Below are 72,089 nucleotides of genomic sequence, written 5' to 3'. Positions count from 1 at the left end.
AGTATAACTGTTATCAATTCCAAACCTGTACAAGTGATGTTCTACATCGTCTACACTAAGAGATACGTGGTTCACACACCGAACACATGGACATGAAATAGAAATTGGTGGTGATGTCTCCTTGCAATTACGAACTACAAAATCTAGAAATGCCTTAACCCCATCTTTATATGTTTTACTGCTCCTGTCGCCTACTGACATCCAAGACTTATCCATCTTCCAAGAATTTTTTTATTAATTGTGTCATCAACGATATATATATATACTAATTAATGTCAATAAATGTAACTGACAATTTATTATGTATAACACTAAAAGAAAATATATTTGGTACTCACCTGAGATTAATGAAGCTGTTTGGTAGGAATTACTTGATGAGAGTTCAATAAATACACTAGCAGATCATTTATTAGGCTTTGGTGAGATTGTGAGATTTTATTTGGTCAATACTAATTGATTTGAGAGTCTTTAGAAGATAAGTCGATTAATTGGCGGGTAAAAATGAAAATTTTAAATATCGACATTTTGTTATATAAATATTAGAAGAGGTTCTATTATGTTCTCAGGGTGTAGCTCAAACGGTTGAGGCGCTTGCGATTAAACATATATTGCAAATATCACGGGTTCGAAACTCAGTAGGGAACATGTTTTTATTAATTTTTTATAATAACCTCTTTTATTAATTTTTTATAATAACCTTTTTTTAATGAAATAAATACGCTGTGATTTTGAAAACACTCAAACTAAACTACTCATTAAAAGGTCTTTAAATCCGTTCAGAAACATAAAAATATATCATAATAGCTGGTCTAAAATCATAACAAAGTTTCTTAGCTTTTAATTATAAAACTAATTAAAAGCCCTAAAAACAACAAGAAGCAAATAAAATACAATATCTTCATTTTTTTTTCTGATTCAATCAGTGAAGCTACACTCCTTGCAATTTGATCCTCTAATGACTTATTTGCCCTTATCAAGATAGGAATTATGTCTGTACATCTTGTGCACACATCAGAGCTTATGGACAAACACAATCAGACCATGTAAAGAAATCACATTTTTTGCCCTAAGTTAAAAAAAATATAGAGTTTAGGGTCAACAATTGTAGATGAATTTCAACTTTATTTGCAATTTCACTAACCTGAGATGCATAATTATAGAACTTCCGACCTGGATTTTTGGTGGTCCTTGATGTTCTTAGAATGGCTTCTTGACCACAAAAACAATAAACCTGAGATCGATTATTACTAGATGTTGTGGTCCGCGATGAGATTTCTTCCATGGATGTTGTGGTTATTTTAAGTGTTTATGGGGGTGAAAAAGAAGTTTTTATTGAAAACAAAACTAGATATATATGTATATATATATAGGAGGGTTACTAGCGTATTTCCGACTTGGATTTTTGGTGGTCCTTGTTGTACACAAGCGTGTTACTAGCGTATTAGGATATTTATATATGTCTTTGTACATTAGCGTGTTACAAGCGTAATAGAGTCGTTTGAACAAATATATAACATATTTTAACCTAATCGATCACAAGCGTTTTAACAAAGAAAGAGATAGCCATTAGATGATCCATAAAACATGTTAAGAAAGCATTTTAAGATAATCCATATATTTACCATTCATCAAAAGATGTCATACAAAAAGTACCATTAATTACAATGCATCACAAAAAAAACCAAAAAGAGAGAAGTTAACATCACCATCACTCCGCCCTGTCCACAATCTCCTTCCCCAGCTACTTTAAACTCATGTTGGTTGACACCGTAGTTACGGTGTCAACCAGAGTCCCACACACTGAGTCGTAGCATGCAGATTGTTGTTTTAGATAATCAACAGCCTTTGCCTTAAACTCAGTGTCTGGTTCAAACAACATGAGTTTACATTAGTCGAGGGTCTTTGATTTTTCAAATGCGAGTCTAGCCTAATCTCTTCGATTGTCTTCAACAAAGTGTCGTATTTCTCTTTCTCAAGATTCATCCTTGCTTTCACCATGTTCTTCAAGGTTTTGTCAGAAGAATACATTTTTATTATCTTTTTGAAACTGTTAGTGTGATTGAATAACAAATATATAGACCTAAATTTAATTTTCAGTAGTTGAGCCAGTAATTTAATGTATTTAAGTTTGATTTGTAGTAAGATATAGTAAGATATAGCTTAACTTTAATGTAGGCTATCATTATCAAAAATATTTTTCCAAGATTTTTGACAGGTGAGTATAATTGTTATTAAGTTCACAAATTAATTCTGACAGGTGATATAAATGCAAGTAATCTCTAGTTTAAACAAAAACACATGAGACAAGTTTGTGCTTTTCCCAAGCGTGGGACACCTTTTTGTTTTTTTATTACAGAGTATTTGTCCGTGAGCGTTTCTCAATCATGGGACACACTTTTTTTTTGTCTTTGAGCCTTTTGGTTATATATACCTACACCACATTTGTGAAACTCATATACCTACATAATTTTAAATTATTATTTTTAGTTAATAATGGATTGCTCGTCATCATCCACATCCTACAAGGATGTCCTCAGGAGGCAAATTGAGGATCAAATCGAGGCTGATAAAGCTTGTTGGGAAACTCTTACTGAAGAATTTGTAAAGACTAGCAACAACTTGGATGCCAGGGATGTCATTGCAAAAGTTCTTACTCAAATGACCGATAGTACTATCCGAGATCTTGCTGTTTTGTTTATGGTTGATGTAGGACAGAGAGAGCTTGACCAGTTAAAACTTTTGGGAAAGGCAATTCTTGAACTGAATTGCTCAATGGAATTGAAGTTGAAGTTTCTTATGTCACTCAGAGATTAGTATGTGATGGTGTTTCATGAGTATTTATGATGTAGTGATGGTGTGTTTATATGTGTGTCACTCAGAGATTAGTAGTAATAAAATTTGTATGTTTGTGATGGTGTATTTATATGTGTGTTTTGGTAATAATAAAAATTTTATGTTTGTGTTAAAACATTGATTCAACATGTAACTATTATCTTAAGTGGTAACAGAAGACTAGAGATCTCCATAAGTCCATATCATAACAAGTATCTTAAAGTACATAACAGTCAGTTTTGAAATCATTCAAATTTGTTGTTGTCTTTTTCTTAAGTTCAGCAATCAACTCTTCTCTGGTTAAACGAGTGTCGTTATTTTCATGGAATAGTGGTGCTTTCTTGATAAGAGTATATCTGTGTTGGTTTACATACGAGAGGAGGATTTTGCACAAATACTTTGACCTCAATCATTTTAGATGTTTTTGTTGTTTACGACCTTCCTTTTTGAAATTACACCCCTATGGTCTCTTCCCATCATATGTCTCCATGTGTCTCATAGCAAAAATACCACAATCTATTCCATTATGTCTTGTTCTCCATGTCATCTTCAATCTACTGATTGTTGCTACTTGGATTTGCTGGGCAATCATGTCACACCCTCAAAATCCACTAACAGAGTTTTACCGTTAGAGGGTGTGAACTAACAGGATCGGAATCATTAGTTATAATCAAACCATAAAAACATTGATGAAAATAAGGGCGGAAGCGTAAATATATAAGCCAAGTGTTGCGCCACGCAGGACGACTTAAAATCCAATGACAACAGTTTAAAATCAGTTTGCATAAACAAAAGCGTTTCAATCAATGCATGATCCTATACCGCGCGCCCGCCTCGGCTACCTGAGAATAACATACTAAAAGTGTTAACACGAGGTTGGTGAGTTCACAAGTTTATATAAAATAAAGCGTTTAACGTTTTGCGTTTAGCATTTTGCGTTTAGCGTTTTGCGTTTAGCGTTTTGCGTTTAGCGTCTTGCATTTAGCGTTTTGCGTTTAGCGTCTTGCGTTACCAGATAGTGTTATATCAATTATATATTGATAGGTAGCTAGCCTATACAACAAGTATTACTAAGTGTTCGACACCGAAGCTGACTGTTTATCATGTGCATTGCCACCAGGTCTATCCCGACCATGGTAATGTGTTAGCCAAAATTACACCCACTCGACCTCCAGTCGAGCTTAGCGTTGGGTGGGGTTTGTCAAACCCAGTAGTACTACTCAACAGTGACTCGCTATTTTCCAATACTAAACGGTTCGATGTGTAGGACTTCAATTGTTTCGTTTGCCACTTAGCCTTTACAAGTGATATATAATTTACTAACAAAATCTTAAAAGCGTTTTCGGAGTATGTTATCTCCCCCAAGTGAAAAGCGTTTAATAAGTTTAAAAGGGGTAAGTGAAACTCACTGTTTGCGAAGAATTCCCAAAAACAAGTCACCCAAGTGATGCGCGTCGCAGAAAACTCTCACTAGCGTTCTATAACAACAAGGAGATTTTCTAAGAGTCGGAACTATTATCGAGTCTCTAGACTCGGCACATAATACTTAAGCACAAGCTACGTTTCGTGTTTGTTTGTGAATCGTGTGTGACTCAACAAGCACATTTGTGATACGTTACGTGTGTGAAAAACTATTTACGTGTCAAGTGTTAATAGTGTACATATTTAGCAAATATTCCCCGCAAGGGCAATTTGGTCAAAACATAACAATTAACTAGCAACTAGCACTTTTCATGTATTTTCACAAAGTTCAGCAGCTAACTTCACCGAGACAGATTACTACTAGTAAAGATTACTCTAATTCACAGATCATAACTCATCAATTAATTCATCAAAAATCATCACAAGAGCACACATGTGTTAGGTTTCCAGAACATATTTTATTGTATTTTTATTCCACATAAACTTCTCACAATGATCAAAACATTACAGAAAACTTACAACAGTCAAAATCATGCGCAACAGAATGTTATTTGTAATTGCCGTTAAATGAAAAATCCAACAAATGCAAGACCAATTGGGTTAGGTTCTTAACTCAACAAGTTAACTTCCAGAAGTGGAACCAACCCGTTTGGTCTTGTAGTTCATGAGATATAATATTTACAAACCAACCTAACTGCAGGTCTCACAATTCAGATTTGCACAACGTTTTTGTAAAATCATAAAGATTAACTTTTACTCGTCCAAAAATTACAAATTTATATTCCTTAGAAACTAGACTCAACCTAGTGCACTGTAGTATTAATAATCTCGACCAATTCTCAAATTCACACCCCGTTACAGTCAATTGAACATCAACAACACAATCTGTCCAGAAACTGTTTGCATCCAAAATCAACATATTAACCATCTATAGACCATAATCCGTTCATATGACATTCTAGACACCATAATCACTATCCATGCACATCAATTTCACACCACATACATGATTAGGGTTTTACTTGAACTCACAATCAAAGAAACAAGCGATTAACGTGCAATAACATCAATTCTAGTTATCAAATCAACAACCAATACGTAATTAAACATCATCTAATCAAAACAAAGCATATGAACACCATATATGTGATTTTCGGATTTTAGGGTTTATAATTAACCCATTCAAACTCAAAATTAAGCATGTAAAATACATAGGATAGTTGTTTATACCTTCCTAGCACCTTAATCTTCGATTAAACTTGAAAGATCTTGTGTGTATGTGTGTGTGTGGTTGACGGCAGCCAAGAACAAGGGGGGGGGGGGGGGGGGCGATCGGTGTAGAGGGAGAGAGAGAGTGTTAGGGTTTTAGGTTAATATTATTATTTATAATAACATGTTACACTTTAGTCCCTCAATTTCTAGTTTGTACTTTTCTAGCTTATTTTAACTAGTTCTTGTTTCTTGTCTAGCATCACACATAATATAATCAAGTAACACATATGTTAACACATAATTATCACATAATTATTGTTTTGACGTTTTTCGTTTATTCACCAATTGTTTGCGTCAACTCGTTTGCGTTTCGGTGCAATTCCCGAAAGACTACACATGTAGTAATTGTTCAAGCGTCATTTAAACCCTAGTTTAAATGTAATGAGGTGTGCGTTATAGATTCAATGATCTTTAAGTTTGAATTGACGGAGTTGAGTTAACGGAGTTAACCTGAAATTGACGAATGTCACATCATTCCCATGTTAAAGAATTTTCGTCCCGAAAATTTGAGTCAAGTCGTGATGAGTGTCTGAAAAAGTAAGAAAAATTTTCAGTTTGTCATATCATCCCCTAGTAGAAAGAAATTTCGTCCCGAAATTTAATTCATACCTTCGGTGATTTCTGACGGTTTGTCGGGTTTCGCGGTTTCCGGTGTTTGGTCAGCCCTTCAAAACGGTGAGGATACTTTTTCATCATTTGATTCTCGCGTTCCCACGTGAACTCCGGTCCACGTCTCGAGTTCCAACGAACCTTAACGATTGGAATTTTGCTGTGCTTGAGCGTTTTGGTTTCCTAATCCAAAACCTCGACTGGTTCTTCAATGAAGCGTAACTGTTCATCAACTTGCAATTCGTCCAAAGGAATTGCTAGGGTTTCATCGAAAAGGCATTTCTTCAAATTGGATATGTGGAATACATTGTGTATGCCACTGAGTTCCGTTGGTAGGTCCAGTCGGTACGCCACCGGACCAATGCGCTCAGTTATCCGGTAAGGACCAACGTATCGTGGGTTAAGTTTGTTTCGCTTCCCAAAGCGAACCACACCTTTCCAAGGTGAGACTTTGAGTAATACTTGGTCGTTCACTTGAAATTCGGCGCTTGTCGGCGTAACTCTTTTGACGATCTCGTGCTGCTGCCATGCGGTTTCGGATTTGAACAATCTTTTCAGAGGTTTCGAGTACCAATTCTGGACCAGTGATTTGGCTGTCACCCACCTCTGCCCAGCAGAGAGGTGATCGACACTTCCGTCCGTACAGCGCTTCAAACGGCGCTGCTTTAATACTTGCGTGGTAGCTGTTATTATACGAGAATTCTACCAAAGGTAAGTGAGGTTCCCAACTTTTTCCGAAATCCAACACACATGCACGCAGCATGTCCTCCAATGTCTGAATAGTGCGCTCTCTTTTCCCATCCGTCTGAGGATGGTATGCTGTACTCATATCCAGGCGGGTACCTAGTGCGCTTTGTAGTGACTTCCAAAAGTGCGAAGTGAAACGGGAATCTCGATCAGAAATGATTGAGACAGGCACCCCGTGTCTAGACACTACTTCCTTCATGTAGACGCGAGTCAATCTTTCCATTTTGTCCGATTCCTTAATCGCTAAGAAGTGTGCAGACTTAGTCAATCGGTCAACGATCACCCAGATGGTATCACATCCCGTCGGTGTTTTGGGTAATCTCGTGATAAAATCCATTGAAATGTGTTCCCATTTCCACATTGGAAGTTCCGGTTGCTGTAGCAGGCCAGATGGCTTCTGATATTCTATTTTGACTCTTGCACAAGTCAAGCATTTGCTCACGTAGGTGGCAATGTTGGCTTTCATGTTTGGCCACCAGTAAAGTACCTTTAAGTCATGGTACATTTTATCTGAGCCGGGGTGGATAGAATATCTGGACTTGTGAGCTTTGTCCATCACTAGAGTTCTCAACTCTCCGTATCGTGGAACCCAAATCCGGTTCTCAAAATATCGGACCTCGTCCGATTTGGTTTCAAGTTGCTTGTTCATGCCCCGCATGAGTTCTGATGGAAGATTATCATCTTTCAAAGCTTCGAGTTGCGCATCGCGAATCTGATCGGGTAAGTTGGCATGAATCGTGAGTTGCAATGCTCGCACTCGCCTGGGTTTATCGTTTTCTTTTCTGTTGAGAGCGTCGGCCACTACATTGGCCTTTCCAGGGTGGTACCTGATGGCACAATCATAATCCTTAAGCAGCTCGACCCAACGACGCTGTCGCATGTTCAGCTCCTTTTGATCGTAGATATGTTGAAGACTCTTGTGGTCGGTGTAAATGGTAAACTTGGTACCGTACAAGTAATGCCTCCATATCTTAAGAGCAAACACCACAACTCCGAGTTCCAATTCATGGGTCGTGTAGTTCTTCTCGTGAATCCGTAGTTGTCGAGAGGCATAGGCTATAACCTTCTCGAGTTGCATCAACACGCAACCGAGACCTTGTATCGATGCGTCACAATGTACCTCAAAATTCTCTGTTCCCTCGGGGAGGGTTAAAATAGGGGCGCTACAGAGTTTGGTTTTCAACAGTTGGAAAACGGATTCTTGCGCGTCACCCCAATTGTACTTAGTACCCTTGTGAGTCAAGGCGGTGAAGGGTTGAGCAATCTTTGAAAATCCCTCGATAAAACGCCGGTAGTAGCCAGCCAGTCCTAGGAATTGCCGCACCTCAGTCGGAGTCTTAGGTGCTTCCCAGTTTTTGATGGCCTCTACCTTACCGGAATCGACATGGATACCATTCTCGTTGATCACATGTCCTAAAAAGTGAACCTCGCGAAGCCAATATTCGCATTTCGAGAGTTTAGCGTACAGTTGTTCCTTCTTCAACAATTCCAGAATTAACCTCAAGTGTTCTTCGTGGTCAGCCTCGTCCTTGGAGTAGACGAGAATATCATCAATGAAAACAATCACAAACTTGTCGAGGTACGCCTTGCATACTCGATTCATGAGATCCATAAATACGGCTGGTGCGTTGGTTAAGCCGAAAGGCATAACCAAAAACTCGTAGTGACCGTACCGAGTTCTGAAAGCCGTCTTTGAAATATCTTCTTCGCGCACTCTTAGTTGATGGTAACCAGATCTCAGATCGATCTTCGAGTAGTAACTCGATCCTTGAAGCTGGTCAAACAGATCATCAATTTGGGGTAAGGGATAACGGTTCTTAATCGTCACCTTGTTCAACTCCCGGTAGTCGATACACATTCGGAAAGTCCCGTCCTTCTTTCGGACAAATAAGACATGGGCTCCCCATGGCGATGAGCTAGATCGGATAAAACCTTTATCCAACAAATCTTGCAACTGAGTGGACAACTCCTGAAGCTCCGCCGGTGCGAGTCGATACGGGGCTCGTGCTATGGGTGCAGCACCGGGGGTCAATTCGATTTGGAATTCGACTTGTCGAATAGGAGGGAGTCCAGGCAAATCCTCCGGGAAAACTTCCGGAAAGTCTCGCACAATCGGTATATCTTCGATTCGCTTCTCCTCTGCGGGTTTCTCGACAATATGCGCTAAAATTGCCGGATGACCCTTTCGTGGATACTTCTGCGCCTTCATGAGGGTGATGACGCTAGTGGTCATGCCGCTTTTCTCGCCCTGAACCGAAATGATCTCGCCGGAAAGGGTGGTGATGTGGACTATCTTGTCGTGGCATATAATCTCCGCTCAGTTCTCAGATAACCAGTCCATGCCGACAACGATATCGATATCAAAAATATGACCTGACAGTTTCAACTTACATCCCGCAAGTACATGAGTCGTTTCTATAGACTTACCGTCCGCTAATTCAACAGGAAACTTAGCATCTAACGGGGTTGGAGTTAAGTCTAAGAGTTTACTAAAGGCTTTCGACACAAAACTCCTATCAGCTCCAGTGTCAAACAATACAGAAGCAAAACAGTCGTTCACAGGAAACTTACCAGCCACCACATACAGATCGTTGCGGGCTTGACCCGACCCAATGACGAAAGCTCTTCCTTTACCACTGCTTCCGCCACCGCTGCTACCTCCATTGTTCTCGTTCTGTTTTAGCTTGGGGCAATCCTTCCTGAAATGACCCTCTTGACCGCACTCGAAACATCCCTTAGTCGTCGTAGGTGGTTTAGGAGCACCCTTTGCCGCTAGGTCTCCCCTACATTCCTTGGTCTGATGACCCATTTTTCCGCATCTCAAACACTTGACGCGATCACACGGGCCAACATGATGGTAGTTGCACCGGTTGCATTTCGGGTGTTTCCCAGCATAGCCGCTCGAACCCTGCCCGCTACCGTTGTTGTTATTGTTGTGACCCTGATTATTGAAGCTCCGAGTGAGTTCGGGCTTACGGTAGTGTTGTTGCTGTGGGGGGTTCGAGGATAAGGACCTGACGTTGTCGAACTTTCTCTTTCCATTACTCGGGTTGTTGTTGCTGTTGTTGTCAGTGCTCGGGTTGTCACGGGCTTTAGTGGTTGAACCCCTAGGTGGTAACGCACCTTGGGTCACTGCTTGATCCATCAGTTTGTGAGCTAATCGGATCGCTTGTTGAATCGTTGCGGGTTTGGAAGACGTCACCATGCCCTGAATTTGCGGTGCTAACCCATAAATATACATCTCAATTCTCTTGCTCGGCGGATCTACCATCCGTGGACACATCACAGCTAACTCGTGAGAACGGGTGGTGTAGGCTTCAATTTCGGAACCCACCATCTTCAATGACCAAAACTCGGATTCCAACTTTGCAATCTCCTCTCGAGGACAATACTCTTCACGCATCATATTTTTGAACTCCTCCCAGTTCATTGCGTTAGCCAGTTCCAATCCAAAAATCTGCACATTTGAATTCCACCAAGTTAGAGCAGAATCTTCAAGTGTCCAGCAGCAAATTTGACCCTACTGGCAGGTGGGCAATTACACATCTCAAAAGCTGATTCGGCCTTCTCAGCCCAACGCAGGAAGCCTATAGCTCCCTCAGTGCCCTTAAACGAACTGGGCTTGCAATCCAGGTAGTTCTTGAAGGTACACGTTCCAGTTGGACCTCCGGCTTGATTCTGGACATGTGCGGCTAGAGCGGCCGCCGCGTGGTCGTTCAGCAGGGTTTGGAGTTCTGCTGCAGTCAAGTTGATGTTACCGCGACCGTGTCCAGCGTTTCTTCCTGCCATTTCCTAGAATCACAGCATAAAATGTTATACATGAATTTTTCGGTTTCATATGCAACACGCCATACATGTAATAAAAAGATAGGTAAGAAAGAAATAAAAGGAACAAACATCACATCTCAACCATATATTAATCCAAATAATAATTCATGATTCAAACCATTGTATTCGCTACAAAGTATTTAAAACCAATCCTTAAAATCATAGAAAATAATAGTTTGGATGGAGACAACCCCTCCATCTAGGTGTTATCATCCTTAGATGTCATCGTCTGAGGACACCTCTGAGTGTGCCTCCTCCTCAGCCGGTTCTTCCTCCGGTTCCTCTTCGGGTTCCTCCTCGGGATCTTCCTCGGGATCCTCCTCAGGCTCCTCTTCAGGATCTTCTTCAGGTTCCTCTTCAGGCTCTGCCTCAGGTTCGGCTGCGTTCTGAGCAACTTGCATTTGTAAGACGTCGCAACGCTCTAAAGCTATCTCTGTTCGGGTCCTTGCCACTTGGAGTTTCTCTTGCAAGTCTATCATCTCGGCTTGCATTTTTCTCATAATCTTCATCTGTTGATCACTAGCCTCTTGCATTTCCTTCATCGCCGCTGTCAGGCGGGAAATTTCCTCCTTAGTTTCAGTTCCATCCTTTAACAGTCCGGAAACGTTCGCTCGCTTATAGCGCATATAACCAACATCACGCTTCAAACAAGAAACAACAGCTGCGAGCACACGCTCTACAGGTTCGGTTATGGGTGGTAGGGTGTTGGGGTAAGCAGGACGACTCGGGTGAGGTAGTGGGGGAACTTGTTCGCGATAAACCATACGCCTAATCATTTTCGGGTACCAATCCCAGCTAACTTCGTCTTCGTACATGCCTCCGGATAAGCGATACCTCTTCGGTGCAGGGGCTTCTAGCTCCGGGACTACTCGGGGTGGCGATGAGATAGGTAACTACGGTTCCTTCCCATGAGCATGAGTCATCTGATCGGATGATGATGATGGTGGCGTCGACATCCCTACAGGTAAGCCGTGTATGCGCGCGTATGAGTGAAAGAGGTAAAGAGATAAGATAACAAAGACTACACAAACATATGCAGTGCGTATCATTATAACTAATGGGTCGTCGCGGTTATAGTCTAGTATGCATGCAATTTCTAGTTCGCTATAACCAATGGCTCTGATACCAATCTGTCACACCCTCAAAATCCACTAACGGAGTTTTACCGTTAGAGGGTGTGAACTAACATGATCGGAATCATTAGTTATAATCAAACCATAAAAACATTGATGAAAATAAGGGCGGAAGCATAAATATATAAGCCAAGTGTTGCGCCACGCAGGACGACTTAAAATCCAATGACAACAGTTTAAAATCAGTTTGCATAAACAAAAGCGTTTCAATCAATGCATGATCCTGTACCGCGCGCCCGCCTCGGCTACCTGAGAATAACATACTAAAAGTGTCAACACGAGGTTGGTGAGTTCACAAGTTTATATAAAATAAAGCGTTTAACGTTTTGCGTTTAGCGTTTTGCGTTTAGCGTCTTGCGTTACCAGATAGTGTTATATCAATTATATATCGATAGGTAGCTAGCCTATACAACAAGTATTACTAAGTGTTCGACACCGAAGCTGACTGTTTATCATGTGCCTTGCCACCAGGTCTATCCAGACCATGGTAATGTGTTAGCCAAAATTACACCCACTCGACCTCCAGTCGAGCTTAGCGTTGGGTGGGGTTTGTCAAACCCAGTAGTACTACTCAACAGTGACTCGCTATTTTCCAATACTAAACGGTTCGATGTGTAGGACTTCAATTGTTTCGTTTGCCACTTAGCCTTTACAAGTGATATATAATTTACTAACAAAATCTTAAAAGCGTTTTCGGAGTATGTTATCTCCCCCAAGTGAAAAGCGTTTAATAAGTTTAAAAGGGGTAAGTGAAACTCACTGTTTGCGAAGAATTCCCAAAAACAAGTCACCCAAGTGATGCGCGTCGCAGAAAACTCTCACTAGCGTTCTATAACAACAAGGAGATTTTCTAAGAGTCGGAACTATTATCGAGTCTCTAGACTCGGCACATAATACTTAAGCACAAGCTACGTTTCGTGTTTGTTTGTGAATCGTGTGTGACTCAACAAGCACATTTGTGATACGTTACGTGTGTGAAAAACTATTTACGTGTCAAGTGTTAACAGTGTACATATTTAGCAAATATTCCCCGCAAGGGCAATTTGGTCAAAACATAACAATTAACTAGCAACTAGCACTTTTCATGTATTTTCACAAAGTTCAGCAGCTAACTTCACCGAGACAGATTACTACTAGTAAAGATTACTCTAATTCACAGATCATAACTCATCAATTAATTCATCAAAAATCATCACAAGAGCACACATGTGTTAGGTTTCCAGAACATATTTTATTGTATTTTTATTCCACATAAACTTCTCACAATGATCAAAACATTACAGAAAACTTACAACAGTCAAAATCATGCGCAACAGAATGTTATTTGTAATTCCCGTTAAATGAAAAATCCAACAAATGCAAGACCAATTGGGTTAGGTTCTTAACTCAACAAGTTAACTTCCAGAAGTGGAACCAACCCGTTTGGTCTTGTAGTTCATGAGATATAATATTTACAAACCAACCTAACTGCAGGTCTCACAATTCAGATTTGCACAACGTTTTTGTAAAATCATAAAGATTAACTTTTACTCGTCCAAAAATTACAAATTTATATTCCTTAGAAACTAGACTCAACCTAGTGCACTGTAGTATTAATAATCTCGACCAATTCTCAAATTCACACCCCGTTACAGTCAATTGAACATCAACAACACAATCTGTCCAGAAACTGTTTGCATCCAAAATCAACATATTAACCATCTATAGACCATAATCCGTTCATATGACATTCTAGACACCATAATCACTATCCATGCACATCAATTTCAAACCACATACATGATTAGGGTTTTACTTGAACTCACAATCAAAGAAACAAGCGATTAACGTGCAATAACATCAATTCTAGTTATCAAATCAACAACCAATACGTAATTAAACATCATCTAATCAAAACAAAGCATATGAACACCATATATGTGATTTTCGGATTTTAGGGTTTATAATTAACCCATTCAAACTCAAAATTAAGCATGTAAAATACATAGGATAGTTGTTTATACCTTCCTAGCACCTTAATCTTCGATTAAACTTGAAAGATCTTGTGTGTATGTGTGTGTGTGGTTGACGGCAGCCAAGAACAAGGGGGGGGGGGGGGGCGATCGGTGTAGAGGGAGAGAGAGAGTGTTAGGGTTTTAGGTTAATATTATTATTTATAATAACATGTTACACTTTAGTCCCTCAATTTCTAGTTTGTACTTTTCTGGCTTATTTTAACTAGTTCTTGTTTCTTGTCTAGCATCACATATAATATAATCAAGTAACACATATGTTAACACATAATTATCACATAATTATTGTTTTGACGTTTTTCGTTTATTCACCATATGTTTGCGTCAACTCGTTTGCGTTTCGGTGCAATTCCCGAAAGACTACACATGTAGTAATTGTTCAAGCGTCAGTTTAAATGTAATGAGGTGTGCGTTATAGATTCAATGATCTTTAAGTTTGAATTGACGGAGTTGAGTTAACGGAGTTAACCTGAAATTGACGAATGTCACAAATCAGGTGTTTGATTGTTTTAAGATACATGCAAAAGACGTTTTTCTAAACAAAATAGAAAGCACTTTATGTATTTTGACAATTTTTATAACGAGTATGTATTTTTTTTTGTTTAAAGGTATATTACCAGTATATTAGGAGTCTTTCCGTATCTTTCTTCAAAATTCTCTCTAATTGCTTTTGATTTGTCTTCTAAGCTTTTAAACTTTGCATCAGCTGGTATTTCTTTATTTGCGCTGCTGTCAAGTAATTCTATCACTCCTGTCCGAAGATTGAAGGTAACCACAAAAAATGTTCGTGTTGTAGAATTGACACGAGCACTATAGCAACTTCCTTGAGTGATTTGATTCCAAAAATTGCCATTTATTTTTCGATGTTGTCTGAAAACACATCCAGTCTTTCTTTGTATGTGTAACCCCTTGACTCAACATAATGGTCACTTGTTTGTATAATAATTAAAATGCAGATGATTAAAGCATTTATTGAGCGTTTTCTGATAGTACAAACAAAATAGATCAATTTGTACCAGCAGAGAGCTTGAAGCAAAGAATCTGAACGGTGATGCTGCAGATTTGTTCTTTTCTTCATAGTTCATTAGTTAAGTGAACGCATCCATTGCATTGGTGGTTATATAAATGTCAGGACAATAGCTTTCAAAGATCACCTTGAACGAGTCTGTGTGAGTGGACTTGTAGACCTCCTCCTAAATGTCTTCAAGACAAAAAAAATATACACTCTGAAATTATTTCTTCATATTCTGTGTCACTAGCAGATACGTCAATCTCTCTCAGAAGATATGAAGATTTCAGTGTAATGAGGTTATCACTTGTTGACAATCCGGTGTCAACTGTTAAACATAAAACAATTCATTTTAAATTTGACTGAAAATAATTGTAACTATAATTAAATACCTTCAACCCCTTTTGTTTTTTATTTATAATTGTTGGCAATCAAAGTCACAAAACTGCTTTTGTATCAAAGGGATTAAACCACCACACTTATATAAGACACTTTAGCCACCTATTTATACTAAAACATTACAACATAAACTCTGCATAATCTTAAAACAACTTGCATAACTAGCTGCAAGTTACAACCTTATCTTCCTAGATATGCTAACCTCCATTATTTTAAGTTATCCTAAAATAAAAACTTGACACACAAGTTGTTTACACAAAACATCATTTTACTTAATCACTGTATTAACAATAATTAAATACCCTCTTTAGCCCACTCAACCACTGTATTAACAACTTTATCAATATCTGCGCATGAGACATTGTTTTCTTGACCTGCATCACCTGCATCATTTTTTACGACAGCCAAAGATGTAATAAGTTTAAAATAACAGCCTAAGCGTTTTATGAGCATTTTTAATTGTGATTATAATTAAGCTGGTACACATACCTTTTTGAATAGCCACTGGATCACCAACACCAACATCTGAATCAACTGCATCACACAAATGTAATAAGTTTAAAATAACAGCATAAGCGTTTTATGAGCGTTTTAATTATACTTATAATTAATTTAGCCCAACTACCTTTTAGAGTAGCCACTGGATCACCAACACCAACATCTGAATCAACTGCATCACAAAGATGCAATAAGTTTAAAATAACAGCATAAGCGTTTTATGAGCGTTTTAATTATACTTATAATTAATTTAGCTCAAATACCTTTTTGAGCAGCCACTAGACCACCAACACCAACATCTGAATCAACTGCATCACACAGATGTAATAAGTTTAAAATAACAGCATAAGCGTTTTATGAGCGTTTTAATTATAATTAATTTAGCCCAAATACCTTTTAGAGCAGCCACTGGACCACCAACACCAACATCTGAATCTTGTGTTTTAGGGACCACATTATTAGTGAAACTGTTTTCCCATTCACAACATCTAGCAAAGATATTGTGATTTAATGGATGTCTATCCTTTCCTTGACGGACCAACTCGTTGAGCTCTGAGCAAATTTTATCAAATGTCTTCAACTTTTTATCCATTGCCTTATTCCAAGACTGTAAAAAGAAAATACAGTTATTGTTAATTCAAAAACATTTTCAATTTATCCCAACCAGTTGTAATGGAGTTAAATCATAGTCAACAAGCACGATAGGCATTTGCAAACTTAAAGGTGAATAAACACTTACATAATCATCCAAATCTTGTTCAGCTGTTTGATCGGCATTATCTGTTTCAGTAGCAGCAGCAGCCGCAGCAGCAATCTCATCAAGTCCCTTCCCGGCAACACTAACTGTCACAGAAGCAGTATCAGCAACAGCCGCATCAGCAGTCTCATCAAGTCCCTTCCTGGCAGCAGTAACGGTCACAGCAGCAGGAGCAGCAACAGTCGCATCAATCCCTTTTCCGTCAACACTAAATGTCACAGCATCAGCAGCAACCTCAGTAGCATCTTCTTCTAAGGGATGACCATTATTCTCCAAGTATTTTTCCATCTTATTAAGAGTAGTTGTTGTTATGTAGTTGACTGCAGGAGTTGTGACGGGAGTTCCAAATGGACCATATTTTTTCTGGTATTCATATGTGTAAAGCATCACAAGGAAGGTGATCGGACCGTTGTATTGACTGTTGATATCTCTCCATTCTTCCTTTGTCATTTTCAAGTTTTCAATAAGATAGCTGCACAAGTCCATATTTGGAATATCCGAGGTTTTATCGATTGTGGCGATGAATCGTTGATTGACTGTTGTTGATTTTGTCACAAATCCTATACAGGTGTTGAACAACACAAGGAAATTAATCTTAAACAGTTCACCAACTCCTTGATTTGTGGCCAGTTTGTCTTTCACATGCTTTATACTTATTCTTGAATTTGTCGGGAATTGCTTTTTGAACAAATTTGTAGTAACATCTTCCCCCAATCTTGGTCCACTCTTGTCTAAAACAGAAATCTTATCCATTGGTATCCCCAACACTTCATGTACTTTTTGTGGTGTTATCTTAATAACACCGCTCCCAATGTTCAATTCATTTAAACGGTTATTATAGTTCATGAGCAACCAATATCCCAAAGTTGTTGGAGTTTGGGTTACTTGAAGTCTTAACATTGACCCGAAACCCATTTCTTCTACACAAGTTTTTTGGGCAGTGGTCATTGTCTTCACTGCATCAACAATTGGTTTGTTATTTAATTATTTACGTTATAAGAAAATAAGAATATGTTGTTTTAATTTTAGCATCATAGTTTTTAAATTTTTTTTGTTTTCATGTTTTTTTTGTTTGTTTTAAAGGATACTCGAAACCCGATTAACCCAACCCGAAAAAACCTGAACCCGAAAAACCCGTGAGAGATTTGGGTTGGGTTTCGGGTCAAGATTTAAAACTTATTAACCCGAAGAACCCGACCCGAAAACCCGAAACCTAAAAAACGAACCCGAAGAACACCCCTAGGTGAACTATAGACGTCCAGCTTTCACGTCCACTATGAATAGTTTAAAGACTCACGTTAACATTATAGTATATAAGTATATTAGAGAGCCACAATTAATAAGTTTAAATTGTGGTAGATATTCATTTCATCATTTGGGACCAACTGATATATGAATCTTTGGTGTTATTCTCGCGACCCTTACAGAGTCTTCGCTAGAGGATGAGCTCAATCAACGTCTTTAATTTGCTCCAAATACTGAACCTTAACACACGTAGATATAGTTGGTCAATGCAAAAAAAGTTTGAAAAGTATTTCACTGGAGTGGACTCGCGGCTTAACTTGATCCATTACTTAATTTTCCTTAAGATTTAATGAATACTTGTAATAATCACTTTAATTATGTAAAATATTTTAAAAATTTCCAATAATTCAATTCTTTGATATATATAACTTTTAGAACATGTTTGTATTTTAATTATCATTCTGTGCTAAATCATCACCACCGAGTGCCAAAAACCACCCTACCATCATTTTAACCGGGCGCCACTCAATATCACCACCCTCTTCAACTTTGATCCATTGTAATTGGCCCATCCAAATTTAATCAATGATTGCAAAATTATAATTGGTTAACGAACCCACTCCATAACACTCGTTTTTTTAGGTTGGTAATTAGTTAACCCCCCCCCCCTCCCCCCAACGTGACAGTGTCGTGACGGTACTTTTTGTTAACTAATTAACCTCTATGCACAACACAAGGTCTAAGTGATCAAATATGACTCATTTTTGAAATGTTTTTTTTCTGACACGCAATAAAATCTGGTTAGTCAAAAATCCCATGGAGTGATGATTAAAAAGCGATTGGGTCAACAAGTTCTACGGTAGACATTTTAAAAATTGGTTGGTCAAATACTCATTTTGATCATTATCCCTAATCTAATTTCCAAATTTTCACTTATATGATGACTTTTAGAGTTGAAAGTTAACATTACGTACCTTGCAGCCATCCTATATATTGATATATTTTCACACACAAAAATATACAAGAAAGGAGAAAACATGATTCTTTATATAACTATGATCCTCTCTCTTTTTACATATGTTCAAGGCTCCACCATTAACAATATATCAAAGCCAAACTGTCCAACCCACTGCGGGAATGTTAAAGTTCCTTACCCTTTTGGTATTGGCTATAATAAGGGTTGTTCCCTTGACAACTCGTTCTACGTGACTTGTAACAAGTCTTACGAACCTCCGAAGTTGTTCCTTCTTTCCAGCAATATAGAAATATACAACATTTCTGATTCAGAGTTTCGCATTCACTCTGGCGTTGCATATAGGTGCTACAAGTCAAATGGAACCATACTAGAGGAATTTGAATGGTGGAGTAGGTTAGTTAGTCCATTCACTTTCTCTCAAAAGAACAAGTTCACGGTCCTTGGGTGTGATGATTATTCTTTGATAAGAGGGACAAAGGGGACAGACTTTTCTAGTGGCTGTTTGGGACTATGTGGCAAAGCAGAAGATGTGCCTAATGATGGTCAATGCTCAGGATCAGGCTGTTGCCAGACATCTATACCAAAAGGCCTAGACTACTATAATGTTACACTCCATAACTTTAAAAACCACACAGATGTTTGGTCCTTCAACAGATGTGGCTTAGCGTTTCTTGGTGAGGAAGGTAGTTTTTTGTTTCGTGGCGCTAGCGATTTATCGGATGCCAAGGATGTTACAGAGAGGATACTGTCCACTGTCCATGTCGTGGTAGATTGGGTAATTTCGCCCCATGGGCGTTGTTCTGAGTTTACCGAATGCAAAGGAAACAGTTCCTGCTATAACGTAGATGGCGGTGGGTATCGTTGTCGATGCAACAATGGTTACCAGGGTAACCCCTATCTTGATCCAGGCTGCCAAGGTAAGTTTACCGAAAATATATAACCGGTTAATAAAGTTAGTAGTTACAGCTTGTTAAAGTTGATAGTTACAGCTTGTTACTCCCACCGTCTCATTAAAAGTGTCAGATTTTCGTTTTTATTTATTTCATTACAAATGTTCACTTTCAAAATTTATTAGTCAATATCCAAGTTTACCCTTTTACACACACGACTAACATTAATAAACAATATTTATAAACCGAATTTCCAATGACATTATTGTCATTTGGTAAGAAAAAAAAACATTAATGAGGAGTAATCTTAAACTTTGTGTTTTCAAACTAAGACATTTTGACCGGGACGGATGGAGTATATTAATATCTTAAACTCATCATTTTTGTCTCATTTAATATTTCAGATGCAATTTCATAAAATTAGTAATAAAGTTTCAAAAGTGTTACAGTTAAGTCATTCAAATTTAAAAAAGTGTTTTGATTAAGTAACTCAACTTTTATATTTTATTAAATTATATGTTTTAACTTGTTTTTTTAGTATTTTTCTTTTTTGTTTCATATAGGAAATTTGTTTTATCTTTTTTTTATATTGACGTTGAGTGGTAACGTGGATTTTGTTTTTTTTTTATTATTTTCAAATTTAAATATAATTAACGGTTTTTTATTTTTTAAATTTAACTACATATATTGCAAATGCTGACCCTCACATCTTATCCTCCATTGTTTTCTTGACGCACAAAAAAATCAGCAAGGCTCGATTTGAAAAGTTAATGACCTGATTTTGGGAAAAATTTGCATAATTTACTTAATTGAAACATTTTTGAAACGTTGTTACTATTTTATGATATTTTCCCAAAATATCATATATTATTAATGGACATGTTTTAATTTTATTGAAAAACTATTCATAAAATAACTAATATTTTAGCTAACTGTGTAACAAATTATTGTGTATATATAGGGTTGTAAACAAACCGATCGAACAGGAACAAGGTCTTGTTTATGTTCGTTCGTTAAGGAAATAATGTGTTCATGAACGGTTCACGGACACTTACTGAACGATATTTTATGTTCGTGTTCGTTCATTAAGGAAATGAATGTGTTCACGAACGGTTCACGAACACAAGCGAACAAAAATAAAATCAATAGAGCTAGAGATTGAGACCCACGTATTCATCAATGTGAATGACGAAGGTCTGTAAACGAATCAAATAAACACAAACAAGGGCATGTTCGTTTTCGCTCATTAAACTTTAACGAATACGAGCACTTAATCAGACAAATATTTATGTTCATTTTCGTTTATTTAAAAAAATGAACATTTGTGTTCATTTATGTTCATTCGTTTATAATCTAAACAAGCATAACTAGACAAAGATAAACGGACATACATGAACATAGATGAACAAATGTAAATGAACACAAACAAGCATAAACGAACATAAATGAAAATACTTAAATGAACACAAATTAAAAAAATATAAAACTTTTAATTAGATAACTCATCCATATAATAATTAATTATTTTCTATTAATACATAAACGAACATAAATAAACGAACATAAACGAACGTTGATGAACATAAATCAACGAACGGAACATATGTTCATGTTCGTTCGTTTAATTAAACGAACACAAATTTTTTGTTCGTGTTCGCTCGTTTATTAAATAAACGAATATAAATGAACTTCCCGCCGAACGGTTCACGAATAGTTCACCGAACGTTCGGTTCGTTTACAGGCTTAATTGTGTATAGAACACATTTGGCAAGAGTTTAAAATGAAAGGGGAAAATGAAATTTTAGTAATCTTCATAGTTCATAGCTAATTAAGGATCAAACTAAACAATGAGGTACGTCAACTGAATTACACATATGCACTGATATATATCATTCATACGAAAATCTATATCTATATTCTCTAACTAACCTTTGAAATTGAGTTGGCCATATTTTGACATAACAATATAAGGATATCTAGTTAGTGTGCTTTTATTATATATAGAGCATTTTATTAGATTGCATGTATTATTGTGTTATTTATCATCATTATTATCTGTAGATTGTTACCCTCAACTCTCCATTATGATTTATGATATAGAAATGGATGATTAGTTTGGCATTATAAAAATACACATAACATTGGTTTCATGTGTCGTGATTGTTACCCTAACTAGGAGTCTTACATGAAATCCATCATTTTGGTGATTTATGTTGTTGTTTCATGTCCGTCTATCTCTTGCGAGCTTCAACAATTTTTACTTTTCTTACTTATAAGGCGTTAGAGAGGTCTTTCAAGTACTACAATATCCTTGTAATTGAGTCAAGTACATGCACGTGACCGTTTATTGCTTGGATTATAGTATGTAGCTCTTCAACTTTTGTTTAAGTTTCAAGACATAATGTCTTTTGGTATTTTATGTTTAATAATATAACATTATGGTGTTTTCCACATTCTTAAAACATTTTTTTTTCATCTTTGGTTTTTAATAGACATCAACGAGTGCGAGGATCTACAAACCAACCCTTGCTATGGCAATTGCTTAAATACTCCAGGAAGTTATAACTGTACATGCCCGCTAGGATCTTCTGGCGATGCAAAAGTAGCAAATGGTTGTCAACAACCTATCAATCGTTCAAAATTTTCTTCAACCACATTCATTACAGGTAATTTATTTTGTCATGATGTGAATGACACCAAGTATAACTTTGAAAATAATCTTTTCAAGATGTTAATTTTTAAAAGCCATGTTCATTTAAACCGAGCACAATAATAAAATGATTTTCCTTTTCCATTCACATGCAGCAATGGTGTTTGGCCCATTAGCAATACTATCAAGTATATTAGCAATCCTCTATGGCATAAGAAGGAAGAAGCTAATGAAACTCCGAGAAAAGTTCTTTGAGCAAAATGGGGGTGTGCTGCTGCAACAAAAGATCAATTCACAAGGATCTCATGCGGCAATGATTTTGTTTAGCATTGCACAACTTCGGAGAGCAACTAATAATTATTCTCAGGAAAACATTATTGGACGAGGAGGCTATGGTGTAGTGTACAAGGGAGTTTTATCTGATAAACGTGTAGTTGCAATAAAGAAGTCTAGAATAGTGGATGGGAACCAAGCAGAGCAATTTGTAAACGAAGTCTTAATCCTTACACAAGTCATCCATCGAAATGTGGTAAATCTTTTGGGGTGTTGCTTGGAAGAGGAAGTCCCTGTGCTAGTTTATGAATTCATCTCTAATAATACTCTTTTCCATCACATTCATTCTAAATTGGGTGGAATGAGTTGGTTATCATGGGAAAATCGACTGAGAGTAGCTGTTGAAGTTGCTGGTGCACTTGCATATATTCATTCTGAAACTATTATGCCAATCATACATAGAGATGTTAAGTCTACCAACATACTACTAGATGATAACTACAATGCAAAACTTTCAGATTTTGGTGCATCAAGGTTAGTCCCATTAGACCATGAACAAGTAACAACTCTTATTCAGGGCACACTAGGGTATTTGGATCCAGAGTACTATAACACAAGCCAACTAACTGATAAAAGTGATGTATATAGCTTTGGAGTGGTCCTTGCAGAACTTATAACAGGGAAAAAACCAATTGGTGTTGATAGATCAAATATTGAAAAGAATTTAGCAACATATTTTGTCAATTCAGTTACAGAAAACCACTTGTATGAAATTGTTGAACCACGAATATTACGTGAAGGGAGTCTTGAGCAGATACAAGCTATAGGTGATCTGATCAAAAGATGCCTTAATCCACATGGTCGGGATAGGCCTAAAATGAAAGAGGTAGTAGTGGAACTTGACAAATTGAGGAAATTCACAACACATCCTTGGACTCAACAACAAACATTTCAAGAGACTAGAAGCTTAGTGCTAGATGTTGAGCAATTAGATCTTTATGAGGTCCCCTTAATTTCATTTGGTACCAAGGATACAGAATCTCACTCGAGTAGCACATACATGCCTTTTGAAGAATACAAGCCACGTTAAACTATATGTTGCTTGTTACATGGTCGATTGTGTGAGCATCAAGGTCACCAATTTATGGTTGATAATGTTAGAATTCTTGTATTTAATGTCTTCTGTTAATGTAGTACTTGGAATAATTTGTAAAGTTAATAAACGTGAAATTTTTAAGAGCTAAAAGTGGATAGAGCACCTCCGAACGCACTATTCTTATAGTTTCAAGCTGCTTTTTTACTCTTTAGGGATTTTTTTTTAAAAGAACCGAATTGCCCAATAATTTTAATACACGCCGCAAAAAATGAGGATCTATTTTTGAGGCCCTAAGCGATTACTTTTAACCATTGATAGTGTTGGGTCGGTCCTGCTCATAACACTTATGTTGGGCGGGGGGGGGGGGGGGGGATAGGTTTGGGGGCAACACCTACAAGGTAATCAACCATCATAGTTGCTGTTAACTGATATATGATCTATTAACACCGAAGAATACGAAATGAATTGAACATGAATTTGACTTAGAAATCTAACAACGATTTAGGGCTTCTCTTATTCACAATGAAACGATTACAAAGAAAGAAATCTCAAACCAAATGATTGAGTATTGAGAGAGAATTACAAAGAAAATTGAAACCGATAGTAAAGTCTAATTAAGCCCTACTCTGGTTATAACTACCACCAACAACCCAGACCAAAAGTGTCACCTTTAGTCCCTCTAATTACACAAGTTGTGTAAACACTAACCATCTTCACTTGTACTCTCAAAACATCTTTACAAGAATGACAATAAGCCCCCTGGACTTACATTACCAATATCTGCCTTTGACTTTCGTTAACCAAGGCATATATATCATAACAGCTGCAAATAACTCTAGCATGACTAACTTGTGATGCACTAATTATACTCCACTACAGTTGGCGTGGCGTGTCAATACAACAATATAATTGGTTCATGTAGTGTCAATTCCCATATTTTGTACTCAGGGGCGCACAATATAGGCTGTGAAGAAAACCTTCATTAAATATTGTTAACAATAAACATCTCTGAAAGACATCTGTTAGCATTCGATTTCCTCTCTTCACAATATCATCTTTGCTTAGAAGAGCTGTGGCAATAGACTGATTTTGATTTACTAGATCAGAACAGTCAAGTTCGAGTTGATTCGTGGAATTCGATTTGATTCAGTCGAATTTGATTCGCTCGTATTTTTTAGTGTTTTATTGTTAACACTACCGGCATCACTAACACGAAAACAAATTTATTCTGATTTTTCTAACATTAAACCCTTCATTTCAAGTACATCATGCCCACCTTAATTTCTAACGTACACCTAGTTACAAATTAGTAACAATACAAATTAACAAAATTTCTTTGTCAACTTTTACATTGTACTCTTAACAAATTACCTTACATATCATACCAAGTCGAGGCGAAACGTCGCTGTTTATTCACTATTAGAAAGAAGAAAAAATGTTGAATTTCTTATAAAAAGATTTTTAAAATTATCCTCTATTGTACTTACCTCAAAGTTCAATTTTAAGCCATAGTCGCTTGTTTTATATATGTTTCTTGTTAACTTTGAGTTTTAGATATTTTAGAGTTTGAAGTCCAGACATTTTGAAGTTGAAAGTCTTAAATTAATAATATTTTTTATTTTTAAAATTCAAATTTTAAAACTTTTTATGAAATGAAACAAAGCAAGACCAAGCCAAACAAAGCTGCTCGGTTTCAAACCAAACCAAGTTTAAACATAAAAAATATTGCTAGTGTCTTTAAATTCAATCTGCTTGGTTTCGCTCACTTTCAAACCAAACCAAACCAAGTATGAACAAGTTTCATTTGGTTAGGCTCGATTCGTTAGTAGCCCTACTACTTACAAATATCTAGGGGTGCAAACGAGCCGAGTCGAGCCCGAGCTCGACTAGGCTCGAGCTCGGCTCGTTTAACATACACAGAGCTCGAGCTCAATTCGTCTCGAGCTCTATTTTCAAAACTCGAGCTCGGCTCGTGAGTAGATTTTCAAGCTCAAGCTTGGTCGGGCTCGGCTCGTTTACTATTTATGTGACATTCTTCAAATTCGGGTTTTGGATTTTGTTTCGCGTTTTATTTTTAATAAATTTTACTTCGAACATGTATTGTATTGTAAACCCGGCCCGGTAATTTTATTAATCATTTACGTCGATCTTTAAATTTTGCACGTACTTAGTTCATCAACACCCATCATGCATGTACTAATCGTTGTTTAGTTAACATAAAATTAGTTTATAAATTGTAAGGGGTAATACTTGCCATTTTCGAATCTATATTAACACTTCTCAAGTTTAATACCCTTTAGTATGATATTTAGAACTTGGAGGGTCTTTCTGTAAATAAAAAATATATATACATACATATATATATATATATATATATATATATATATATAACTCTAACTAAAAAAACCCTAACCCTAACAACATTAACCCAACCGCCACCCCCCACCGTTTTCCGGCGAGCACACCACCACCGAACCCCCACCCTCTCAGCTCCCTCGTTTTCCGGCGAGCTCCATCACCTCTGGCCACCTTCTCCTTCCCTCCCCGTTTTTCCGGCGTGCCTCAGGCGGCCGGAATCTGCTCCGGCTCTCTCCCTCTCGCTACACTCGCTCTCTCCGACGCACTCTCTCTTTTTCTCCAACACACACTCTCTCTCCCTCTCTCTCTCTCTTACCCCGTCTCTTTCTCTCTCTGCCTCCGGCTCTGTCCATCGGCTCTGGCGACCCCCTTTCCTCCTCTCCGACTTCGAACAGGTATTAATCGAGCTAATTGGATCTGGGTTTTAATTTATTTTGGGAATAATGATGTTTAAGTGTAAGATTTAAAACTAACTTTCCTAAATCCTAACTAGATGGTCGTTTAGAGTAGTTGGTTGGTGCGGGTGCGTTTAAACTTGAGGTCACGGGTTCGTTTCCCTCCGTGACCAACTTTGGTTTGTTTTTATTAACAAGTTATTCAAGTTAATATTATTATTTTTATTAACATTATATTTATTATCTAGATTTTATTATTATTACTATTATTATTATTATAATAAATATTAAAGTTGTTAATATTATTATTAAAGATCATATTATTATTATTGTATTAAAATCATATTTTTATCATTTATTATTAGCAATAATATTATTATATTTATTTTGTGAATTCGTTTAGAAATCGAACCCAAATCGAGTATGATATCACTATTACTATTAATATTATTTACTATTATTATCATTTTTATCAACAAGACTTTAATTAATACCAAGATTTTTATTCTATAACTTTTAATATTAGTATTAATAATAATAATAATTATTGTTATAATTATCATACTATATTAGTATTATTAAAAATAATTATTGTTATTATTATTAACATTATTATCTTATATATATATATATATATATATATATATAGATAAAGGATCCAATACAATAATCCCTAATTGTACATTACGTATGCGACTCGCATCCCCGTCGATTTCAAATAACACGAAGTGGCAATATTGTAATATTCATCAAATCGTTGCTCCCATCGATTTCGTCCACCTTCAACATGTCCGTTCAGCAATCCGTGACCATCCAATGATTCCGTCCACCGTACACCATCTTCCTCCGTCATGACCTGTTTGATAAAATTGACCAATTGAAATTGAAATTGTTGAACTAATTGACCAATTAAACTTTGAAATTGGTCCAATTAATCATCAATTTGAAGTTTCAATTAGTCAATTTTGAGTTTTGAGTGATGGGTTTTAACTGAACGTTTAAAGTTTTAAGTGTCATTTGCAGAAACCCAGTTGCAGACGTTCCATATTTTGTTCATATGATCGAATCAATGATCAAATTAACGGTTGATTGACCATTGTTTGATGATTATGAGATTATATGAAGTGATTTCAGTGTTCAATTTCATGTTTACAGGTGTTTAATTTTTTTTTTGTTAGTTTTAGAAGTTATGGACACCTAGAACTTCTTAGAACTTCTAAACTTTATCAGAACTTCTAAACTTTTTTTAACACCTAGAAAACTTCTAAACTTTATCAGAACTTCTAAACTTTTTTTAACAACCTGAACTTCTTAGAACGTATTAGAACGTTTAAAGATGTTCATTGTTTTTTGAAAACCCAGAACTTCAATGAACGTATTAGAACGTTTAAAGTTTTTCTTTTTTGGTCAGAACGTTTAAAGCTCTTCAGTTTTGTTTCAGAACGTTTAAACATAATATTTTGAACCCTAATCAGAGCTCGATTGAGTCGCTATTTCTGCAATTCCATAATCGATTGATGATTCTAAAGCCTCTTACACATCAATTCGATTGATTAAATCATCAATTTTGGTGTTTATTTTGGTCAGAACGTTTAAACTTTGAGCAGAACGTTTAAACATGAACCCTAATCATAGCTCAATTAAGTGTGTTAATTTGTATTTTCATAATCGATTGGTGATTCTAAAGCCACTTACACATCAATTCGATTGATTAAATCATCAATTTTTGATCAATTTGAAGATTTTTAATGTTCAGGGACGTTCTGTTTCAATTTTGGTTTTTGACTTTAGAGATTTCATACTTTAAGCTGTGATTAGAGTTTAGAAATTGGATTAGATTGAGCGACAAGTTCCGAATTTGGATCGGAGTTGATTTGTAATCGACGAATTTTGATCGCGAACTACTGTTGGGTTATTTACGAAATTGCCACCACGCATTTTTTAATCAAACGCTCTGAAATGTCGCGTATCTAATGTATGATAAGTCATTATTGTACGTTAACTCACCCCTATATATATATGGGTGGTTAATGTACACTAATATACTATCATACAATACGTACGAGAGGATCTGGAGCGTACAATAGAACGCGGTGGCAAAGTTGTAATTAAAAGGAAATTGACAACATACCGGTTATCAAAAGGGCAATTCCGTCCAGATAATATTTCAAGTTAACCTCCCACTCCGCGAATCAGTTCTCCAGTTTCCCCCAAATTAGTTATCAAAAACCCCCCAATTTGTTCGTCAATACGTTTTTGAAGTAAACAGAGTACCTCGAAAAACCATGGAGTTGAATGCGAGCTCGGCCGGAAATCCTAATTCAACGAAGCTTGTTGTTAAGGATAAAGAACGAAGGTCGAAAGCGATCAACGACAGACATCAAAACGTACAAAAATCAGTTAATACATTTCTAATTTGTTACCCTAGAACGTATATTGAATTAGGTGTGAATTTGTTTGTTGTTTTGATTTGTAACAACAAACAAATTAGCATAAGCTATTACTAAATTTTTTTGATTTTGGAACAGAACGTGTTTAATGTTCAATTTTGTTTAATAAAAAAGAGGGTGGTTAATTTGAATTATCAGCAGAACGTGTTAGAACGTTTAAAAATGCATAGGTGTTTAAAACTTGAAATAATAGAGGTTGAAATAATGAGAACGTATTAAGCTGTTACTAATTAGGTGTGAATTGTGTTTGTTGTTTTGATTTATAACAACAAACAAATTAAAATAAGATGTTACTAAGTTTTTTTTTATTAGAAACACAGATCATATTTTTTTGTAATGAAGATGTTGAAAAGAAAAAAAGAAATGCAGAACCAAGTGAGGAAAATGAGTATGAACGTGCAAATAAGAAAGTTAAAACAAAACAAGCCGAAGAAAGAAATTCCGACTCCGACTTTGAAACACCAATCAAATCATTGAAATTCAAACACAATAAGGTGGAACACAAGCAACATGATAAAAAGAAAAAAAAAAGGAAAATCAGAAGCCGAGTTTCACAATTCTGATTTAGACTTTGAAACACCAAAGAAAAAAGCCAAAAGGCCAAACCTTCAAACAACACGTTGTAGAAAACCTTTTCAAGAATATGTAGATACAAAGCTTTGTATGAGGTGTGCACCTGGTAATATTTATGAAGCAATTAATTTGATAAATGAAAAAGAAAATTAATGGATTGAAGAAATAGGATTTGGGTCACTGTTAACAATGAAGATTACCTCAATACCTGGTCGATTGGCATATTGGTTGGTTATGAACTATGTCCTGATCTGAATGAATTAAATATGGGAAACCATATTGTTAAGATAACACCACAATTAGTTCATGAGGCTTTTGGGATACCAATTGGTGAAGAAACAGTGGTAGAAAAAAACAGACCAAGATTGGGCTAAAGCAATTGTGCAGACCTGTTTATAAATCAATTTGACCATTCAAGGATAAGTATTCAAAACGTCTTGGATAGAATGAAAAAACATAATGGAAAAAAAGATGAGTTTAAACTGAATTTCCTTGTGTTGTTCAACACATGCATTGGGTTGATAACAAAATCAACAACAGTCAATTTAATGTTCGTCGGATCGATTGATAACTTTTCAAAAATCTCAAATATGAATTGGTGTAGTTACATGATTCATAATTTGAAGAGATCAAAAAATGAATGTAAAGGTATAAAAGAAAATGGAAAACAAGAACAATTCAATGGTCCAACAACATTGCTTGCAGTGATTTACACACACGAGTATCAGAAACGTCATGGAGCATTTGAGAAGCCAATCAGAACACCAGCAATTAGTTACATTACCACAGCAACTCTTGTAAGCATGGATACCTATGTGTACAATAATGGTCCATTAATTGATACCGAGGAGGACAACGAAGACTCAAGTAAGTAACTATAGCTTTCTAATTTTAAAAATATGACTACTAATGCTATAATAGTTTAATCTTTGAAAATACCTAAACAGAGAATCATGGTCCTTCAAATATTGAACCAACTGAAAAAGGTAAGGTTCTGATGATCACTGCATCTTGCAATGAAAAAGTTAGTGAACATAGAACAAGCCATGCTCAATTAGTGTAAAAAAATGTGACTGAAGTGGATAATGCTATGATGAACGCTGCTACTGCAAACGAGAATGAAATAGTTGAAATTGATCATGGTAGGTAACTATAACTTTATAATGTTAAAAATATCACTACTGATGCTATATTAATTTTATCATTGAAAAAACCAGAAACAGTGAACGATAGTCCATCAAATATTGAACCAACTGAAAAGTGTAAGGTTCTAATGATCACTGGAGCTTGCAATGAAAAAGAAATAAAAAAATGATCAAGTAAGTGAACGTGCGACAAGCAGTGTTCAAAAAGGTGGGAAAAATGTGACTGAAGAGGATAATGGTATGTTGAACACTATTGATGGCAAGGATAATGAAAAAGAAGAAAATGAAACTGCCAAAGAAAAAGAACAAAATGAAAAAAATTATGAAGATTATTTGCAGATGCCTATAGGAACAACAACTCAAGAAATAATAGACTACTACACCACCTAACATGAGTTGTCTGGATTGTCTGCATATATGCCAAAAGAACGTTTCACCAAAGAGGAAGAGGTAACAGTTCTAAACATACAAAAACATATTTTTGTAAAAAATATTTATTGCAGAATTGGAATAAAGAAATGGACAACAAGTTAGAGGAATTTGATAAAATTGTCTCTGAAATCAATGAGTTGGTAAAGAGAGGTAAAGAAAAACATGGAACAAACATATGGTTATTTGATAGGTGTTGTGCTTGGGAAGCTAAATTCTATCAAAAAGGTTGTTCAAAAGAAACACCATTTGGATCTCAATCTGAAGGAGGAAGTTCAAATGAATTAGGTAAACACCTTTTTTTTCAATTTAATTGTATAATACAATACCTAACCAACACCCCTGTACAAAATTATAGCTGCAGCAGTTGATCTTTCAATAAAGCAAAACAAAGCTGGTTTGGAGTCATGGTATGCTAACAAGGAAGACAATGAAGGTAAAACTAGAACATTCTAATACATTCTAATACGTTCTAATACGTTTTAGACCTTTACATTTTAATTGTTTTTATTTATTATGTAATTATATCAAAAAGATGTGAGCCAAGACAATGAGGTAGAAAATGATGTTCAGAATCAAGATGTAAGCACCAAAAATATGAGCCTTAACCGTGAGAAAGATGTTGAGAATGAAGTTGAAGTAAACAATGAGCAAGGGGGAATTCAAGGTAAAAAATACTATACCCTTTATACGTTCTTATACTTTTTTATACATATACTTTCTTATACGTTCTGCTCCTTATATGTTTTGACAATGATGATGATGATGAGAAAGATGTTCAGAATCAAGGCAATGTAACAAAAGAAAAGGATGATGGTAAGAAATTTGCTTTATATGTTCTTATACGTTCTACTACATCCCTACAATTTATTTATTTTTTATTTATTAGGTATTGTAAATGACAAAATGAAATAGAAAATGATGTTGAGAATCAAGTTGAGGTACCCAAGGGGCAAGGAGTGATTCAAGGTAAAAAATACCATCTCCTATATACGTTCTTATTATATACATGTAAAAAATACCTATATACGTTCTTCTACGTTCTGATGATATACGTTCTTATAAGTTTATTTTTTATTATTAATTAGGTATTTTAAATGACACAGATGTTAAGAATGTTATCCAAGACAATGAGGATCCAAAAACCTTAGCCAATGAGGTAGGAAAAGATGTTCATAATCAAGTTGAAGTAACCAATGAGCAATGGGGAATTCAAGGTAAAAAATACTTACCCCTTTATACGTTCTTATACGTTCAAAAACTCTACAGTTTAATTTTTCTTATTAATTAGGTATTTTAAATGACACAGATGTTCAGAATATTATCCAAGACAATGAGAATCCAAGAACCTTAGCCAATGTTCAGAATCAAGTTGAAGTAACCAATGAGCAAGGGGGAATTCAAGGTAAAAAATACTATCCCCTTTATACGTTCTTATACGTTTTATCCCTATACATTTAAATTTTTTTAATTTAATATGTATATAATTGACACAGATAATGTGAGCAAAGAAGATGCTAGCCAAGTCCCAAAAAACTTAACAAAATAAGTAGAAAAGGACGTTGAGATTGTTGATGCCATGAGAAAAAAGGAATTGGAAGAGAATTTCAAGAAAATTTCAAAAAAAGGTTGTAAAACGTTCTGATACATTCAAAGATCATAACCTAAAAATTTAATTGATTTTTTATCAAAGAAAAATGCTAACAAACTTTCCAATACATTCTAATTAAGAAAAATTCAATTGCAGAAAAAAACCATTGACTGATGTAGCTGACAAAGGATGTGAGGATTTTGAAAATACAGGTACATCAACACAAGAAAATGCTGAAAGACAAACGGAAGAACCCATTCGAGGTAATTAACTAAAAAACCTGTTCTTTTAAAATATTATTTAAAAAATATACTAACAAAAAAATGGTTTGTAGTTACAGAATTTGAAGAATTGAATGCGGAAATTGGTGACAAAGAAAGTGTCAACAACTCTACTCAAGGTATTAAAAACATTTATACATACAATCACAAAAACACACACAACAAAAAAAAGTATATTATAACTTAGTCGTATTATAGGGCTGGTTGATGTTTAATATTGACGAAAATTATGAATACGACAGTGAAGATTTGGATACAGTGATAATGCAAACTCCGTTTTTCAATCAATCAACAGAATTTAGAACTCCTGAATCTAAATCAAAAAAATTGCCCCTTGTTGCTACATCTCCTACACCAGCTGCAAGTTATCATAAAATAGATAACCTACAACGAGAAGAAAGAGAAAAAAAATTAGCATCAGCCTTGAAATCACCATATCTGAACCGGGAAATTGGAATGACTGAAAAAATAACAATAGATGAGCAGATTGTTTCAAGATTTGTTATTGGTGATCTTTCTGATAAACATAAATTTGAAGTGATTTACAAGTCAGAATACGTCACTGCTTTCAACTTTGTGTTTGAATGCTTTTGTCCAGATATATACATCTTGTCTGGTGCTATGGACATTTACACAGAGTTGTTGAACCATGAAGAGAAGAAGAGAGATGAAAAATTATCCCCGTTAAGATTTTTTGCAACACGCTCATAGTAAGTATTACACTTTATTTGTACGTTAACAAAAATGTATACACATATTAATTATATCAAATTTTATTTTTTATACATGAAGCCGATTGATTACTATATGAAGGGAGCTAACATCAGCGAATATAAAATACTGGAAGTTTTCACAGACAACCTTGACAAGATAATGGCTTTGCATAAATTCAAGTCACTCGAACCAGTTACACTGTTTGTGGTGCCAATAGTTATGAATTCCATTTCTATTTGGTTGTTTTTAATTTGAAAACAGGAACAATTGAGCTGATTGACAACATGGCTAACGGCGATATATCAAAAACTGCTCACTTTAATTCAACTCAGGAAAAAGCAGATGCTACAAAAAAAGCTTTGGAAGAAAGATATAAGAGTGTCCCAGAAAAACTGGTAAAACATTTAAACATTCTGTAAAAACTTATTTAAATAATATATAAAAAAAATTAATAGGTTGATTGCCCGCAGAGGGATATTTTTTGCATGTACTTATCGAGAAAGAAGCATCCAATTGCGCCGAGGTTGGAGATATCAGATATAAAGAGGCGGCAGATAGATTGGAGAACAAAAAACAACGTACTCGATTGTGGTGTCTTCGCAATAAGACACATGGAAACTTACAAAGGGAAGTATCCGTGGACATGCGGATTTTATAAAGAGTGTCCAAGACAAAAACGACAACTAAACGATTTGAGGATAAAATACTTGTCAAAGGTGTTACTATCCGATATCAACAAAGCCAAATCAGATTTAATTAGACTAGCGAAGAAATATGATGCATTGCCTAAGAAAAAACTGTTCAGTAACAAAGATTTAACTGCTAAAATTGATGAGGGGCAAGATAATTAGAAACTGACCTTTATTATTTTTGTATGGAAATGAACTTTATTTTGCTAATACGTTCTAGATATATTTTGTTTGTACATTCAAGTTAACAGACCTTTGTATGGATATATGATGGAGTTTAATTAGATTTTGCTTATACGTTCCAGTTAACATATCTTATTTTTGCTTAATTGTTTATAAGATAATACGTTCCAGAATAACAAAAGAGTTATTCTATATTGCTAATACGTTCTAGATAGATTTTGTTTGTATGTTCAATTTAATAGACCTTATACGTTCCAGTTAACATATCTTATTTTTGCTTAATTGTTTAGGAACAAAAGAGTTATTCTATATTGCTAATACGTTCTAGATAGACTTTGTTTGTACGTTCCAGTTAACATATCTTATTTTTGCTTAATTGTTTATAAGATAATACGTTCCAGAATAACAAAAGAGTTATTCTATATTGCTAATACGTTCTAGAAAGATTTTTTTTGTACGTTCAATGTAACAGACCTTATACGTTCCAGTTAACATATCTTATTTTTGCTTAATTGTTTATAAGATAACATAGTTTGTACGTTCAAGTTAACATACCTTCTATGGAAAATATGATGGAGTTTAATTAGATTTTACTTATACGTTCTAGTTAACAGATCTTATTTTTGCTTAATTCTTTATAAGATAACATAAAGTTATTCATAAACAATACCAAAATAAACATAAAAGACATAGAAATGTTATCAAAACCACATACAACATAAAAAAATACAAAATAAAACAGGCAATAATTATTAGGTAACCAGAACACACTGCCTAAAATCCATTGATTACATGATAGATTTAATAAACTTTGTCTTCAATTCAATAGAGCAGTTCAGAAGTTTAATCGCCTTACACAACTCTTTCAACTCATCTACTTCCTTTTTACCTGTGTCAATCAAAAACAAAGCACACAAATAGTTAATAGTACTACCAGGCATGTTTGCTAGCAACTTTGTTATTTCATCCCTCATCCATGTTGACACCAGCGGTCATGATAAACTCATGTTGTGAAGCAGCCCGATTCTTTGTATCCTCAAGGATTTGAGCTTGAATCTGTTCCAACAACAGATCCTTAGCTGATGAAGAAGAAGAGGAAGATGAGGAATCCATATCTTATTGTACTGAGTTTTGTGTGGTGAGATGAAATGTGTGGTTGTAATTAAATAGATAAAATAAAGATACATGAAGACAAAAAATAACTGCAGTGACAATAAATTATTGAGAAAAAGTTAATCCTTTGTAATTTAATAATTTAAATATCTGACACCTATGAAACTATAAAGACAATTACACGTTCCAATACATAACCACTGCATGTAATTAAATATCTGACCAAAACGTTCTCATACGTTCTATACCAAAGCATTAAAAAGATTCGGCTAAAAAATAACACTACTGAAGTGACAACTGCATGTAATTAAAAAATTATCATCAGATTTTAGTTTAATTATGAAATATATCAAATCTCCAACCAATTAAAACACAGAGAAAAAAGAAATTACAAATTTCATTAATACGTTCAACTACTCACTTTGAAAAAATTGGCAATGCAATCATGCCTACTAAAATGTTATGATGCCTAGATATAATTATACTCAGTTCAATAAATTAAGTAAAAATTGTAATAACTTGATTCACCAACCCAGAAAATCAACAAAGTTTATAAAAAGATAACAAACACATCCCACAAACACACAACAAAAAATTTGAAAAAAAAATGGATTCTGGAAATGTTACTGTTAAAAGCATTTTCCGTGCAAGAATCAACATGGAGCTTGAAAAAGACTGAAATCGGCTACGAGTAGTCGAAGATACAAAGAGGTGTGTGACAAATGAAGCAACAAAAACTGATGCTCTTCACAAAGAAGTTCTGAAGCAACCAAATAGCACATTCAAGACACAGGCAATAACCTACCTGGAAAAGCAAGCTTCATACTATGGTCAACTTCAAGATGTGCTAAAGAGAACAGCTCACAAGGTGACGGTGAATAAAAGAGTAAAGCGTGAAGGGGCCGAAGAGATCCTCGACAACTAGGGTTTCCTGTTAACTGTTGGTGTGATGTGGTGATGGTGTGGTGTGGTGTGGTGGTGCGGTGTGGTGTGGTGTGGTGATGGTGTGGTATGGTGGTGTGGTAGAATAAAATAAGTTTGTGAATAGGTTAAATATGATCCTCTTTTGTAACCTCCTTTTTCAACCGGATTTAATATAAAATCTATTTAGTATCAGTTTATTTACACGTTCTTATACGTTCCATTATACAAACTTGCACGTTCCATGAAATATAAAACATTTTCTTATACGTTCCAGTATACAAACTTGCACGTTCCATGAAATATAAAACAGAAAAAATATAAACAAAACAATAACGCTAAAAACTATTCTTCTTGAAGTTGAGGACAAGTTCGACTGTTATGACCCTGTTTATGACAAACTTTGCATTCCCTATATTTCTTCCCAGACCGACTTATAACAATCTCTTTCTGAGATTTAATCCGTTTATGTGACCCGCAACCCTTATTCTTAATACCACTAGGCACACGGACAGTCACCTCTGATGGTTGATCATACCCTAGAATAGCAGCAAACCTATCCCTTTTTGATAAATGAGTTATTTTGTATCTTGTCTCATCGGCTTGTTTGAGCATAATGTTCATTTGATCCCCGACTTTAGTAAGTTCATCAACATCAGTTGCGTAGCTATTTATGAGATACTCGCCAGCCAATGTTATTTCCCTTGCGATCTCTTTGACTTTTAAATTTTTGTCATTACCAAAAGTTGAAATTGGAGCAGTTCTAGGATTAACAACAGCATCTCTCTTCCAACGATCGACCATGTATTTCTTTGGAAATCTTGTAACTCTAAACAAATTTAATATATAAAGGTTGTGACGACACAATAACCCATAATGTTCAAATCTTTTGCATCCGCAAGAAATCGTCGAATCAATTTCTTCCTCACCATCCTTCTTAAACAAAACCTGACACACAAAAATATATTAAAATACTTTAAAATATTCTGTCAAAAAATCAAATAAACTTAAAAAAAATGTTTTAATACGTTCTAAAACGTTCAAGCAAAAAAAAATAGAATCTTTAACTAATTCATACCTCTAAACAGCCTGGAACGTATGCATTAAAGTCAAATACTGAAAACCTCACAAAATCTTCTTCTTCAGTTGATTTCAAACATGCTACACGCTCCTAATATGATACATTTCATCTTGGAAATCATTAAAAATAGCCTTTGTATACATCAGTTCTGCTTCCTTCTCAAAAGGGTTTTCACTAACCGGATATGGATGCGTGTACCTTGTATCATGATCATTTTTCCTACCATTGTGCCTTTGTATCTCCATACAATGATCAAAATGACTAAAGAACTTCACTAGTGATAACTGTGAGTTAGAAACTTGACAAAAAAAATGATTTTCACTTTCTGATCTCGATGTTGTTCTCATAAGACCAGACAACGGCTCATCCATGTAATAAGCAGGAATCCAATCATATCTCATTTCAAACATGTCACACAACCATTTATTTTTTTTCAAGATCATATTCCTTCATTATAAGTTCCCATTGCGTTTCGAAATCAGATTGAGAAATTGCATCCGTCCAAACAATGTCACATATTTTACGTTTAAAATCTTCATAGGGTAGCACCAACCTGTTACATAATTTGGTAATAAGATCAACATCAGTTAAAAAACACGTTCTTATACGTTAAAAAATACACACTTAAAACACACTGATGCATGCTAGTTTGTTATACATGTTCTAAAACGTTCTAACACTAATACAAATATTAAATATACTAAAACAGTAATATGTTTATACGTCCTTAAACGTTCTAACACATTTAAAAAATATGCAGCTATCAAATAATGATGGATACTAATATGTTTATACATTCTAATACGTTCTGAAACATATGCATAGTATATTGAATACATTAAAAAATGTTACCTTATCAGCAAGTTTTTTCATAATGTGTCACATACATAACCGATGCCTCGAGTTTGGTAAAACAAAGGAGATTGCTTGCTTCATTGCTGGATCTTGATCAGTAACAACCACCTTTTGGGCAATACCGAAAGAATCAAGAAAAACTTTCAAAAGCCATGAATAAGATTCAATAGATTCAGATGATAATAACGCAGCACCAACTGTAGCATTACGACAGTGATTATCAATGGCAGTAAATGGTACAAAAACCATATTGTACCTGTAAAAAACAAAATTATTAGAAAACAAATTAAAAAAATATGTAAAAAAAATAAAAAATTAAAAAACAAATGTATTAAATTGACATACTTGTTGGTCTTAAATGTTGCATCAAATGATATAATATCTCCAAAAGCCAAATAATTTTTCTTTGAAATTTCATCCGCCCAAAATAAACGATCTAATTCACCATTAGAATTAACAGTATACTCAAGCGAATAACCATCACAACAGTTTTTCTTCCCACTTAATCTTTGTACAACCATTTCCGCGTCATACTCCCCAATATAACAAGTTAAACTCTGTTTGAAATTCTTACAATCGTCTTTTGTAGCCCCAACTTGCTCAAATCCTCTATACTTTGTCCTCATAATATTAAACGCCTTAACAGGCCCAAATTCAATGTTGACAACTCATATATAATATCTTGTTGTACATGAGTCAACTTCCTATTTGATCGAACAAAATGCATACCTTTTGCATCACCAGTTCATGATTATGTCCTTCGACAAAATCATTTATTTCAAACCTCAAACCGTCATCAGATTTTAGAAAAATTTGAGCTCGACAACCACACTGAATTGTTGGTCTCATCCTTCTTTTATAATACGGTCTATTGGAACAATCTTTTCTCAGACATAGAATCATAACTGTTTGCAGGTTTATGACCTTCTTTGGAACATGTAAAATATATAGACTTTAATAAACCGTCATTCATATACGAACCTCCTTTACGAACACAAAAACCATCTTTCTTTGCATATTCACAATAGAAATCATATGCATGATCAACAGATTCAAAAATCATTCATTTTAGAGGTTTACAAGATGCATTAACTTGCGGTATAAAAACACCTGATGAAGGATTTGATAAACAAAAAGCAATTTAAGTCAAAAAAATTTGCCTAAAAAAACTAATTACAGTTTAGAAAATATTTACGAAAATAAATATAATTTAAAATATAATCAAACATAAAAAATAATTTAATACGTTCTAATACGTTATAATATGTTCTAACTGAATCACAATTACTAACCAATTATACGTTCTAATACGTTCTAAATAGAAAATCAACAATCCTATCCACGATTTGCTATTAAAACACATAATTTGAAGTCAAACCGAATCACAATTAGTTGACAAACTATAAAACACAATATCGATCATAAAAATCAATAGAAACACAACCTAAAAAACGAAAAACTTAATTTGAAGTCAATTAAACCTACAGTATACAGCTAAATAAATAACAATTGATTAGAATTAAACCTACAATTACTTACCTTGATGATCGTAATACATTACGCTAAAAATCAACGAAGACCGTCAAAGCTAATCGAACAACAACTCGCCAATTGTTAAGCAGTTTTTGGATACAAAGATCAAATTCAATAAAACAGGGTATATGCAAAAACCGTATATTATACAGGCGCGAAAATAATGTAAAAAGACAAAAACACCCTTCTGTTAACTTACGCGATCAAATTAATGAAATTGGAAATCAACGATAGGAAGCCTCGCGTACGTAATGTACGATAACCAATTTTTGTATTAGATCATTTATCTATATCTATATATCTATATATATATAACCTATTTTTAAAGTCATTATTATCATTACTATCTTTATCATTAATAACATCATTATAAGCTTTATTATCTATTCATTTTTATAAAACCGAACTCTTGAATTAAACCCGTCTTGTTTCTATTTAATATTGGTTTAGTTATTTAAAAGCCTAATAAAATAATATTATTTTATTTTAAATTATCAATTAAGTACGAGTCCCTAATCGTTAACAAATTAATCGATAACCCGACTAACAAACGAACCTTCTCGTTAAATGTTTTAATGTAGTTTCAACTAAAGTTCAAGTTCATTGATATATTTTATTTATTCGTTTTCAATTCGCTTTCAAGTCGGATTCGTTCGTTTCGTTTACAAGCTTTCTATATGTCGATCACTTATTAGTTTCTCAATTCGTCAATCGAGGTGAGTACTTTCATACCCCGTTTTCCATCTTCCGTTTTGGGGTGACATTTCATACTTATCAAACTAAATGCTTTATTTACTTGAATCTTAAACCCACAAACGTGATTGTATACCTTTTGTAAGGCCACATTACCGGTAGCCTTACTTTGTACGTTGGGTTTACTCATAAACGCAGTTCTAAATATCAGAGTTAATAAAAACTTTCGCGAAATAATAAAACTTCAACCATACATTTTACATAACCATCAAATCATGTCTTATAAAACATTCGTAGTCAATTAAAACAAAACATAGTCTTTAAAACATCACAACATTTCTTCGAGATGCCAGTATCTTCGATTCCATGCCATGTGTCTTCAGTCACGCGAGCTGTCTCAACCTATTTGCATGCGTGCATACTAAAAGTCAGCTACGCTGAGTGAGTTCTAGTTTATCACATAACTTACTTTTCATTCACATATACGTGCCCGAAGGTACGCATTACATACATATCATGTTCAGCATTCGTCCATACACATTCATATCTAATCATACATCATAAAGGACGTTTTACCCTACATACCTCGGATATTATTAGGGTCCAGTACCCTCCATCCTCGGATATTATTAGGGTCCGGTCACCCTTCATCCTCAGATATTATTAGGGTCCGGTACCCTTCATCCTCGGATATTATTAGGGTCCGGTACCCTTCATCCTCGGATATTATTAGGGTCCGGTACCCTTTCTTCCATAGCTTCATACTATACTTGTTCTTAAATACTTTTCCTGACAATACGTGCAATCTCCGAAGAGCGTTCACGTACCATTAACATATCATACGTACATTATGCATACATCATATATATTCATACATGCATCTTATCTTACATCATACATGGCAATCACATCTTTAGCTACCACCTGACGGTACATGCAATATCCGAAGATCGTTCACGCATCGTCAAGCAATCATCATACATAAATCATACAAGGCATACACTTACCACTTAAGGTAAGTGTATTAACTATCACATTGAGTATGCACACAGCCCCGAAAACATAACAAGGAAGTGGGGCTAGAAACTCACCTGAAGTCGGTTACGTTCACCGTTAATAGTTATTCCTTTTTTTCAGTTGGGCATGGCTAACTGTATAATAATTTACATGCATCAATTAACTATTGCTACTCATATCGTACATCTATCTTTATATAACCCACAACGAACGGGGTCCGGGGCAACGGGCAGAGCCCCTGGCTGGGGTTAAGCTGCCATGTCAGCTTGGAAAAATTTTATTTTCATTAACTGTCTTAACACATTTTCCATTAGCATTTTGAATCATAGAATAATTTGCTACTTAAAAGTTCAAGGGCTTATTTGTAATTAAATCATTCTTTTCTAAGTCCAGGGACCATTCTATCATTCTGCTAAACTTCTAATTCGTTACTGGTTCATAGCGAATTGGATTATCCTAGCGAACTGGCTCCTTTAACGAATTGAACCCTTAATGAACTGGACTCCTTAACGAAACAGTCCATATAGCGAACCAGTCCAAGTAGCGAATCGGACCTTCTAATTCGCTATTTCTTTTAACGAACTAATCATAACGAATCAAGGGTAATTCGTTACCCTTTTCCCTTAACGAATCAGAGACGAATCATAGGCGAACTAGAGCTAGTTCGTTGTGCCCCATATGCGAATCAACTAACGAATCACCTTCAGTTCGTTAAGTCCCCATAGAGAACTAGGGTTAGGTCATGGAATGTCAGAACATTCCCTGACATTCCTTATCCTCGTACCACTATTCCGGCGCCGCCTTTGCCGGAAAGCCGCCGGAAAACCGCGAACACGTCGGAAAAACGAGTTTTAACTCGTTTTTCACCGTTTTTCGTCCCGTTCGATCCAGATCTGAGCTAGGGTGACCCCTAAGCTCATCATAGGTTCGGTTTATACCCGATTCCACCCGGATCTCGTTACTTAAACGGTTTAACGGTGTCGGCTCGTCGTTTCGTGACCATAACTAATGGATTTAAACTCATACAGCAAAATACTATCATACCTTGGGTCGGGATCCGTTTATTCTTCTATATTTCGGCTAGAGAGAGAGAGAGAGAGCTTAAGTGTGTGTTTGAGAGGTGTATGGAATATGTGTAAATGAATGAAAATTGGGTATTAAAGGTTTATATATTTATGGATCATGGGCTTAGCCCATGGTCTTTCCTTCTTTCTTTCATACCCAAGTCCATAACCCATACCCATTTACCCCAACAGTAGCCAACTCATATTCTAGTTATCTAAACCGATAACGACCCACTATAAAATAGACGAAATTTATTTTATTATTATAACCGAAAGTAGGATGTTACACCTTTACTTAAATAATTGCTCGATTTGGTGTTCTATGCTTACATGCTTATGTGTTTATCGCTTTTGGATGGTGGAACTATAAATCTTAGACCATTTGGTAACCCCTCATGGCAAGGTGTCGTTAACGTAATGCAATTAACGATAACTATAAAATCCTAGACTACTTGGCAACCCCTTGTAGCTAGGTGGCGCTAACGTAATTCTATTAGCGATTGTCAATTTATCCAAGTTGTTGCTTTTATTTATTGTTTTGTATACAAGTTTTGTGGCTTTTTATTACGATATACTTATATGCTCAAACTTATGAATTGCTCACCAACCTTTGTGTTGGCAAACTTTATTTTATGAAATGTTACAGGTTTGACTTTTGTTGACTCGAAGACTTGACGAAAACGTTACCAAGACTATTAGGATATTAGTAAAACGAACAATATAATTGTACTTGTATTCAACTTGTTTGTGTGGACAAGATGTGTTATTTATTGATTCGTTGAAATAAAATGAGTTGAATAAATATTGTCACTTTAAATAGTGTCTTGTGTATTTGTCCAATCATGTTGCACCCCGGCATGTTCCGCCGCCTTTGGTCGGGGTGTGACAATTTATCAATTATTTTTTATATAACTAGTTGCGTGCCCGCGCGATGCAGCGAGGTATGCACGCAAACATGACATTGGATGCGTAACCTGTGTTACTGTCTCTGTATGTGCGTGACTTAATAATAATACGTGCGTAACCCGACGATATTATACTCGTATTGCGGCATTGGAATCTTAATCGGTGTTAGTAAGCACGTCACACAACGATTGTGTACACTCAGTTAGGTGTTGGTGCGCACTTAACGCTACATTAAACTCGTCTTGACCCGCAACCCGTTCCGCTTGATAATTTTCTAACCGAAATTCGTTAGGACTCAACTCCTTTCAACCCAAACTCCACCTGACCCAAACCGAATTAACCTTTTTGTATCAACTCATTCCAACCTTAACCTTTTAGACCCATGACCCAAACGGCTGAACCCGCCCGATTCGTTTGCCAATCTTTAATAGTAATCACGTAACACGTTAAGTTTTTGAATAAAAAAGGTAGAAATACCATACTCAAATTAAAGAGAATAAAATACTCGTTTTAATGGTATAATGTTTTAAAAAAAATATTAGCGTGTGAAAATGTTATAAACGTTTAAACGTCGTCGGGGTAGTTGGTTTAAAATAAGGGGTATATATGTAACTATTATATAAATTAACAAAATGTGATTAAAGTTAAAAGAACCAAACTTGTATTTATTTTTGAATAAATTAAAAATAAACCGTAAGATTTTGCTTTTGCTAAAAGACAAAATTGTCAAAATACAAAATTACCCCTAAAATGTCTTAATTTTATGCATTATACTTTGTACTAAAAGCAACAAGTTTGATACCTCTTAAAATTTAAGAGGTCCCTCACTCATGCTTTATATATGGTATAGATTCTAATTATTTTGATATATATTTTTCTATAATAATTTTATGTATAAATTATAAAATAATATATATTTTTAAAAGTTATATAAAAATTAAAAATTCCAACATATTACTATATGATTTAAATGTCTGTGAAATCTACCATCACTGGCTTTAAAAATTACTTATGTATTATTTTATGATTTCGGGTCGGGATGATTTTGTGAACCCATTGGCGTCTTGCCCATTTTATGGTTTTGGTGCATGTTACGAAGTTGCGATTTCCGTATATTTGATTAAATTGTGGCAATGACATTCATATATTAATAAGCTATTTTTCAACAAAATTCCCAAATGTGAGATACCATGAGAACATTATTAATACAAACCACACTTATTTATGACACAGTCACACTAAAAATAATTATCAGTATACACAACACACAAAAGGTTAGATTCTGTGCTTCCATATAACAAAGAGAAAAAGAAAAATAATAATTACATAACACGGTTTCCCTTATGAAAAGGGTCTTTCTTGTACATCCAAATCATACATCTGACTGACCCAAAGTGTTGATACAGTGTGGTTAACCGTTGCGTATGTTATCGGATAATGTTTGGGACTTTAGGTGATTTTTTTTATTTATTATGAAGACAACTGTAGACGTTTAATCAGGAGGCGATGATACTTACAGAAAGTAAGATAACTGTTCTTTCTTCCTTGAACCTCCCTCGCCAAATTGATCATTCCATTGCTTCAGTTCACTCATTATTGATCCTTCAGCTGAAAAACTAGCTGCCACCTGTATTGAATTTCACCAATAATTAAATATATAAGAACTATGATCCAAGGGATTAAAAGTGGTTCTTCCGGTTTCTAATAAAAAAATGACATTTTTCAAATATATACATTTTTTTTCTTTTCACATCAAAATAGTAGGCAAACGGGCAACAAGCTGCATCGTTGGCCCTTTTTGGATTGCAAAACCAAGTCTTCTAAAAATTACATTGATAGATCTTGGAGTCATAGCATTACTATGCATGACCCATGGGACTCGGCTAATTATTTACTGGTTCTCACTGAACCTCCCACTACTCCTGTATATGCATACAAGAATTAAGATAGATAGAGAAAGAACCTGGTTTTTAGCTTCCCTAAAGTCTTTTAAGTTAAGTGGCCTGATAGTTATCACCCTGTCTTTGGGATCTTCAGGGATTTGTGAGTCACCACCACTCTCAGCCATGATTCTTTTAGCCTTTAGTTAAAAAGATGCTATTTTAAGACACTATGCAATTAAGTAAAACAAAAAATTGACTAACTTTAGTGGAATGCAATGCTTACAATGTCCTTCTTTCTCTCTTGTTGAATCAACTCTCTAACGGGTCGATAAGCCGCAGTTGTACACAAATTCTGTATTTTCAACAATCCCATTTGTTAGTTGCAAGCATGGACTTTATTTAATCGATAAGACAACATAATATTATCACCTTCAAATCACTTCCACTAAATCCATCTGTCATGTTGGCAAGCTCTCTATAGTCCAACCCTTCAATGACACTTTCTTTCGATAAAAGAGTTCTCATGATCATTTCCCTCTGCTCTACAGATGGTAGCCCAACCATTATCCGTCTTTCGAAACGCCTGATAATTGCTTCATCGAGATCAAATGGTCTATTAGTTGCAGCAAGAACAAGAATTTGAGCTTTAGATACTAGTCCATCCCAATGAGTCATGAACTCATTCTTAATCTTCCTCATAGCCTCATTCTCTCCGCCTTTTGATCGCGAACCCAACATGCTATCAACCTCATCTACGAATATTATAGTGGGTGCGACCTTAGCTGCAAGTGTGAACAAGGCTCGAACGTTCTTTTCATCTTCACCGAACCACTTTGAAGTGATGGTAGACTTGGAAACATTGATAAAACTTGCTCCGGCTTCGTTAGCAATGGCTTTAGCTAGCATAGTTTTTCCGGTTCCAGGAGGGCCAAACAGTAATATTCCTCTACATGGTTTTAAAAGACCTCCCACAAATAAGTCTGGTCTTCTTAGAGGTAGCATTACTAGCTCTTGAAGTGACTCTTTGATCTCATTTAAGGCGCCGACGTCAGCAAACGTTACCCCAACTTCATTTGCCGGTATGACTTCTGGCCTTATGCGTTTCTCAAATTCATTGTCTGGTTCTTCCTGAAATAAGGTGAAATTAACTTTTTTACTGGGAGAATACAAGCCAAAATGTATGGTTTGTTTAAAATAATTAAAATAGCCTTTATTATTATTTGTGAAATATATATAATAATAACATTTTGAGAATATTGGACTTACTGGAGCTTTTGTTGGTGCTGGTGCCGGTGCTGATGCGGGAGCAGAATTATCAGCATTCTTAGGGGCCGAAGCTTCTGCTTCACTAGGAGCTGCGGTTTCAGGTTTTGTTTCTGTTTTCGTGCCAACCGCACCTTTTCCTGTTGTATCCTGTAATAAAGGTATAACGCCCGTAACAAAAATGAAATTACCATTTTAACAAAGTTATACAAATCGAGAACTAACCTTCGAGGGGGCATTTTTAATAGATTTTACTTCCTGGAACAGACTCAATCCATGGGCCAAACTGCTCAATTATTAAGACAATAGGTTAACAACATGTGACAAACATTAATTAACCAATGTCACATCATATGCTAATAAACATACCTTTCAGCAGAAATAACTAGTCTTCCATTTCTGTAATCCGGATTCTTAGTACTTGTTAGATGATGAGAAATTGCTGATACGACAACTTCATCGATGTGTTCACTTAGAGCAATTGTGTCAGATACACATATAGAACTCAGATCACCACATTCAAGATCATTTTCTGCAAGAACTTCACTAATATGATTTCTGTTGTCTTGAAACTCGATCATTTTCATGTCTTCTTGCAATTGGTTCTTCCAACTAATGAGACTGTCTTCTTCATCGGGAGGTTTGATATCAATGGTGTATGGGAACACAGAAGTAATCCTCTCGTCTACTAGACTGTAGTCTGTATTAACTCTTGACCCTAGGATTAGTATTGGTCCAGATAATTTTTTCAACAATTTCTGGAATAAGATATTTATCCTTTGTGATTTTAGCAGGAGCCTCTCAACATCTCTAAGATACAACACAATAGGCGAGTTGTTTGACGTGTGAGTAAGAACCTGCAGTGTAGGAAACAAATATGTTTGTTAACTACAATGTGTTTAATTTAATGTGTTGATTATGATTACAAAAAAAAAACAAATTAGTTTTGATAAAATAATCTAACTGTTTAACAAAACAACTTAGGAGGCTGTATGCATAAAATTAGACTTCGGTTTACTTTCAAGTTGTTTGACCTGTCGACTCATTTGGCCCGCTCTTTTTTTTAGCTTTTTTTTTTTTTTTTCATTTGACACGTTTCAAATAAAACACAATGGAATGCCACTTGTTCAAAAGAAAACGGGTCAGAATTTCCAACCTAATTTTGTAGCAAAGAAAAGTAAAGAAGACATGATACCTTGTATAGGGTCTGTACAAAAAGCTTTTCATCGAACGACCAGCTGCCTGTGCGTCTAAGCGGAGCTGAAAAGAAGGCGATGACATTACATACTAGGAACCAAAAACTATAACATTTTTCGCTATACTGACGCCATTTAGTTATTATCATTTAATACTTTTTCTGGATTTTTACCGGGATTCATGGGAGCAGAGTTTGAAGCAAGCTCATTCATATTAGCTGCAGTAGATGCATTTCTCTTAAGGCTTGGGGGATTCTGAAGACCTTCAGTCCCTCTGCAATTGAAAAAGACATAATAGAACACAACATTTGCAGAATGCAAGATATTTCAATCAACGGCTAAGGGGTATCGTAATTCATACCTTGATCCAAAATCTGCAACGCTACTTTGTCTACGTAAGCCCCCTGCAGAACAGAAAGATGAAGTTAATTAACATATCAAGTGGCGGTTAACATATGAGCTAAAATAGTAAATATCACTGGACTTTTTAGATAATGATGAAGTTAATTAACACATGGACGTTATATTATTATTATTATATCCTTAAAAATTGAAGTTAAATACCTTTTCTTTCTGGTTTTGGTTGAATAACAGACAGTCCTGATTCGAATAAGCCAGACATTTTGCTCAAAGTTGTTTCTGATATAGACCTTTTTAAGGACTAGAAAATTGCATTCGGTTCAATATTAAACAGAAGATTTAGAAAGATTACACGCAATCCGATCCAAGAAATAAGAGGTTAGGAATTGGTCATAATGCTTACATTTGCTTTAGCAGAAGCGCCGTATCTAGTTTGAATCTGATGCAAAATAATAGACAAGATTAGAAGAAAGTACATATTGGAAATATTTTTTATTGACACTGACCTTAAGTGAGAAATCTGTAATATCCATTAATAGAAGCTTGGCTTCAAAATGATGAGCCAAAGCTTTGGCAAGCATTTGCTGATAAAGTTCTTCAAATTTACAAGCAAGAAAAATTAGTAAAGAGTTTAAGCAAGACAAACAGAATAACACTAAACAACTAACCAGCAGGCCCTGATAACAATATAGTTCGGCTTGCAGGAGCAAGGTTCCGTGTGTGCTTTGAAAAATCGATATTCTTTAAATAAACAAAGCCTGCACTAGTAAGTAAGGTCTTTGTCTGCTCGCTGTTAAAACGATAGCGAATACCGGTTCTTTTGGAATGTACCGCTTGTGTTCGAAACGGTGTTAATAAGGAATCAACGGGCATTTCATATATTACTCAAAAGAACCGGCACAATACGCCTAATCGATTGGAGTTACGAAAATTTTGTCCATATTGTTACAAACATACGATTCACGTGGAGATAAAGAAATAGATTGAAGCGAGTACTTGCGCCCTTATCTTAATCTTACAAGGCAAGGAAAGGGAAAAATGACATTATATATATAACATATTTAACATAGTTAAAAATAATTATAAACAAACCAAATCCTATTTATTTATTCTAATTATAGATCCGGCTGAAATAGGATTTTAGGGATAAGAAATAAACTAACCAAACCATGGATAAATCCAAGCGAACTTTTCTTAAATCCAAGCGATCTTTTCGTAAGCGTTTGCCCCCGATCCAATCGGGGGATCGAATTGATTATAAAAACATGAGTTTAATTAGTCGATTTATTAGTGAACAGGGAAAAATATTATCTAGACGAGTAAATAGATTGACCTTGAAACAACAATGATTAATTACTATTGCTATAAAACAAGCTCGTATTTTATCTTTGTTACCTTTTCTTAATAATGAGAAACAATTTGAAAGAACTGAGTCGACCACTAGAACTACTAGTCTTAGAGGCAGAAAAAGGTAGGTTTACTCTTTATTAACTTGAATTCAAACCCCCATCCGAACTCAAACGCGGATTTCTATTTTGTGGTCAAAATCCAAGAATCCGGATTGAATTCTCGTGTCATAAGAAAAAAAAGAAGAATCTGGGAAGAAGAAAATTTTTTTTTGAAAGCGTTGATTCATTTTTATTTTGACTACTTTCTTTTCTCATATTTTCTCATATTCTATTCATTTTTATTTTCTTTTTTATTCGACCTTCCCGGAGTTCATTCTCCGGGCAACTCCGTTTAACCGGTGGATTCCTTCCAACTTACTTCTTTTATAATCTCATTGGAAATCATATAAAGACAATTCCTATTTGATATAGCTATTTGTGCAAGTATTTTACGATTAAGAAGCAACTGTCTCTTGTACAGATCATTTATTAATCTACTATAACTATAGCATACCCCCCTTTCGCGAATTGCTGCATTTATTCGAGTGATCCACAAACGACGAAAATGGATTTTTTTCCTATCCCTATCCCGATGAGCCGAAACCAAAGCTCTTATTTTTTGTTGAGTAATAGTTCGAGTAAGTCTTGAATGAGCCCCCCGAAAGCTTGATGCAAATAAACGAATTTTTGTTCTACGTCTCCGAGCGATATATCCCCGTCTAATTTTGGTCATTAAATAAATGAAACTTTAACGAATAACTAATAGATTTCCTAGATTTCCTTTCTTTCAGTTATTCTTTTGCCCCTTTCCTAGTATATTAATAACAAAACTGATTTTTCCAATGTATAAACTAAGAATTCCAATGGCTTTGGCTACTATAACCTTCCCAACCACAATTTTTGATTTTTTCTAGACATTTCACCTCGAAATACGAAATTTGACTATACTAGGTATTAAAAAATCAAAGTAATGATAAAGAAATAGTGGATTCCATCGTTTCTATGGTTACTTCTTCAACGGTGAGGTCTTCTCTATACACTGGAGCCTTTACTTCATTTAATCAATGTTATTGCTAACTTGTATAGTTCACATTCTTCGGCTCTACCCATGAATTATCCAGTAATAGGTCTTTCACAACAAGCTCTACCTATACAGTAACGGTATTTAATTATGAAGGTTGGCTGGGTAACTGACCCTGTTAGTCCGTTCTTGCAAGAGGGGTCTATGTTAACTAAGATTTCATCCACTTAATGGATAACCATTTGCTACCAATGGAGAATTGCTTCTCATTTTGAATTGAGGTGAGTGGATTTACACCAACAGAAACCATAAATTTCATACAAAATAAAAGGGATATCATCCATTTTTAGATAGGAAATCTAGTTTGTTTTTCCGTTATATCCTATTTGATCATTGATATTCGAACATTGTTCTCTTTCCTTTGTTCTAGTTCATGATCTGAACGAGTCGCACATACACCCTAGTACATGTTCCTCGGCGCTGAGGGCATCCCCGAAGCGCGGGGGATTTTGTGACATTTCTAATTGGCTGTCTTGTATTTCTAATAAGTTGTTTAATCGTTGGCATGTTGAATCATATACATAATGGGCCGGTTTAGATCGATCCTAACCGGATGATTATCAATTACTTTTATTCAATAGAATAATAAAAAAGATTCCATAGAATAATAATATTCAACTCGGCAGGGTTCATTTCAGAATTGAAGCGGAATCCAGGTTATTGTCATTCAACCGCCACAAGATCAACAATTCCATAAGCTTGGGCCTACATAAAAACATCTCTTTCCATGTCTTCGGATACAACCCATAAGGGTTTGCCCAACAAAATAATTGTTAATGAGCCATATAAGAAGGTACATTCAAGAATTCACATGAGTAAGATTGTCCCGTGGTTCTTATATAACTTTATGCCATCCAGATTCAGATATTACAAAACCATATACCTAAACTTGACATGTTCAATATAGACACGGGTCAATGAAAGATTAGTAATTAAGCATGTAACACGTCAGGCAAATCCCGCATCATTCTGCTCTGTTCAGTCCACGGGGAGATATTGGGCCATAAGGAAAAGTTTGTATCAAATATCACTAACAGTTAAAAGTGCCTGGATCAGGATAAATCCTAGGATGGGTGACCTCCTGGGATGTCTCCACTCGGGCAACTTAAAAGAATTCATAAGCTCCTTATGGGTAAGGATGACAATATTAATTTGAGAGGCTGAATGATACAAAACAATAGATTTTATCCTTAAAACCCAGATTATATAACACAATTCAATTATCAAAAATAAAATATCCATAGCGGTACAATATCAAGATTCCAAACGAGTTAGAATATTACACAGTTCTAATATAACCATGCCATATAGATTCAGAAACTGCAAAACCATATATCTAATCTCGACACATTATCTGAAGAAACGTGGATCGACTCACTGGTAGACGATCTACTTTCCTCGGGTGTGATTATGCTATTTCACCGATGGTTCTCTGGGATCTGGGTTCTTCCACCTACAAAATGAACAGCACCGTAAACTTACCCCTCAGAAAGGGACAGAGGGGTTCTCTTTGGGGTAACCCTCCGGTGTGAGAATAAGTGTTTGTAGGAGAAGATAATAATATGAGAGTAAGGAAAATGGAGTGTATTGCTTAATAGCTGAATACTCTGTAATTGTCTGTAATTGGATGTCCTCTCCTTGTGGAGTTGATGTGGTATTTATAGTGCTAGGGTTTCCAATGATTGGGCTCAGACACAATTAGGGCTTTGTTGGCCTCTTCCAGTTGCTTTGCGCCACGTGTCCTTTGGGACACCTGGTGCTTTTTCATTGGTTATAATCACGTGGTAGCACATGGGTTTTGCTGAGTTGTCCACCTTTCATTGGCAGCTGTCAACATCAGCATATTCTTATTCCTTAAAAAGATACCTTCTGGAAGGTTGTCTGACGTGCACAGTCAAGGTTGCCCTAATCTTGATTTGGATAAGGACGAGGTTGATTATGTGCATGTGTGATATGCGCCTATCCTGAGGATGCGCGAGGTCTTCTCTTTATTCTCACGCGCAGATGTTTCGTGCGCAGATGTGATATGCACAAGCATGTGATATGCGCCACGCGCGGATGCGCCACGCGCAGATGTGATATGCGTGAGCATGTGATATGCGTGAGCATATGTGATGCGTGAGCATATGTGATGCCTGAGCATATGATGCCTGAGCATGTGATGCATGAGTATATGTGATATGCGTGAGCATATGTGATATGCGTGAGCATATGTGATATGCGCCATGCGCATAGGTTTTGGCTTTGTGCCTTCATAATGTCTTGATTTCAAGCCTCTTGTCTATATCATGTGGGTTGACCCGCCTCGCTCGGTGTTGAGGCGGGTACATACCTCTTCAAGCCCCCCCAGTCTAATGTGTGTCTTGTCTCGCGCGAGCGAGGTAAGATAGATATTAGACTTAATAGTTTGCTCTTTTAGTAGGGGTTTGTCTTTTTCTTCTTATTATTCATCGTTGCGCGAAATTCTATCCTTTTGGTTGAAAACGAATCGTCCCTGTACGTGGTTGGTTGTTGCTGACATGCGTCAGTGATGGAGACGTGTCAGACCTTTCGTGTGCTCGAGGTGCTACAGTTGCCTTTCGTGTCCCCTCACATAGTGTCAGGGACACGTGTCGTGCTCGCGTTGGTCCGTTCCTGCGAGTGGTGGCGCGTGAACTCTGGCAGCAGCTGTATCGTTTCTTTTCATGTCCCCTCACACAGTGTCAGGGACACGTGTCGCGCTCGCGTTGGCTTACACCTGCGAGTGGGGGCGCGTGAAGTCCGATCAGCACCAATTTTTCTCTCTCCTGGGCCTATAAAAGCCAGCCCCTTTGAGTTTTTTATCCTTCATCTTCTTGTTGTTTTATTCAAAGCTTTTCTTTCTTTCATTCTATTCCGATTACCTTTCTGCTTCCAGATCTCTGTTCTTCAGAAGCATCGTTTGTCCGTTTTTACAGTTGTATGTCTGATAGCTCAGACAACACAATCTCCCCCATCCATTGCCGTGTGAAATCGTTAGTGATGTCAACGTTGAAGAAGACCGGCAAGGGGAAGAGGGCTGCTGAGGCCTCATCGGAGGAGGTAGGGAGGACCAAGGCAGTGAAGAAGTGGGATGAGATCCCCTGCAAACTGAGGCAGGCCGATCTTGAAAGCCTTATCGATACTCAGGGTTTTCTCCCTGAGTATGGCTGCATGTTGCCGCCGGCCGGGCAAACGGCGGCGGACCCGCCTACCGGCTATATTTCCCTTTATTGCCATTTTTTCACCCACTGCAACCTTCGTCTCCCGATGACAAGGTTTGTGGGTGCGGTGCTTAGGTTTTATGGGATTCATATATCCCAAGTCCATCCGTTTGGACTCGTGCGCATGACTCACTTTGAGTTCATGTGCAAATCTCAGCGCGAGGAGCCCACCCCTCGTCGCTTTCAATTTTTTTATAAGCCCAAGATCCAAGATTCTTGGTTCTCATTTATTCCTCGCAGTCAGAAGGTCAAGTGCTGCACTGTTTCATTCAAGAGCCTTCATGACTGGTCTGAGAGGTTTTTCTATATCAGGGCTGGTGTGATCCCCATCCGCATGACCATGCGCGCGATCTCTTCTGCGCCTGCGGATGTGGGTGTCTTCAAGAACCCAACTGGCGCCTGGGTTAAAAAGTTGACTGCCGAACCCTCCCCCGCCAAGAAAATTTGTGAGGAGGCGCTGGTGGGGGTCGGTATGAGCAGGAGGTGGGCTGACAGCGCGACTGAGCCCGTTATCCAAGTTGACGGCTTGTGTAAGTTAATCTCATTGCCTTACTTCTGCGCGAATATAATTCGTTTTGCTGATATCATTTGACTTGTTTTGTGCAGTCAGCAAGGAGTATGTCCACGCCGCCTATGATGAGCATATGGAGGGTGGCTCCGTCGCGCTGGGCGCTGGGGAGGTTGGCTTCCCCGATCGCTTCGATGACATGTTATCCCTGTTGATCTGGGATTTCTCTTTGACAGCGATGCGCCTGGTAAGCCTTTGTACTTATGCATTTGCCTTTATAATACCAAATTTTGCTAACACTTCTGTTGCGTGTATTGTAGACGCGCTTGAGAACTATGAGCTGGAGCTCGCGGAAGAGGAGGAGGAGGAGGAGGAGGCGCCCCAACTAAAGCGTAAAGCTAAGGGTAAAACTGGCGCAGGGGCCAGTAAGAAACAGAAGAAAGATGATGCCCCTGTTGTTCAGGATCCTCCTACTCAGGCGAAGGGACTTGAGAAAACCCAGGTGTTTACCACCAAGTTTTCCTTGTCTTCCCTGCCTCAAAAAGTGGGCAGACCTCCTGTCCACACGAGGTATGGTGCCACTACCTCCTCCCTTCGCGCGGTGGAAAAGGGAAGCGGCGTTGCGCCTTCGACAGGTATACTTTGCTTATCCTTTGCTTATCTTTTATGGTTCTATGAGCGCGATTCTGATTGAATTACTAATGAATCTTTGCTCACTCAAATGTTTGTAGAGCCGGCGACCTTGGGGGATCAACCTCAAGCGCAACAAGATGCCGAGGCTGCGCCGGAGGTCGCTTCGAAGTCCCCTGTTTTACCCTCGAAAAAGGGTAGAATGGACTTCATGGCGATGTTTGCCTCGCGAACGGAGTTGCGCCAAGGTACGTATTGTGCTTTTATTTTCTGACTTTTTTTTTTCTTTTAGATCAAGTCATGAACCATTTCTTTTTGTTGATTTTTTCATAGGAGTCATTGCTGGCGTCCAAGCTGCTGGCGGCACTCCTGGCGCCGGTGCCAGCGCCGTTGGTTCTGCTCCTGCTCCTGCAAGCACTGAATCTCCCCTCATCGGGATTACTAAGGAGCAGGAGGCCGTTTTACGCGCCGACCTGGCGGCGTCGAGACCTCCCTCACCTCCTCCTGCGCACAGCCCTCCTCGCGAGACTGATTTTGGTTCTAGGTCGCAGGAGAAAAGGCCTGTTTCAGAGGAGGATGAGGAGTTTGAAGTTGAAGACTCCGACGGCGGCCGCGCCAGCCCTGCAGCGCCACGAGATTTTCCGGCGCAGCCTTCTCGTGGGGCTGGCGCTGACTTTTCTGCTTCATCCCCGCAGGTATAGGTTCGTTTTTGCTCCGCTGCGCGGACTTCCATATTAGTGTTTTGATGACTTAGATCATTACTTTGTGTTTGCAGGAAGCCGATCACATTTACCGCTCGAGATGGAACATTACTGAGGACAGCTCATTTCAGTCCATGGGTGTGTGTGAGGACTTCTGGGCTCATTCTGTGCCTCCAGCTGAAAGGAGGTTTCAGGAGGGCCGCGCTCGCGATGACTTGCTCAACGACCATCTGTTTGCTGGGTCGGCTTTCTTTGCTGCCTCCCAAGAGCTTCGCTATGATTACGTAAAGGTACTTGATGCTCTTGCGGATGCCAAGCAAGAGGCTAAAGTGTCTGCTTGGCATCTTTCTGATGCTCGAGAGAGAGCTGAGAAGCTCCAAGCAGAGCTCAGTGAGAACAGAGCAAGTGCCAACACCGCTTTCGTGAAGCGCGGCCATGAGCTACAGGCTGCGCGGGAGAAGCTACAGGCGGCCGAGGCGGACGCGGCCAAGTACGCGCGTAAAGTGCGCGACTTGGAGCTAGACGCGGAGGCGCGTGACCAAGCTCTTGTCCAGTCTATAACTGACAAATCATCGCTGGAGAGTGAGGTTGCGCGCCTGAAGAAGGAGCTGGCGGCCGCGCAGGCTGAAAAAGATGAAGCCTTGGCTACGGCAGCGTCTAGCCAGGAAGCACTCGAGCTTGCGCGAGCGGAAAAAGAAGAAGCCCTGGCGGCAGCAGCGTCCGACAAAGAGGAGCTGAAACAGACTAAGGAAACTGTTGAGTTGTTAAACTCTCAGATTCCTGCTCTTGAGACGTCTGTTGCTTCCCTCGCGCAGGATCGCCAATGGCTAATCTCACAGGGTATGACTCGTTGCGCTTACGCGATGAAATACTCAGACGAGTTTCAGGCCCTTGTGATGGATTGCAACGCTGCCGCGCGCTTGGTGGGTCGAGCTGAAGGGTTTACGGATGGCTATGAATATGGCATGTTGAAGAAGAACCCATCCGAGTACCCTTATCAGAGCGACGTTGCCTGCGCGGACATGGCCGCGATGGGGGAGAAGTATTTGAATACTCCCATTCCCATCCTTGCGCAGGTATTTTAACCTTAATGAGATAACCTTGACTTATTTTCCAAGTCTTTTTGTACTCATATTTTTCCTTATGATTTGCAGATATCCGAGCTTGCTGACCAGCCCGATCTCGGCGCGCTAAAGAAATTACTTGACGGGTGCGAAGGGGCTGGTGGCGGCGATGATGGCACGGGGAATGCTGCTCCTGGTAGCGGCTCTGGCGTGGCCAAAGGATCCGCTCCTGACACTATTGTGATAGAAGACTCCATTCAGGATGAACAACTTGACTATGGTCAGTTTGGAGATGACGAGGAGCGGGCTGCGCCAGATGCTGAGGGCGGTGATGAGGACTATGAAGAGGCTGACGTCGACGTGGAGACTTGAGAAGCCCTTCATGTTTTTTATTTTTATTTGTAGTTTGTATCTTATCATCTTGTAAACTTGTAAATTTCAATGCTTTGGAATGAAATTTTGTTTTTCCCTTCTTCGCATCTTGCGCATTCCCCATTCATCTCTTTATATTGCATGTTTGCTTGTTGAATATAAGATATGCTTGCACGTTGAAATAAGAACAAGGTTGTAAGGAAATTATTATACTTAATCCTTGTCATATTGTAAGTGATTTTGCCATATCTTGATTATGTTGACACGTGCCTAGGCGTTTTCATTATTCCTCTTTTGCGCGACGTTATCGCGCATGGAATTATGAGTTTTTTAGCCTTTACGTATCAATATGTGTTGCTCAGATATCCATTACAATTGCATGCGCGACCTCGACCTGAGACCTTAACAACTATGTTTTGGCATTTGTTTTGCCTTAGTTGTGTTTAGGTACTTTTATGGTCAGGCTGCGCAGTATGTAGGATGGATGTTGTGAGTGATTTGAGCTAAGGCTCACATTATTGGGCTAAGGCCCTGAGCTAAGGCTCACATTATTGGGCTAAGGCCCTGACGTTTTAGAGTTAAGACTCGTTAACGCGTTTGAGCTTGAAGCTCGCGCATGTATGTTTTACTTCGTTTTATTTCGTTTTGATGTCAATACAATGTTGTCATATTGCTCAAAATTAATAAAGGGAAGTGTGAAACATGTATGCAAAAGGTAATAGAATCCACGTTAAGAGAAGATAGCGCGTATCATTATTCATAATGGCTTAAAAAGCCTTGATTACAAACTTGACATTTTTTACATGAAACATTTTCTAAGCTGTGCCGCGTTCCATGCGCGCGGGATCTTCTTTCCATTCAAATCTTTTAAAGCGTATGCGCCTTTTCCCAATTCTTCCGAGACTTGATAAGGTCCCTTCCAATTGGGGGACATTTTTCCCGGGGGTATCGCGCGGCTAGCTTCATTGTTTCGAAGGACAAAATCATTTTTCTTGAAGTGGCATTCTTTCACACGCTGGTTGTAATATTTTTCCATTTTTTTCTTGTATTTGGCTTCACTGATGATAGCCGCCTCTCTGCGCCCTTCAAGTAAGTTGAGATCCAACCTTCTTTCGCGCTCGTTATCAATCTTGCTCATCGTGAGCACTCTATGGGATGGGCATCCAATTTCTGCTGGAATCATTGCCTCCGTTCCATAGGTTAGGCTGAACGGGGATTCGCCATTGCTGGTTTTGCTTAATGTCCTGTGCGCCCACAGGACATTAGGTAGCTCGTCGACCCAAGAATGGGATTCTCCCTCCAACCTTTTCTTCAGCCCATTTAACAAGCTTTGATTCGCGCGCTCCACTTGGCCATTCCCCTGAGGGTGGTATACCGAAGTGAAGATTTGGTTGATGCGCAATTCCTTGAGCCAGTTGGATATCTTCCTGTCAGTGAATTGTTTGCCATTATCGCTCACAATTTCCATGGGCAAGCCAAAACGGCATATGATGTGGCTCCAGATAAACTGCTTCATCGCTTCGGCTGTGATTTTTGCTAGTGGCTTGGCTTCAACCCATTTTGTAAAATAGTCTACTGCCACTACCAAAGATTTTACTCGCCTTTGCGCTTGCGGTAGGGGACCCACAATATCGATTGCCCATTTGTGGAAAGGCCATGCGGAGGTCACCGGAATCAAGTTGTTCTTTGGCCGCATGGTGTTTGGCGCATAGCTCTGACATGCTTTGCATTTTTGGATCTCTTTTAAAGCGTCCAAGTACATGCCTGGCCAATAGTAACCTGCGCTCATTGCCTTGGCAACCACCATGCGCGGGCCAGCATGTATTCCACAGATTCCTTCGTGCATCTCTCTGATCACATAGCTTGCTTCCTCAGCATCAAGGCATTTCTTGAGCGGTCCAAGATAAGAGCGTCGATATAGTGTACCATCAAGCAGTTCATAGTTCTGCGACTTGTGTCTTATCTTCCTCGCCTGTGCGCGATCGTCTGGTACTTTTCCCTCCTTCAAGAATTCCATTATTGGAGTTATCCATGATGAAGAGGTTGTATGAGTTACAAGGACAGACTTCGCTCCCACCGACGAGTTGCTCATTACTTCTACTCTGACATCTTTGCCAAAGTGATCGAAGCTGGTTGATGCCATCTTGCTCAGCGCGTCAGCAGATTTGTTTTCACTGCGCGGAATATGAATGATTCTGAAGCAGTCAAATTGCTCGATGAGTTTTTTCGCCTGCTCTAGATACAGAGGCATGGTGTTCTCCTTGGCATCATAAAGGCCATTGACCTGTGCTGCTACCAAGTATGAATCAACATGGGCCTCTAGCTTTTTAACTCCGAATTTGTGCGCGATGCGCAGGCCAGCCAGCAGGGCTTCATACTCAGCTTCATTGTTGGTGCTCTTGAAGTCCAACCTGATGGCGTAAGTATATTCCTGATTCTCTGGATCCACCAGCTTGAGGCCTGCGCCGGATCCTTCGTTGTTTGAAGCTCCGTCAGTGAACAATCTCCAAACATTTTCTTCATCATTGGCTCGCGGAGGATCTGCCACGCGCTGAGCCTCTTCAATTTTTCCTTCTGGGACTTCTGCAATGAAGTCAGCCAAGACTTGTCCCTTTATTGCTGGACGGGGCTTATAGGCGATCGTGTGCTCTCCTAATTCCAGCGCCCATTTTGTGAGCCTTCCCGAGAGTGCGGGGCGCCGCAAGACTTGCTGGATGTTGTAACCAGTCAGAACTTCAATGGGATGACCATTGAAATATCTATGAAGCTTGCGCGACGCGTGTGTTAGCGACAAAACTAACTTTTCCATGATGGAGTAGCGCGTCTCAGGATCTGTCAGCACCCGACTCACATAGTATATTGGCGTTTGGATTCCCTTGCGATCCACCAACAATACTGCGCCGATGGCGCGCTCTCCTGCTGATAGGTACAATGTTAAAATTTCACCAGGAAGTGGAGCTGTGAGCGCGGGCAGATTTATCAAACATTCTTTTATCTCACTGAAAGCTTGCTCGGCCTCAGGAGTCCATTTGAATTGGCTTTTCTTTAAGCAATTCCTCAATGTGTTGACAAATGGGGTAGATTTGCTTGCATGGTTCGCTAGGAACCTGTTGATTGAAACCAATCTACCATTCAGCTTCTGGACTTCTTTCATGGTGGATGGCGAGGGCATGTCAAGGATGGCCTCCACCTTTTCTGGGTTCACCTTAAAACCATCCTTGGTGACCATTACACCTAGAAATTTTCCCTCCTGTACGCCGAAAGTGCATTTGCTCGGATTGAGCTTCATGTTAACTTCCTTTAGGCGCCCAAGGGTTTCTTCGATGTCTTTGAGCATTTGTTTTTCCTCCCTGCTTTTGATCACCAAATCATCTACATAGACTTCTAGGTTTCTTCCAATTTGCTCGCTGAAAACGGCATCCATAAGTCTTTGGTAGGTGGCTCCCGCATTCTTCAAACCAAAGGGCATTTTTGTGTAACAAAAAACACCCTTGTCGGTTCTGAAGGCGGTCTTGTCCTCGTCTTGTGGTGCCATTTGAATCTGGTGATAGCCCTTGTAGGCATCCAGGAAACATTTGAGCTTGAATGGCGCCACGGAGTCCACCTTTGCGTCGATGTTTGGGAGGGGGTAACAATCTTTTGGGCACGCTTTGTTGAGGTCCTTGAAGTCAATGCACATCCTCCACGACCCGTTACTTTTCTTTACCATCACAGGATTGGCTACCCATGTCTGGTATCGTATCGGGCGGATGATGTTTGCGCGCAATAGATCCTCAACCTGCTCATTCATGGCCCTCGCCTTCTCATCCCCCATGACTCTCTTCTTTTGAGCAATTGGCTCTACAGACTTGAACGTGTTGAGAGAATGTTGCGCCAGGTCTAGCGGAACCCCAGTCATATCAGAGTGTTGCCACGCGAAGACCGACATATATGCTGTGAGCAATCTTTTCATTCTCAACCTCGTGTCGTCTGATATCGTAGCGCCAATTGTGATTGTCTGCTCCGGGAATTTTGGGTTGAGAATCCATTCCTCTGGCGCGTTGTCTGCCATTGGAAGTTTCATTCTCCCTTCCCGCGGAGTACTTGTCACTGCACACAAATGATCTCGGTATACAAAAGTTACACCTGTTGGTGTTGGGAACCCTAACGCGCCGTGCGCTGGCGACGGTATGGCGTTGAATTGGGCAATCGTTCCCCTACCCAAGATCATATTGTGGCAAGAAGTGGTGGGCAAGACCAAGAAGTTGACAACTTCGGCTCGCTTGTGTTTTTCATCCCCCATGGTTAGTTCAAATTGTATTTAACCTAGGGGATGAATGATTTCATTCGAAACACCAGAGATTGGTGCATTCACAATTTCAAGCCTTGCTTGGTCTGCCGGATCCAGTTTCCTGAAACATTGCTCATACATGATGTCTGATTCGCTGCCAGTGTCCACCAGGACTTTTGACACTTCATAATGAGCAATGTGTGTAGTGATGACCAGAGGACTGCTGATAGAAGGGCCTCCCCTGATTCATGGGAAGATGACTTGTTGCTCGCGCCAATCTCCTTGGATTTGCGCGCTTCTCTTTCTTGATATTTGCCCTTGCCTTCCTCCCTCGGCTACACAGATTCTTTTGTACTTTTGCTGGCTGAGGCTCCTGATTGTTCATTTTCTGGTCTTGAGTTTTTCACCAGGTGAGCCAGCTTGCCTGATTTCACATCTTTTTCAATTGCATCCTTCAAGTGGTGGCATGCATCAGTGTTGTGTCCTGTGGACTTGTGAAACTCACAGTACTTGCCACTGTCTGATGGTCCCTTGTAGTGTAGTGGCTTGGGCCTTTTGAACTGGACATTCTCAGTGCTTAACACCTGTGAAGGCGTTTTAGTGAGGGGAGTCCATATTCTTGGCAGAGGTCTGTTAGGATCTCTGCCGCCTTCCCTCTTGTCACCCTCCCCGCGATTACGAACGTCTTTTTGGGGCTGGGGTGAGCTTGGTTGCGCCTGCTTTTCTGCGGAAGAAAAACTGGTTGGTTGCAACCTGGACCATACAGAGTTCTGTTTGCCCCTTCTTTCGTTGCTGCGCGGTGTCTCAGCTTGATGCGCTCTTTCTCTTGCCCTATCTTGGGCAATTTGTTTTTCATTTCTCGCGAAGACTCGCGATGCTTCCATTAGTTTGGCCCAAGTGGTTGGCATGCCATCTCTGCTTACGAGAGCTCAGCGGAGTTGATCACTGCGCGCGCCTTGTATAAAGGCCACGCGCAAGAGTTGCTCAGTGATACCTCCGATTGCCAGAGACTCCTGATTGAAACGAGTTATGTAGTCTTCAATCGTTTCATCATTCTTGCGCACGCAGTGCATGATGTCGTCAGGGTCGCGCGTGTGTCTGCGCTGCTGTACGAAGTGGGCTTGGAACTTTTCCAATAGTTCCTCGAACCCATCGATTTGCCCAGTCGGCAAGCTCTCGAACCAGACACGCGCCGCGCCCGTGAGGCAGCGAGCAAACATGTGACACCATGTTGGCATCGTCCAGCTTTCTAGGTTTCCAGTGTTGTAAAAACCTTGTAAGAAATCGTCTGGATCTGTTGTGCCGTCATATTTGCCCAAACCACTTGGCATCTTGGTTTTGTGCTGAATGGGGGCCTTCGCGATGCGCTCAGTGAATTTTGAATGTTTCACCAAGATGGCTGGCCTGTACGGTGTGGTTACATCCACTTGCCCTCTAACTGGTGGGCTGTACGGTATGTGCAGATCCAGATCGGCTCTGGCTCCATGCGCCATGTTCACGTGCGCGCGGAGCTGTGAGCCTCCTGCATGAGTATCTCGCGTCTTCCTCATGCTGTGCACTTCTTCATCACTAAACTCAGCGTTTGCAGTGTGAACAGAATGACCATCTTCCGGCGCGCGCGCCCTTTTTGTTCCATGAACGTTTTGCTTGTCAAACGCTAGCCTTTGTGTTAAGTCGGCTGACTTTTTGTGTTTGACCAGGTCATTGTACTTGTCCATTAGACGTCGTTGCTCGTTTATGAGGCATTCTTTGGGGTCATTGGTTTCATCTTCTGGACCCATTGGTCCTTTTTGTTTCGCGCCGGTAAGATTTTGTAACGTGAGATCGTCTGGAGGAGTTTCAGTCTGGCCATGAGGAGTTGTGATGAAGGGACGGTTACTGGTGGTGCGCGTAGAATCACGCGGCACCCTCAGAAACTGCTGTCCCTCATTAACATCCTCACGTTCAATATCCTCCAGAACTTGATCAACGTTACGAACGCCAGAAACCATGGTGAAAATTTGTGTTTTTTTTTTTTTTAGAGATCTGATGAGATCTTGTTGCCGTTGTAACAGTGGATGGCGCCAATGAAGAAACGTGGATCGACTCACTGGTAGACGATCTACTTTCCTCGGGTGTGATTATGCTATTTCACCGATGGTTCTCTGGGATCTGGGTTCTTCCACCTACAAAATGAACAGCACCGTAAACTTACCCCTCAGAAAGGGACAGAGGGGTCCTCTTTGGGGTAACCCTCCGGTGTGAGAATAAGTGTTTGTAGGAGAAGATAATAATATGAGAGTAAGGAAAATGGAGTGTATTGCTTAATAGCTGAATACTCTATAATTGTCTGTAATTGGATGTCCTCTCCTTGTGGAGTTGATGTGGTATTTATAGTGCTAGGGTTTCCAATGATTGGGCTCAGACCCAATTAGGGCTTTGTTGGCCTCTTCCAGTTGCTTTGCGCCACGTGTCCTTTGGGACACCTGGTGCTTTTTCATTGGTTATAATCACGTGGTAGCACATGGGTTTTGCTGAGTTGTCCACCTTTCATTGGCAGCTGTCAACATCAGCATATTCTTATTCCTTAAAAAGATACCTTCTGGAAGGTTGTCTGACGTGCACAGTCAAGGTTGCCCTAATCTTGATTTGGATAAGGACGAGGTTGATTATGTGCATGTGTGATATGCGCCTATCCTGAGGATGCGCGAGGTCTTCTCTTTATTCTCACGCGCAGATGTTTCGTGCGCAGATGTGATATGCACAAGCATGTGATATGCGCCACGCGCGGATGCGCCACGCGCAGATGTGATATGCGTGAGCATGTGATATGCGTGAGCATATGTGATGCGTGAGCATATGTGATGCCTGAGCATATGATGCCTGAGCATGTGATGCATGAGTATATGTGATATGCGTGAGCATATGTGATATGCGCCATGCGCATAGGTTTTGGCTTTGTGCCTTCATAATGTCTTGATTTCAAGCCTCTTGTCTATATCATGTGGGTTGACCCGCCTCGCTCGGTGTTGAGGCGGGTACATACCTCTTCATTATCGACACAGGTTCATGAAAGATTAATATGGCATTACCCACAATCTAGTTCATAGTAATCAAACATGTCATGCTTAGACAAATCATAAATCATTCTGCTTTGTTTGGTCCACAAAAGAGAGATTGGGTCATAAGGAATGTCTATATCAAATATCACAAATAGATTAACAGTTTGGTGTGCTCGGGTAGAAATAAATCCTAGGATGTTGCCGCTCTGGCAAATAATTTTTTTTATAGGCTTCTTATAGAAAAAAATGGCAATATTAACTGATATGAGAGGCCAGTTGTTACAAAACAATAGGTTTCATCCTTAAAATTCAGATTACATAACACAAGTCAATTATCAAAGATAAAATAACCCTAGTGGTACAATATTAAGATATGACACAACTTGTATGAAATAAACGAAATCAACCTGAACAATATGAATTTATAACGAATTCACGATCTTCTTACCTGAGATAATATGGAAATTCATCGAAAGTGACCTTGCTGTCTCTGCCATCAACGATAATATTACGCAACTCACGCTCCATTATTTGCGGCGTGATAGCATTCGCCGACGACTCACCACCGCTGGTTAAACGTCCCACCGTCCTCCCCATTCCAAGCCCAACACCAATTCCTATTCCTACACTCAGCGCAGACATAAGGTGTCTTTGTTCCATCTTTCCTCAACTTTTCACACCCTAATATCTCTTTTCCAATCAAAAATCTGATCAACAAATAACATGCAATAAGATTCATACATGATATTGATGAAAAATGAAACTAAAAGAAGAAAAATAATAATATCTTACGATATTTTGAATCCTGGTCAATAATTTAGAATCCTATCAATTCAATTCGTTTACTTTATACGTATATGTATGTGTACAAAATAATTTCTGGTTTCTAGGGGACAGAAATATTTGATCTCGGTACATATGTTTCTCTATCTATAGCTATATTACAGGTGTATGCATTTGATACACAATTTTCGGTCAGTATGCACAGAATTTCAAGACACATGCACACAATGTATATATCGTCTTTAGCGACTCAAAAATATTGTAAAAGATGAACGGGTTTCCTTACACAACGGAGAAGAAACAAACAGTTGGTTTTTGTAAATTGTAACTCCCGTTACAATAACCGTCTACAAATTTGGGCCCAGTTTTGGTTGGTTGGATGGATTCGGCCCTGTTGTTTTGGGGGTTTAGCCCATTAATGAGGTAAGTACGTTTCAACAACATTCTTCTGACTTTATTTTTTGTCACTAGGGTTGCAAACGAATCAAGCGTATGCCGAAAAGTTCGTTTATGTTCGTTTGTTAAATAAATGAACGAGCATGAGCAATAAATTCGTTCGATAATTAGCTAAATGAACGAACATGTCCGTTCATTTGTGTTCGTGAACTTTCGATAAGGTGTTCATTATCGTTCGTATACGTCTGTTTTTGTTCTTTAATATTTGTTTGCTTATGTTTGTCCATAATTTATTTTTATATATATTTTTAATAACTTTTCTAATTTTATCCTATAGATTTAAACAAAATTATTAACTTTAAAACAAAAATCTATATGAGTATTATGTGATTAATTTATGTGTTAATTAACATATGAATATTAAAAAAAGATACATTCACACAAATTATTACTTGTTAGCTAGATCGAATAAAACATTGTTTATGCTCATTTGTGTCTGTCCGTTTGTGTTCCTGAACTGTTCACGAACAAATTCATTTTCTTAATGAACGAATACGAAAAAAAAATTTATTCGGTTAGGTGTTCGTGAACTGTTTGTTTGTCCTATGAAAGCTTAACAAACGAACAAAGCCTTGTCCAGTTCCGATTGTTTATAGCTCTAGTGAGGTATAAAGAACTTCCAAGAATATACAGAAGTTACATAATTTTCAAAAATATCATTAATTTTCCACACATTATATATTATCTTAAAGGGCACGTACAAGACAATTTTTTTTCAAACAAAATAATGTTAATTAGATCATTGATATAAGCTAAATAAAAATTTAAACCCTTTTTAATAAAACTTCTTCCATAATTTTAAATCAGAAACACACTGCAAAAAAAGATACATATTACATCACTCGGTCCACATTTAGCAACATTGATGCTAACACAAATACACAATACATTACTAAAACACTGCAACCTTAAAACTCCACACACAAACGTATGTGGGAACCTAACTTAAATCAGAAACATACGCTGCAGATAAAGATGCATATTACATCACTCGACATTTAGCAACATTGGTACTTAACAGTCAACTACACTACATTACTTAAGCACTTCAACCTTAAAAGTTAAAACGCCACACACACACATATGGGAACTTAATTTAGTAACATTCATACAATTTGATATCCATTTGTACTCGAAAATAGAAACCTTCGGCCTCATCGGTGCGAAAAGTAGCAATTCCTCGTGCCATGAAGAAATCTCCGGTGCCACCAACGACCGAAAGGTCCCTTGTCTTCTCATCCATCATATCTGCACCCATGATGTTAATTGTACCTTTATGCTCAGTGGAATTGAAAATCAATGTGTAAGAAAACCAAGCATTAAAAGTGGTTTTCATATCATAGACATATCATAGAAGTAGAATCCTTGTGCTCGAGCCACAGGGGCAGATAAGAAGTGGGTGTCTTTAGTCATGGGATCATCAAAGACCACGAACATCCCGTGGCTGAAGTTCCTAAGCTTCGTAGGATTCGTGACTACCGCAGATGTGGCGTTAGCGAGATTTGTGCCATTGAAGAGGTTGTCATGGTAGTATAGCACAAATCTCTTGCATGGCTTCTTTGCGTCTAGTTCTTTAGAGTCATGAGTTGTTTTGGAAAAAGAGTGTAGGATCATGAGCGAAAAGAGAAAGAAAACAATGTATTCATAAACTTTACGAGCCATCTCACGCATGAATTTGTGTTCAAGTTCGGCAAATTGAGTTACTTTGTCCGGTATATATAATGTAAAAAATGCAACTTGTAATAAAGGTGTGATAATATACATACTTAGATTAAATGAAAACATTTTAAAAACAATGAAAAAAAGGCTTCTTAAACGGTTACACCAGTACTCTAATACGTGTACTTTGTAGCGCAAAAAATATATATATAATTATAATATAAAACTTTATTAATACATTCATTAGTATTGTAAAGAAAATATGTTTGTAACAGCGACCAATCATATCATCAACACTGGCTATACGTTGTTGTCCATAAGGAGTTTATAGATTTGATTGTGTTGTCTTGCTAGAGATCTCCGTAGATAACTCATATGTGATATTTTAGCTGAGGTATTATTTATGAATCAAGAATCTTCATATCCATAATCAATGTGGAATTTGTTTAGGATGTGAACTCATTGTCCATGATAAAGTTTGCCCACCAACAACTTAAGGATGTGAGACTTGCCTAAGGTATCCTCCTAAAGACCCTTGAGGACTCATCTTCTTCGACGAGGTTTAACCCACCATCCCGAACAACACAATGGTGGCTCGATAATACCATTGTAACATCCGATCCATTGTACCACTAATATTGTCTCATTTGCCCACAAGGAGCTCACAAATTTGTTTTTTGTTACCTTATGGAGACTTCCCAAGAAGTCTTCCATCTTATACTACTTCAGCTTGAGAACCTTTAACTATGACGTAGTTTTCATCTTCTTTGCAATCAATGCTTTTGCTACTACTTCAATCAGCCTAAATCACCCACAACCCACAGACACATTGTTGGCCTTATGCCCACGGTGACTCTGTTCTTGTTTAATATAGTTCTACTTTTCTCACTGTTATGTCTAGTTACCGACTTACCGTACCAAATCCATTATCATCTTGCCTTCAGCATCGTCCCTTGCTTATGGTATCACAAATGTGTATCAACACACAACAGTTTGGTTTAAACTAACTGTTGATGGTGCAATGTACCATATTTGAGGACCTTTGTATCGATTCCAAAGTCTTAGGTCACCTTAAAGGTACAAAAGTCTAGTTTGAAGAAGTGAATCATGGAAATCACAAAATAGATATGTTGTCGATCAATTGAGGTTTAAACAACATAGCAAATATTTACAAGACAAATGATTATTATAAACCAAAAACGTCATAAAAATCATAATACCATATCCTAAGTTTTGATTGAATATTTGAAAAATAGTTAAAATTGTTTTCAAAATGGTTTTGAAGTCAACATATGTCTTCACGGAACTAAACTCTTTAAATAAGTATTCCACCACACAATCTAATATGGAGAGCATTGCATTAATGCTAAAAGAGTTTTAAGACAAAATTTAAGCAGAAAGCACCTTGAATATTACTTTTGTAAAAACAAAAGTAAAAAACTCATTTTGATGAAAACTCTTGTGAGAAGTGAATGGTCAAACATCACTTTATCCTAACTTGTAAACACGGTACAAATCCATGGAAACAAAGTTACAAAAGTGGACAAGACCTCACATAACGTTTAAAACATAAAAAAGTGTGAAATGGGCGTCTAGTGACCGTGGGAATTAACTGATCACCGGCTAGCTAATTAGGATATATTTCTATATAGTAATCAATATATATAATATATATATACTAGTTTTTATCCCCCGTATTACGAGGGTTATTTTATATTATTTGTTTTTATTATTTATTTTTTTTAATTTTTATTTTTTATATTGTATGAAAGTTAATAATATACTTATGGTTTGATGATAAATTGTTTCACAAATAAATGAGATGTTATAATCCGGTTTAAAAGCTATATGGGTTTGATGAGACCCAAAACCCGTTTATTTCTTTACTATAAAATTGGTTTTTTAATTATAAATAATATATATCTTTTTAAATAAATCATATATTAATTTTTAGCATATCCCTACTTTATAGGATTTTTATATCAAATTTTTGGTGAGAATAGTTTTTAATTTAATGAGATGTTATAACCCGTTTAAGAAATATCTAGGTTTGATAAGACCCATACCCGTGAATTCGGGTCAAATGCATGAGAATCATTCATTTAAAAATCAAGTAAATCTGGTGACTCCAAAAAAAGGGGAAGCGACCATATCGCGACACGTAGGATTTTTATGTTTTCGTTTAGATATATTATATATAGATTATTATATATATTAAAAGGTAGATTTAGTTTTTATCCCTCGTATTACGGGGGGTTGTTTTATATTGCTTGTTTTAATTTTATTTATTTTTTATATTTTTTTATTGTATCAAAGTTAATAATATACTTATGGTTTGATGAGAAATTGTTTCACATGAGATGTTATAACCCCCGGTTTAAAAGCTATATGTTTTTGATGAGACCCAAGACCCGTTTATTTTTTTTACTATAAAATTGTTTTTTTTTAATTATAAATAATATTTATGAAAGTTAATAATATACCTATGGTTTGATGAGACCCAAGACCCGTTTATTCTTTTACTATAAAATTGGTTTTTTAATTTAAATAATATATATCTTTTTTTAAAATTAGACAGGCGAAGAAATATGATATAGGTCCCCGTTAGTCATCTCACTCTCCTACCTTTACTTTAAAGAAGGGACGTACCGCTCATAACGGTGATATTGAAGGTTCGAGCCCTACTAAGCCTACCACCCCCTGCTCTTCTCTTTCAGCCCTTGCTGGTGAAAGTTTTAGAATGAATGTTGGCCTACATAGAGACCAGGGGAGACGGATTGGATCGAGAGAAGAATTCACTTCTATGAAAGACTTTCACGGGAATTGCCTTGATCGTCGGATATCTTTGTTAAAATAAAAAATTCTCAGAACCTCCTTCGAATGAAAGAACTTGAGAGGGTCTCACAGGTTTTGCTTTTTTTCTTTTTTTTTGTGGTGAGGTGAACCGGGCATACTACTTCTCAAGTTTTTTATAGAACGAGCACCGTGAACTATCTGCTTTTTTATTAACATATTGTGTAATATGATGCATGCATACACGTAGCTAGAGATCGTGGGTTTTTTATTGCACGAACCGGTCGATTAAATATGCACCATCTACCCTTTAAAACACCGAAAGCTCTCTCGACATTTTTTCTTGCAGATTCTTGCAATTTCTTGAACGCCTTTTCATTGGTCTCGACAGGAAACGAAAAGGCTTTCACAAAAACAGACCATTGCGGGTAGATACCATCGACAAGATAGTAGCCATGTCTGTAATATCTCTCGTTGACAAACTACGGGCAGAAAGGTGCGGTGCCATCTGTTACGCTCTGAAACAACAGTGATGTGTACAGAACAGTGATGTCGTTGTTTGAGCCGGGAACACCAAAATAAGAATGTCAAATCCATAAATCATTTGACGCAACTGCTTCTAATGAGATGGTCAGTCGTTTGATATCACCCCTAACATACGCCCCTCGCAACTCCCATGGACAATTCCTCCATTCGATATGTGTACAATCGATGCTACCGAGCATCCCTAGAAAATGCCATCTAGCCTCGTGCGCGGCGTAAACACGTGTAATGTCGTGCCTTGTTGGTTTTTGTAGAAACTCTTTGGCATACAATTTTATAATCGCGTTACAAAAGAATTGTAGAGATTCACGTGAAGTTCTCTCAGACATTTGTAAGTATTCATCGAATTGGTCGGGTGGGTTACCTGTCGCTAGTTGACGAATAGCGGATGTGTATTTTTGAAGCGCCGTAAAACTTTGTTTGCCCCTCGCGTCGTAAGATTCTTGAAACCATTCTTCGTTTGCTTCGACATCGGCTACAATTTTTAAAAATAAAGATTTCGGCAAACGAAAGCGTTCCCTAAACGTCTCGTCATTGTATTTCGGCTCCTCCACAAAATAGTCGTTTATTAGCATGTCGTGGGCATGTATACGATTACGCTCCACCACTTTTTTCTTTGGACGGCTCGGGCCTTCAAGTTCGTTATATAGCAACGGAAACCATTCGAGAATGTCATCGTCCGAAGACGAAGAGTTATCGGTGTCTAAGGGCATCGAGTGTTTCGAAAATGCCATATTTTTTTGTTGTGAATGAAGGGGAAGTTTGAGAGTGTTTTTGAGTTGGATATGGTTTTGAGTTGGATTTGGTTTATGTTTTGGTTTTGGTTTTATATTGGTTTTCTTTTTATTTAAACCCCCACCCCACCCCACCCCCCTCCCCCTCCAACGGCTAATTCCCTCCTCTCAACGGTCATCTTCCTCGAAAAACACACCATCACGCAAGTGATGGCCATCACTCAACAGAGCCATCACGCGTGTGATAGACCACCGCGGCGATGTTGAGTGGTGCCATCACGCGTGATGGCTCTTCTTCACGCGGTGTCCCGGGTCCCCTTACCAAATACAAAACTCACCTACCCTCATATGAATCCAAAGTTCCAAACTATTATCTCATGATAATATAATCGCCATCAACGTTTTTGAATTAAAAACCAATTTAACTCCACACGATAATTGAAACCATATATATCATGTATATGTGTATTTGTTTTTATGCATTCTGAGACTTTATTACAAGGG

The 72,089-nt window shown here is 37.5% G+C and overlaps 3 protein-coding genes and 1 pseudogene across 3 annotated transcripts; 1 reads left to right on the top strand and 3 right to left on the bottom strand.

Moving 5' to 3' along the window:
- Nucleotides 1-18,800: 18,800 nt before the first annotated feature.
- Nucleotides 18,801-23,704, top strand: LOC143627222 (wall-associated receptor kinase 2-like). Its single transcript, XM_077097096.1, has 3 exons — nt 18,801-19,656; nt 22,122-22,295; nt 22,435-23,704. The coding sequence occupies exons 1-3, from the start codon at nt 18,801-18,803 to the stop codon at nt 23,640-23,642; spliced, it is 2,238 nt and encodes a 745-aa protein (XP_076953211.1). The 3' UTR covers nt 23,643-23,704.
- A 13,131-nt stretch (nt 23,705-36,835) lies between these two features.
- LOC143627251 (protein FAR-RED IMPAIRED RESPONSE 1-like) lies at nt 36,836-45,895 on the bottom strand. The gene is made up of 9 exons (XM_077097119.1): nt 45,806-45,895; nt 45,603-45,719; nt 45,157-45,266; nt 39,156-39,294; nt 38,772-39,064; nt 38,487-38,682; nt 37,751-37,855; nt 37,569-37,661; nt 36,836-37,438 (listed from the first exon to the last, which is right to left on the bottom strand). The coding sequence occupies exons 1-9, from the start codon at nt 45,893-45,895 to the stop codon at nt 36,836-36,838; spliced, it is 1,746 nt and encodes a 581-aa protein (XP_076953234.1).
- On the bottom strand, nt 44,673-47,666 carry LOC143627250 (uncharacterized; the record flags this gene model as incomplete). Its single annotated transcript, XM_077097118.1, has 4 exons — nt 44,673-46,678; nt 46,789-46,935; nt 47,055-47,071; nt 47,151-47,666. Coding segments are annotated over 4 exons (1,437 nt in total), but the record flags the coding sequence as incomplete, so codon positions are not given.
- A 19,272-nt stretch (nt 47,667-66,938) lies between these two features.
- LOC143627221 (dirigent protein 6 pseudogene) lies at nt 66,939-67,581 on the bottom strand (annotated as a pseudogene).
- Nucleotides 67,582-72,089: the final 4,508 nt, after the last annotated feature.

This window comes from Bidens hawaiensis, unplaced genomic scaffold (assembly GCF_021521415.1).
Source record: "Bidens hawaiensis isolate Kalapana, Puna unplaced genomic scaffold, B.hawaiensis_p1.1 tig00004618_1, whole genome shotgun sequence".
In the NCBI taxonomy this organism is placed as follows: Eukaryota; Viridiplantae; Streptophyta; class Magnoliopsida; order Asterales; family Asteraceae; genus Bidens; species Bidens hawaiensis.
Note: the sequence above shows the minus strand (reverse complement) of the source record. Positions and strands in the feature narration are given on the sequence as shown.

Excerpts from the sequence above, each read along its gene's own strand:
- LOC143627222 (XM_077097096.1), top strand. The coding sequence starts at position 18,801 with ATGATTCTTTATATAACTATGATCCTCTCTCTTTTTACATATGTTCAA. Across the intron at positions 19,657-22,121 it reads TCTTGATCCAGGCTGCCAAG|ACATCAACGAGTGCGAGGAT; the intron begins GTAAGTTTACCG and ends GGTTTTTAATAG. Across the intron at positions 22,296-22,434 it reads TTCAACCACATTCATTACAG|CAATGGTGTTTGGCCCATTA; the intron begins GTAATTTATTTT and ends ATTCACATGCAG.
- LOC143627251 (XM_077097119.1), bottom strand. The coding sequence starts at position 45,895 with ATGGGATTGTTGAAAATACAGAATTTGTGTACAACTGCGGCTTATCGA. Across the intron at positions 45,267-45,602 it reads TTAGGGAAGCTAAAAACCAG|GTGGCAGCTAGTTTTTCAGC; the intron begins GTTCTTTCTCTA and ends AATTCAATACAG. Across the intron at positions 37,439-37,568 it reads ACGTTCCAGGCTGTTTAGAG|GTTTTGTTTAAGAAGGATGG; the intron begins GTATGAATTAGT and ends TTTGTGTGTCAG.